Source organism: Pan paniscus, chromosome X, assembly GCF_029289425.2.
Source record: "Pan paniscus chromosome X, NHGRI_mPanPan1-v2.0_pri, whole genome shotgun sequence".
NCBI lineage: Eukaryota > Metazoa > Chordata > Mammalia > Primates > Hominidae > Pan > Pan paniscus.
The window spans coordinates 73629230-73690177 of NC_073272.2; the positions used below are offsets into that span (position 1 = coordinate 73629230).

Genomic DNA, 60948 nt, shown 5'->3' on the forward strand with positions numbered 1-60948 from the left:
GGGTTCCTGTTGCTCCACAATCTCAACAGCATTTGGTGTTACCAGTGTTTTGGATTTTCACCATTCTAATAGGTGTGCAATGGGACTGTTTAATTTGCAACTCCCTAATGACATACAAAGTTGAGCATGTTTTCATGTTCTTATTTACCATCTGTATATGTTCTCTGTCGAGATTTCTGTTGAGATCTTTTGTCCATTTTAAAAATTGGGTTATTTATTGAGTTTTAAGTGCTGTCTGTATGTTTTAGGTAACAGTCCTTTATCAGTTGTGTGTTTTGCAGATTTTTTTTGACTTATTGTTTCATATTTTAATGGTGTCTTTTGTGGAGTAATTTTTTTTTAATTTTAATAACATTTAGCTTGTCAATGATTTCTTTTATGGATTATGCTTTTGGTATTGTATCTAGAAAGTAATTGCCATACCCAGTGATGTCTAGATTTTCTCAAATGTTGGAGTTCTATTTACAGTTTTGCATTTTACATTTAGGTCTGGCATCCCTTTTGAATTAATATTTGTGAAGGGTGTAAAGTTTGTATTAGATTCATTTTTTGGCATTTGGATATTCAGCTATTCCAACACTATTTGTTGCTCCGTTGTATTGCCTTTGCTTCTTTCTCAACGATTAGTTGACTATATTTATGTCTCTATCTGGGCTCTTTATTCTGTTCCATTGATCCATTTATCCATTCCTTCACCAATTTCACACTGTCTGGATTACCATAGCTTTTTATTAAGTCTTGAAGTCAAGCAGTGACTATTCTTTTTTTTTTTTTTTTTGAGACTGAGTCTCGCTCTGTTGCCCAGGCTGAAGTGCAGTGGCACAATCCTGGCTCACCGCAACTTCTGCCTCCTGGATTCAGGCGATTCTCCTGCCTCAGCCTCCCAAGTAGCTGGGATTACAGGCACACACCACCACGCCCAACTAATTTTTGTATTTTTAGTAGAGACGGGCTTTTACCATGTTGGCCAGGCTGGCCTCGAACTCCTGACCTCAAGTGATCTGCCCGTCTTGGCCTCCCAAAGTGCTGGGATTACAGGCGTGAGCCACTGTGCCTGGTGCAGTGACTTTATTATTTCCCCTTCAATATTGTGATGGGTATTTTGAGTCTTTTGGCTCTCCATATAAAATTCACAATCAGTTTGCTGATATCCACAAATATGCTGGGAGTTTGGAATTGCATGAAATCTGTAGATGAAGTTGGGAAGAAGTGACATCTTGACAGTATTGTCTTTGTATCCACAAACATAGAATATCTCTCCATTTGTGTAATTTTTTTTCTTTCATTAGACTTTTGTAGTTTTTTTTTTTTCATATAGATCTTGTATGTATTTTGGTAGATTTATACCTAAATATTTCATTTTTGGGGCTGCTAGTGTATATGCTATTTTGTTTTTAATTCCACCTGTTCATTGCTGGTATATTGGGAAGCAATTCGCTACTGTATGTGTGTGTGTGTGTGTGTATATATTTTGAGACGGAGTTTCACTCTTATTGCCCAGGCTGGAGTGCAATGGCGCGATCTCGGCGCCCCACAACCTCCGCCTCCCAGGTTCAAGTGATTCTCCTGCCTCAGCCTCCCTAGTAGCTGGGATTACAGGCATGTGCCACCACGCCTGGCTAATTTTGTATTTTTAGTAGAGACAGGGTTTCTCCATGTTGGTCAGGCTGGTCTCGACCTCCCGACCTCAGGTGATCCCCCCACCTCGGCCTCCCAAAGTGCTGGGATTACAGGCATGAGCCACCGCGCCCGGCCTTGCTACTAAATATGAACCTTGGTTTTTTTTGGTTGATTGTTTTGGAATGTCTACATAGATGATCATGTTATCTGTGAACAAAGACAGTGTGAGTTCTTCCCTCCCAATGTGTGTACCTTTTATTTCCTTTTTTTTTTGTCCTATTTCATTAGGTAGGACTTCCAGTACAATATTGGAAAGGAGCGGTGAGAGGAGACATGCTTGCCTTGTTCTTGATCTTAATGGAAAGGTGTTCAGTTTCTTACCTTTTTTTTTTTTCTTTTTTTTGAGATGGAGTCTCACTCTTGTTATCCAGGCTGGAGTGCAATGGCACGATCTTGGCTCACTGCAACCTCTGCCTCCTGGGTTCAAGCGATTCTCTTGCCTCAGCCTCCCTAGTAGCTGGGATTACAGGTGCCTGCCACCACACCCAGCTCATTTTTAAATTTTTAATAGAGACAGGGTTTCACTATGTTGGCCAGACTTGTCTCGAACTCCTGACCTCAGGTGATCCGCCTGCCTCTGCGTTCCAAAGTGCTGGGATTACAGGCGTGAGCCACTGTGCCCAGCCAGTTTCTTACCTTTAAGTATGTTGTTAGTTGTTAAGTTCTTTATAAAGTTAAGGAAGTTCCCCTCTATTCCAAGTTTGCTGGGTTGTTTTTTACTATGAATGGGAGTTGGGTTTTGTGAAATGCTTTTTCTCCATCCATTTAAATGATCATGTGGTTTTTCTTCTTTAGCCTGCTGATATTATGGATTGCATTAGTAGATTTTCAAATGTTGAACCAGTCTTGTATACCTGATATAAACCCCACGTGTTCATAGTGTATATTATTTTCTCCTTCTCTGTGAGTTTTGGCACCTTGTTTCTTTCAAGGTATTGGTCTATTTGGTCTATTTTACCTTTTTTAGTGGTTGCCCTAGAGCTTGCAATATATATTTACAAGTCCATTTTGAAGTAACACTGCATTACTTCATTGATAGTGCAAGTACTTTTTAATAACAAAATAGTTCTAATTCCTCTTTTTTCTCCCTTGTGTCTTTGCTATCATTCATTTCATATATACATAAACTATAATCATTGAATGTATTGTTAGTATTCTTATTTTGAACAAACTTAACTGATTAATTAAGAATAAAATAATTAAAGTTTTTATAATAGCTTCACTTATTCCTTTTCTGATCAAGAAGAAATTCTTCTTCCTTTCTTTATGTAGATCTGAGTTTCTGAGCTATATAGTTTTCCTTTTCCCTGAAGAACTTTTTTTGAAAAATGTTTCTGACAAGCTAGATCTACTTACAACAAATTCCTTCAATTTGTTTTTGTCTGAGAAAGAGTATTTCTCCTTTAGTTTTGAAGGATGATTTTGCAGGTACAGAATTCTAGGTTTTTTTTTTTTTCCTCTCTCTCTAAAAACTCTTAAGTATTTCAGTCTTCTTGCTTGCATGTTTTCTGAGATGTCAGATATAATTATCTTTACTCCTCTATGGTAAGGTGTTTTTTTCTCCACTGGGCGGTTTCTTTGAAGATTTTTTCCTATATCTTTGATTTTCTGCAGGCTGAGTAGGATATGCCTAGGTGTAGTTTTGTTTGTTTGTTTTGGCATTTATATTGTTTGGTGTTCTCTTAGCTTCCTGAATTTGTAGTTTGGTGTCTGACATTAATTTGGGGAAAATTCTCCATCATTATTGCTTCAAATACTACTTCTTTTCCATTTTTTCTCCTCTGTTATTCCAGTTACATGCATGTTACACCTTTTATGGTTGTTGCACGGTTCTTCAATATTCTGTTCTTTTTTTTTTTTTTTTTTTTGAGACGGGGTCTCACTCTGTTGCCCAGGCTGGAGTACAGTGGCACGATCTCAGTTCACTGCAACCTCTGCCTCCCAGGTTCAAGCAATTCTCTGCCTCAGCCTCCTGAGTAGCTGGGATTACAGGCGCCTGCCACCACACCCAGCTAATTTGTGTATTTTTAGTAGAGACGAGGTTTTACCATCTTGGTCAGGCTGGTCTTGAACTCCTGACCTCGTGATCCACCTGCCACAACCTCCCAAAGTGGTGGGATTACAGGCGTGAGCCACCGCGCCTGGCCGGTTGTTGTTGTTGTTGTTCTTTTTTTTTTTTAGTCATTTCTTTTTGATTTTTAGTTTTGAGAGTTTTTATTGACATATCCTCAAGTTCAGAGATTCTTTTCCTCAGCTGTGTCCAGTGTACAGAGTCTATCAAAGTCATTCTTCATTGCTGTTGTAGTGTTTTAGATCTTTAGCATTTGTTTTTGATTCTTTCTGCATCTCTGCTTACATTACACATGTATTTTTGCATATTGTCTACTTTTTTCCTTAGAGCCCTTAGTATGTTAATCAAATCGGAGTTATTTTAAATTTCCAGTGTGATAATTTCAACACCCATGACATATCTGTCTGGTACTGATGCTTGCTATTTCTCTTCAAGCAATGTTTTTTACTTTTTAAAATGCCTTGTAATTTTTTTTTTTTTTTTTGAAAGCCAGACATGATGTATTGAGTAAAAGGAACTTCTGTACACAGGCCTTTAGTGATGTGGTGGTAAGATGTATGGTAAGTGGAAATGTTCTGTATACCTATGATTAATTCTTAGCCTGTGCTCCTGGGCTGCGAACTTTGCAACTGCTTCTCAGTCTTCTCTATCCTCCACTTATATGGGATATGATGGCTAGAGGGGGCTGAGTTGGGTAGTTCCTTTACCCCAAGAGAAAGGCTAGAGGGGCAGGTAATGGGTATTTCCCTTTCTCTAGGTCAGTTAGGCTCTAATTAAGTAGTTTGTCTTGAGTGGAGGCCTTGATATGAACAGAATGCTGTTATGTATTTCAAAATGGTTGTATGTTCTTCCCCTGCTGGAAGTGAGACAGGAAAAGTTCCCTTGTTCCCCTCGCAGGGCACGCGATGAGGGTGTGGATTGCTTCTTCAGTGCCTGCTGGCTCAAACCTCTAGGTGGAGCATGCAGTCAGGCAGGCTGCGGGGCTCTGACCCCACGGCAGTGTCTAGGGTTGAATTTTGTTTTTGTTTTTTGAGATGGAGACTCACTCTGTTGCCCAGGCTGGAGTGTAGTGGTGCGATCTCGGATCATTGCAACCCCCGCCTCCCAGGTTCAGGTGATTCTCCTGCTCAGCCTCCCAAATAGCTGGGATTACAGGCGTGTGCCACCACGCCTGGCTAATTTTTGTATTTTTAGTAGAGACAGGATTTCACCATGTTGGTCAGGCTGGCCTTGAACTCCTGACCTCGTGATCCACCTGCCCCAGCCTCCCAAAGTGCTGGGATTACAGGCAGGAGCCACTGCACCCGGCCCTCTAGGAGTGAATGTTTACAGCTGAAGCCCCAGTGGGCATTTGTTACAGGGTGCTCTTTTAGTTTAGCCGTCCATAGGTGGCTTGTGTTAGTCAGCTCAATTAAACCCCTTGCCTTATGGCAAGGACAGAGAACTTTCTGTATCCTGGGGTTCTTGCCTTGTTGTACTGGAAGAATTGGATCACACGTGGGCTTGAGTGCAAGGTTTTATTGAGTGGAAGTAGCTCCAACAGATGGGGTTGCCAGAAGAGATAGGGTTTTCCCCTGGCGTTAGGCTGCTTGGTTGCCCAGGCTCTCCTCCGACTGCCCAGGCCAAACTCCACGTCATTCAACCGGTCATTTGATGGCCTGCCAGCATCTGTTGGTGTGCTCTTCCACTGGCATCCTCCCCTTGACGTCCTCTTGACGTCCAGCCGCTTGTGTCTTCTGTTGCTGCTGTGTTCCTTTCAACGTCCAGCTGCTTGTGTCTCTGCCTGCTAGGGTCTTGGGGTTTTTTTGTTTGATTGAGATGGAGCCTTGCTCTGTCATCCAGGCTGGAGTGCAGTGGTGTGATCTCGGCTCACCACAACCTCCACCTCCCCAGTTCAAGCGATTCTCCTGTCTCAGCCTCTTGAGTAGCTGGAATTACAGGCACCTGCCACTAGGCCTGGCTAATATTTTTTCTTTTTTGTGTGTATTTTTAGTAGAGTCAGGGTTTCACCATGTTGGCCAGGCTGGTCTTGAACTCCTGACCTCAGGTGTTCCACCCGCCTCGGCCTCCCAAAGTGCTGAGATTACAGGCGTGAGCCATTGCGCCTGGCACATTACTTCAAGTGTGCTTTTCTTTAGTTCTCTGAACATGTTTGTATTAGCTTCCTTGATGTCTTTGTCTGCTGTGTTTGAGATCTGTGCTTTTGCGTTGGCGAGCCCCAGCACAAGGGTAGTTTCAGTGATTTGCAAGGACCCACAGGACTGGCATATAATTGTACTCATGGATATGAGTTATTCCTGTGAAAGGATACAAAGCAAAATCAGCGAAGGGAAAAGATGTCTGGGGCTAAAGTTTGTTAGAGCCAGGTGCAAGCCTCCAAGTGTTCTCTTCCAAGTATGGTCACACAGGACATACCTCATTTCTCCAGGAATGCATTCTGAGAACACATATGAAGTGTTGTCTACTAGGGAAGCTCATTAGAGGCTCAGTGACCATAGCTTTTATTGGGGGCTGGTCATGCAGGCACCCTTTGCCTAGCACATAGCAAAATTCCAGGCTTGCGGAAGGAAAGCAGGTGTTCAGCACAAACCCCATTGTTTATACAGTTTAGCCACAGTGAGCCATTCTTATCAGGGAATAGTGGCAACTCTCTTGAAATCCAGGTTCTCAGATGCCAGCTAAGGGCCATCCTTGAAGGCAGGCCTTTTTAAGTATAACAGTCTTGGGCCTCAAATGTAAACTCTATATCACCTTCTCAAGGCATTTTTCTGTTACTTGCTTTTTGGTTTCTTATATGAATCTCACTTTTTAAAAAAAAATACCTCATACTTTTTGCTGAAACCTACAAATTTTAGATAATGTATTGCAGTGATTTCTGGATACTGCTACCCCCTCCTCTACTGTGGGGCTCGTTGGTATTGTTTACTTCTTTGTTTAGTTATTTGCTAGAACTTATAGTGTTTTTTTTTTGTTGTTGTTGTTGTTTTGTTTTTTTTTTTTGAGACGGAGTTTTTGCTCTGTTGCCCAGGCTGGAGTGCAATGGCACGATCTCGGCTCACAGCAACCTCCGCCTCCTGGGTTCAAGCGATTCTCCTGCCTCATCCTCCAGAGTAGCTGGGATTAGAGGTGCCCGCCACCATGCCTGGCTAATTTCTGTATTTTTAGTAGAGAGGAGGTTTCACCGTGTTGGCCAGGTTGGACTCGAACTCTTGACCTCAGGTGATCCACCCGCCTCAGTCTCCCAAAGTGCTAGGATTACAGGTGTGAGCCACCGCGCCTGGCTGTGATGTGTTTTTTTAACCTACAGTGTACATCCTTTGGTGTCCCTCTTTAGTGGGACAGCTTTGGGAATAAGCATAGTCACTATGGAATGACTGGTTTTAGCAGGGCTGTCTTTCAGTGTCTTTTTCTAATTTCTCTGTTAATCTGTCAGCCTCTGTTATCTCACCTAATCATTAGTTTGCACTAATTTCAGACTGATTACTCTGTTGGTTTTGACCATGTCCAGGGGCATAAATTGCCGAACTATGTGATCCAAATTTGGGCCCTTTTATAGAGATAGTATTTGAGACCAACCTTTGAGGTTGGCTCAGATCCCAGGTAGGCTCTTATTTGTCTTTTTCTCTGGGTCTCTCTGGCTGTCTTCTAGCTGGTGTTTCTATAGCTTGTTGCTCTCAAGTAGTTACTAATCTTCTCTTAATAGCTTACCACCCAAACCTCTATTGTTATTGGGAACATCCTTAGGCTTTTTTTTCTCCCCATTGTGTTCCAAATTAAGTCATTTATTTTGGGGATACCTTCAGAACTCTGTTATTGCAGCCTGCCTTTCCCCTCGGGCAAAACCTCTGCATTGCTGCTCTGGAGCTGAGGGCAAGGAAACTGTCTCAGTTTTCCCTGTGACGCAAGCAAGGTGTTTGGCAGGGGAAGATGGCCTCTGGTTTTCCTAAATGTCACCCTAAGGTTAAGTCTTCCCTTTGTGCTATGTCTCAGAGAATGTTTCCACATTATTGTTTCTTTCTCAGTAGTGGTCCTCTTGGTGTTGCTATATGACATTTTTAGCCTGGTCACTGGTTGGCAGGAGTGTGCCCTATCTGTTGTTTTATTAATTAAGGCTTAGTTTTAGGCACCAGTGTCCTGGGGTCTCGTGGTTGTGTTATACTCAGTACTCCTGCCTCTTCCTCCTGCTGTAATTTTGGACCCATTGTGTATTTCTGCTCTTTCTTCATAGCTAATTTTTTTTTTCTCTCTATTTCATTCTCCCAGGGTCAGAGTTTTTACAACTATCCTAATGGCCACAGTGTTTGTTGCCCTTCCTCCCACTGAGTAAGGACTTTGTTTTGTAGATGGAGTAGGATCTGAACAGATTTCTTTGACCTTCCCAAAACAGATTTTGTTCCCCTCTCCCCGGTGTGTACCTTGAGGGTAATTTCTCAAGACTGTCATCAATCTTTTGTGTGATCTCTGGAATGGGTTAGTGGAGAAAATATCTGAATAGTCTGCAGACCTCTCAATTCTGTGCTGCCCCGCCCTGGGCTTCATACTCACTTGCCAGTTAACACTTACCCTTTGCCAATTGACCAACCATTTTAGTTGATCTCTTACTGATGTCTGGTTGCATCTACTTTCACAGGTAAGCCAGGGGGTGTGTCTCATCATTCCTTTGGGACACCGCAACTTAGATTTTGGTTGGCCCCAGTAAGACTCCTGTCTCTGGGGGATTCAAGGAAAGTTGTGAACTTCTTTCCTATTCTCCTACCCTCTTTATTTGTAAGGGTGAAAGTGATGCTCTCTCTAGCTCTCTACCTACCAGAACCAGATGATGTTTTCTAGTCTAGTCTGGTACTGTCTTTCACTTACTGTGAAGCCCCATTATATTTATTGTGATTTTCTTCATATTGTTGGATTTATATCTCTAATTTTAAAAAATGATTTGGTTTGGAATGGTTTTTTCATAATGCAATCCAAAGTATCATAGTCCCCATGGTTTCTTAGTCTTTCCCTGTTTCTCATGACCTTGACAGATTTAAAAAGTGTACTGGTTAGGTATTTGGTAGAATATTTCTCAATTTGGATTTGTCTGATATAGTCTCATGATTAAATGATATTATGAATTTTGGGGAAGAATACCACACAGATATACCATTCTCATAGCTTCATATCAGGATATATATGTATACATACACACACATATATATACATACATGTATACATATATGCACATACATATATGCATACATACATATATGCATACATACATGTATACGTATATGCACACACATGTGTACATATATGCATACACACGTATACATATATGCATACACACACGTATACATATATGCATACACACACATGTATGCATGCACACATGTATACATGCATGCACACATGTATACATGTATGCATGCACACATGTATACATGCATGCACACATGTACACATACACGCACACATGTATACATATATGCATGCATGCACACATGTATGCATATACGCATACATGCACACTATATATGTATACATACATATATATATATACACGATTTTAGCATTACTTATTACTGAGGATGTTACTGTTAATCACTTAGTTCAGGTTGCCCGGTTTCTCCACTGTAAAGTTACTGTTTTTCTGTTTCCATCCTCTATGCTTTGGAAGTGAGTTACTAAATTTAGTCCACATTTAAGGGAAGCAGAATTAACCTCCATATCTGGAGGGGTATCTACCTGTATATATGTATTTATTTTTGGGAAATTTTCTCTAAGGAAGATTTTTTTTCTCTCCCTTATTTATTTGGTCATCTGTTTCTATCATTCTGGATTCGTGAATAATTATTAATTTGTTAATTATACATAATCCCACATCTTTTTTTTGGAGCTATTGCTTACTTTCTGGTACAAGGTAGTATAGGCTTATCTTGTATTCTCCTTCCACCAGCCTTACTTTTAGCCATTTTAATAAGGAGCCCGGGTACTTTTTATTGAAAAATACATTTAGAAACCATGGTCTGAGCACTGAGTGCCCTTTTAGTTACTGAGGTAGCACTGATTCTGTACCTCCTAAACAGAAAGCTAGAAAATGTATGTATGCATAGTAATGTTTGGATCTATTTAATTATTTTTACATACACATGTATGTAGCTATGTGTCCATTAAAGTAAACATGAATGTACAGTGATATCTGACTCTTATCTGAGATTAGCTCTCATACTTGCTTATTTTATTTATATATTTATTTTTTGAGACCAAGTCTTGCTCTGTTGCCCAGGCTGGAGTGCAGTGGCATGTTCTCGGCTCACTGCAACCTCCACCTCCCGGGTTCAAGTGACTCTTCTGCCTCAGCCTCCCAAGTAGCTGGGATTACAGGTGCCCATCACCACACCCAGCTAATTTTTTTTTTTTTTTTTTTTTTTGAGACAGAATCTTGCTCCGTCGCCCAGGCTGGAGTGCAGTGGTGCAATCTCGGCTCACTGCAACCTCTGCCTCCTGGGTTCAAGCGATTCTCCTGCTTCAGTGTCCCGAGTAGCTGGGATTACAGGCATGCGCCACGACGCAAGAAAATCACTTGAACACAGGAGGTGGAAGTTGCAGTGAGCCAAGATTGCACCACTGCACTCCAGCCTGGGCAACTGAGCAAGACTCTGTCTCCAAAAAAAAAAAAAAAACAAAACAGTCTGGGTGCTGTGGCTCACACCTGTAATCCCAGCGCTTTGGGAGGCCGAGGTGGGCAGATCATGAGGTCAGGAGATCGAGACCAGCCTGGCCAACGTGGTGAAACCTCGTCTCTACTAAAAATACAAAAAATTAGCCAGGCATAGTGGTGCGCACCTGTAATCCCAGCTACTTGAGAGGCTGAGGCAGGAGAATCGCTTGTACCCAGGAGGCGGAGGTTGCAGTGAGCAGAGATCGCACCATTGCACTCCAGCCTGGGTGACAGAGCAAGACTTAGTCTCAAAACAACAACAACAACAACAACAAAACTTCTTTCTCTAATAGTAAGAAAACTGAGTCCTGTTATCTATATTTACTTGTTTGTTCTACTTTACTATACATTTAAAGTGGTTTTATAACTGCCTAAGTTCCTGTAAAAAGTTTATCAGTTAGCATTAATATTGTACCTTTATTACAGTTTCTAAAAATGCTCAAGTGTTTTCACATTATTCCTTGTAGATGTCATATAGTTTATCTTTTTACCTTTAGGTCCATGATCCATTTTAATTAATATTTGAATGAGCGAGGTAATATGTTGTCACTTTTTTTGGTATGTGGTCCTCTAGTTGTTTTAGCACCTTTTGTTAAAGAGATTGCAGGCCATGCACAGTAGCTCACGCCTGCAATCCCAGCACTTTGGGAGGCCGAGGCCGGCGGATCACAAAGTCAGGAGTTCGAGACCAGCTTGGCCAATATGGTGAAACCCCGTCTCTACTAAAAATACAAAAATCAGCCAAGTGTGGTGGCAGGCGCCTGTAGTCCCAGCTACTCGGGAGTCTGAGGCAGGAGAATCGCTTGAACTCGGGAAGCGGAGGTTGAAGTAAGTCGAGATGGTGCCACTGCACTCCAGCCTGGGCGACAGAGCGAGACTTGGTCTCAAAAAGAGCTTATCTTTCCTATATTGTATGGTTTTTGCATTTGTGTTGAAAATAACTAGATTTGCATGGTATTTTTCTGGACTGCTTATTCTTTTCCATTGATATTTGTATTTATTGTTTCTCCAATACCACATGGTATTACTAAGTATTTATTTTAAGTCTATAAATGAGGTAGTATGAACTTTCAACCTTTTTTTCATGATTGTTTTCGCTAATTTCTTTGCTTTTTAACTTAAATTTTTGAATAAATTTGGCAATAGCTACAAGAAGACGTTGCTGAAATTTTGGTTGATATGTTATTGAATCTATTAGATGAAATTGGAGAGCATTTGTACCTCACTGAGTCTCCTGATTCATGAACCTAGTATTTCCTATTTATCCAGATCTTTTTTCATTTATTTCATCAATGTTTTGTAGTTTTCAGCCTATAAATCCTGACATATTTTGTTAGATTTAACAAATGATGTAAGAACTTCATTTTGGGGGTGCTGTGATTAAAATTGTGTTGTTTGTATTTTTTTCATTTCAAATTCCAGTTATTTATAGCTGCTGTTATGTGAACATGATTGATTTTTGTTTATTGGCCTTGTGTTCTGCAACCTTGTTCAACTCACCATTTTTGTTCTAAAAGGTTTTTTGTTTTTTTTTGTTTTTGTTTTTTGAGATGGAGTCTCGCGCTGTCGCCCAGGCTGGAGTGCAGTGGCACGATCTCTGCTCACTGCATCCTCCGCCTCCCAAGTTCAAGCGATTCTCCGGCCTCAGCCTCCCAAGTAGCTGGGAGTACAGGCACCCGCCACCACGCCCAGCTATTTTTTTGTATTTTTAGTAGAGACGGAGTCTCACTATGTTGGCCAGGCTGGTCTTGAACTCCTGACCTTGTGATCCGCGCCCCCCCCCCCCCGGCCTCCCAAAGTGCTGGATTACAGGCGTGAACCACCGTGCCCAGCCTAAAAGGTTTTTTAAAATATAGATTATTTGATATTTTCCAGACACACAATTGTTTTCTGCAAGTAAGAATCTTTTTTTATTTCTTCCTTTGCAATGTATGTGCCCTATAATTGTTTTTCTGGCTTTATAGGCCTTCTAATGCAATGTTGAATAGGGCAGAGTGGGAGGGCATACTTTACTAGTAGTTTTCCACTCTGCATGTTACCTGTAGGTCTTTCATAGATGCCCTTTATTAGGTTAAGCACCTCCATTCTATTTTTAGTTTTCTGGGAGTTTTTATTTTGAAAATATGTTGAATTTGCCAAATGCGTTTTCCTGTATTGACATGATTGTGCGGTCTTCATTAAATTATTGATACTGAATTTTATTTATTGATTTTTTTTAAATGTTGAACCAACTTTGCATTCCTTGTATGAAACCCAGCTGATTGTGATGTATTATCTTTTTTTTTTTTTTTTTTGAGACGGAATCTTGCTCTGTCACCCAGGCTGGAGTGCAGTGGCACTATCTCGCTCACTGCAAGCTCCGCCTCCTGGGTTCACGCCATTCTCCTGCCTCAGCCTCCCGAGTAGCTGGGACTACAGGTGCCCGCCACCATGCCCGGCTAATTATTTTTTGTATTTTTAGTGAGATGGGGTTTCACCGTGTCAGCCAGGATGGTCTCGATCTCCTGACCTCGTGATCCACCCGCCTTGGCCTCCCAAAGTGCTGGGATTACAGGCATGAGCCACCATGCCCGGCCTATCATTTTTTTATATTGCTGGATTTGATTTGTAAATATTTTGTTGACAAGTTTCTATTTATGCCCATTAGATTGACTTGTAGTTTCCTATTTAAATTTTTTTAAACACTGTGTATATTATATATTTGGGGCACAGTGTGATATTTTGATATATGTTTATATTATGGAATGATTGAATCAGCCTAATTAAATCCATTACCTCACATACTTACCAGTTTTTTAATGGTGAAAACAATTAAAATCTAATCTATTAGCAATTATGAAAAATGCAGTACATTATTATTTATTATACTCACCATTGTGTGCAGTAGATCAACATCTCCCCTTTCCCCGTCCACCTCACTTTTCCAGTCACTGGTAACCACTATTCTACTCTATGTCTATGAGTTTGACTTTCTTAGATTCTACATATAAGTGAGATCTTGTGGTATTTGTCTTTTGGTGCCTGGCTTTTTTCACTCACATGATGTCCTCCAGGTTTATCCATGTTGTCACAAATAACAGGATTTCCTTCTTTTTTAAGGCTGAATAGTATTCTGTTATGTACGTATATCATATTTTCTTTATTCATTTATCTGATGATGGACATGTAAGTTGCTCCTATATCTTAGCTATTGCAAATAATTATGTAATGAACACAAGAGTGCAGATATCTCTTTGACATACTGATTTCAATTCCTTTGGATATGTACCCAAAAGGGAGATTGCTGAATTATCTGTAAATTTATTTTTAGTTTTTTGAGGAACCTGTACTGTTTTCCATAATGGCTATATTAATTGACATTCTTCACCAACTGCACAAGGATTCCCTTTTGTACACAACCTCACCAACACTTAACATCTTTTTTGTTTTTGGTAATAGCCATGCTAACAGGTATGAGGTGATACTTCATTGTGGTTTTAATTTGCAAGTGATAATGAACAGTTTTTCATATGTCCATTGACCATTTGTATGTTTTCTTTTGAGAAATGTTTGTTTAGGTCCCTTGCCCATTTTTAAATTGGGTTCTTGGTTTTCTTGCTATTGAATTGTTGGAGTTCCATATATTTTGAATATTAGCTCATTATTTCATATGTGATTTGCAAATATTTTATCCCAGTTTGTGGGTTGTTGCTTTACTCAATTAATTGTTTCCTTTGCTGTGTAGTTAACTTTTTAGTTTGATGCAATCCCATTTTAAATTAAAATTTTTGTTTTAGTTGTCTGTGCTTTTGGAGGTCATATTTATGAAATCTTTGCACAGACCAATGTTGTGGAGCATTTTCCCTATGTTTTATTCTAGTAGTTTTACAGTTTCTGGTCTAATGTCTTTAATTCATTTTGAGTTCTTTTCTGTATATGGTATGAGACAAAGGTCTGATTTGATTCTTCTATATGTGGATATACAACTTTCCCAACACCATTTACTGAAGAGGCTGTCCTTTCTCCATTGTACGTTCTTGGTACCTTTGTCAAAAGCCACTTTAACGTAAATGTCTGGGTTTATTTGTAATTCTCATTTGTTGTAATGTTTTTCTCTGCTTTTGTGATCAGGGTAATGCTAGCCTCGTAATTGGAATATGTTTTCTCCCCTTCTATTTAATGAACTAATTGTGTAGAATTGATATTGTTTCTTCCTTGATTGTTTGGTAGAATCCACCATTGAAACCATGTAGGCCTACAGTTTTTATCTTTAGGAGGTTTATAACTTTCAATTTAACTTATTTACTAGAAATAGAGCTATTCAGGTTTTCTTGGCAAATTTTGGTAGTCTGTGTCTTTCGCATAATCATTCCATTTCATGTAACTTAGCAAATTCATAGGCATAGAATTGTATTCCTTCATTATCCTCTTAATGTCTTTGGCATCATTTTATGGTACTTATGATTTATATCTTCTCTATTTCTGTGAGCCTGGCTAGAGGTTGTTCAGTTTTGTCAGTGTTGTCAAATAATCAGCTTTTTTTTTTTTTTTTGAGACAGAGCCTTGCTCTTGTCGCCCAGGCTGGAGTGCGATGGCATGATCTCGGCTCACTGCAACCTCCACCTCCTGGGTTCAAGCGATTCTTCTGCCTCAGCCTCCGGAGTAGCTGGGATTACAGGCGCCCGCCACCACACCCGGCTAATTTTTGTATTTTTAGTAGAGATGGGGTTTCGCCATGTTGGCCAGGCTGGTCTCGAACTCCTGACCTCAGGTGATCCACCTGCCTTGGCCTCCCAAAGTGCTGGGATTACAGGCATGAGCCACCGTACCCAGCCTCAGCTTTTGGTTTTATTGATTTCTTTCTTTTGTATGTTTCTGTTTTTTCGTTTTTTGTTTTGGATTCCTGCTCGCAATGTTTATTATTCCCTTTCTTCATCTTGCTTTATATTTACTTTGCTCTTCTTTCTCTGGTTCCTTTGACACAAACTTTGGTTACTGACTTTAGATATTATTTTTTAATGTATATATTGAATGCTATAAACTTCCCTGTTAACACTGCTTTGTCTGCATCCTCTATGTTTTGATATATTGTATTTATATTGTTCTTTAGTTCAATCCATGTTTTAATTTCTCATGAGACTTTGTTTGTTACCTATGTGTTATTTGAAAGTTTCTTGTTTCATATCCAATTGTTTGAGGGAATTTTCCAGATTTTTTTTTTCATTTCTAATTTGTATGATCTCAGGATGCACCTTGTATTTTTTTCTATGTTTAAATAATTAATTGAGGTTTATTTAATAAGCCAAAACATGATCTGTCTTTGTGAATGCTACATATAATTGAGAAGAATATGTATTCTGTTGTTGCTTAAAGTGTTCTATCATTATATGAAGTTGTTTGATAGTAATGTTCAGGCCTTCCATATCATTTCTGATTTTTTACTTGTTTTATTAATTTCTTACAGAGCAGTGTTCAAATCTCAAACTAATTTTAGATATGCCTACTTGTTTTTTCATATCTCATTTATTGTCGTATTCATTTTGAAAACCTTTGATTAGGTGCGTATACCTGTAAGATTATTATGTGTTCTTGGGGAAATAACTGTCTTTTCATGAGGTTTCTCTTTATCCTTTGATAATCCTTCCTGTTCTGATGTCTATTTTGTTTCATATTAATAAATATTTTCAACCTATTTCTTTGGTTAGTGTTTTATGCTGTATCTTTCTCCACCCTTGTGCTTTTAATCATTGTATGCCTTTATAGTTTGTGTATGTATGTATTTCACAGTAAGTAGGTGGGTGGTTGGGTTTTTAGGTAGGTAAGTAGGCTAAATAGATAGGTGGGTTGGCTTGTGTTTTATTCCATGTGACAGTGTTCATCCTTTTACTGGTGGTGTTTAGACCATTACAATTTAAAAAAAAAAACTTTATTTGGGCAAAACTTATATAATTTACTCATTTTAAGGGTACAATTAAATTATTTTTAGTAAATTTAGTGAGTTCTGCAACTAACACCATTATTCCAGTTTTGTAATGTTTTTACCACCCCAGTAACATTTTTCATACCACTTTACAGTTAACCTTTGTTCCCATCCTCACCCCCAGGCAAACACTAATCTACTTTCATCTATGTTGATTTGCCCTTTCTGGACCTTCCATACAATTAGAATCATATAACATATAGTATTTTATGTCTCAGTTCTTTTACATGGGTTAATTATTTTGAGGTTTGTCTATATTATTATATGTATCAGCCTTTCATTTAGTTTATTTGTAAATAATATTCAATTGTGTCAATATGTCTCATTTTCTTTCTCCATTAAACACTTGATGGGAATTTAAGTAGTTTCTGTGTTTTGGCAATTATCAATTATGCGTCTGTTGACATTCATGTGGAAATATTTAAGCGGACATGCTTTCATTTCTCTTATGTAGGATTTTTTGGATAATATGGTAATTTGACTTTTTAAGAATCTGGCAAACTCTTTTCCAAAGTGACTGTACTACATTACATTCCTATCAGCAATATATGAGGGTTAGTGATTTTCTACATATTTGTCTACATTTATTACTGTCTTTCTTTTATTAAAACCATTTTTGTGAAAGTAAAATTATCTCATTGTGGTTTTATTGCATTTCCTTAATGACTAATGGAGTAGGAAATATTTCATGTTCTTATTAGCCATTCTTCTTTGGTGAAATGTGTATTTAAATCTTTTGCATAATTTTTAAATCTGGCAATAGAAGTTGTCCAAATTTGTACTTTTGTCTGTTCAGGGTCTTTTGCATTTTTATGTGAATTTTAGAATAAACTTGTTAATTTCTGAAAAAAGCCTGCTGTTATTTTGATAGGGAATGTAATGAATCTATATAGATTAGTTTTGGGAGAATTACCCTCTTAGCTATAATAACGCATCTTTTTTTTTTTTTTTTTTTTTTTCTTCTGAGATGGATTCTTGCTCTGTTACCCAGGCTGGAGTACAGTGGCACGATCTTGACTCACTGCAAATCCCACCTCCCGGGTTCAAGCAATTCTCCTGCTTCAGCCTCCCGAGTAGCTGGGATTACTGGTGCCCATCACTGCACCCAGCTCATTTTTTTGTACTTTTAGTGGAGACAGGGTTTTACCATGTTGGCCAGGCTGGTCTTGAACTCCTGACCTCATGATCCACCCGCCTCGGCCTCCCAAAGTGCTGGGATTACAGACGTGAGCCACTGCGCCCAGCCAATAACGCATCTTAAACATGAAATATCTCCCCATTTATTTTGGTCTTTTAAAATTTTCTTCAACAACATTGTGTAGCTTTCTTTATACAAATCTTGCAGGTGTTTTGTTGAATTATTCCTAAAGATTTAGTCTTTTTGGTGCTATTTTGTATGGAATTGATTTCTTAATTTCATTTTTGGATCATTCATTGCTAGTATGAAAACAGAACAATTTATTATGTAGGTTTTTTTTTTTTTTTTTTTTAGATGGAGTTTTTGCTCTTGTTGCCCAGGCTGGAGTGCAGTGGTGGATATCGGCTCACTGCAACCTCTGTCTTCTGGATTCAAGCAATTCTCCTGCCTTCTGAGTAGCTAAGTATTACAGGCGCCCACCACCACGCCTGGCTAATTTTTTTGTATTTTTAGTAGAGATGGGGTTTCATCATGTTGGCCAGGCTGGTCTTGAACTGCTGACCTGAGGTGATCCACCCACCTCAGCCTTCCAAAGTGCTGGGATTACAGGTGTGAGCCACCGCACCCAGCCTATAGGTTTGTATTCTACAGCCAACTCTTCTCAGAGGAAGTATAGATAGATATGTATACTAACCCATATATAGCTACATATTTATACACATTTTTATATGTAACTATCGATTTTTTTAAGTTAAATGTGAGTTCATACTGGTATTTCTAACTAATCCATTACCACATGGTTAATTCTAGTCATATCTCCTTGTTTGTCTGTCCTCACTCTCTCACTCCAATAGGAAAGAGCCTGGCTCCTAACATTTACCATTCATTTACATAATTGTACTATCCCATTATACAGGTATAACTTTCAGAATTGTTGATTTTTACCCTTACTGGAAACAACTCTATCAACTGGAGTATAATGCTTATGTATAGCTTCTTTTGCATTTAGTCTTACAGACTCCACTTATTAATGGTGAGAGACTGGACATACTGCTCAGATCGGGAACAATGCAAAGATGTCCTCTCTCACCACTCCTAATACAAGAAAAGGAAATATAGACTGGAAGGGAAAAAATAAATCTTTATTTGTAGATTATAAGATTGTCTACATAGACGTTTTTAGAGCATCTCCAGAAACCTAGAACTAACAAATGGGAGTAAGAAGGACACAAGGTATTACAGTTACTTTTCATTTTCTGCTAGTTTTGGCATCTCATATTTGAGTCTGGTTTTCAAGATTGCATTCTTTTCAGATGGTATTTTTTTCTTTGTTTTTGTATACATTATAATGTTGAGAGTCAAACATATAAAGTAGTAGATACTGAGGTATATATATGTATTTTCTTTGCGATAAGCACACCTTTCCTTCATCTAGGCTATTAGCGTGGAGGTTTTTGTGAAATTAGTCAGGAGTTGGTCTGGGATTGAAGTTTTGTTGTTACCATGGTTACTCTCTGTGTATCAGAAACTTCAAACCCTATAATGATACCTTGTTTTTGTGTCCTTGTTTGGCGTGGGTTTTCACCTTTTCACTCTTCTCTAGAGAAGGCCTGTGGTTTTCAGCTTTCCCCTGTGCATTACTTTAATTTTATTTGATGTTTAGTCTGTGGTTGGGGCGAAAAAGAGGCATGTTCTCTAATGTTCTAATTTAAACTCAGTCTTAAGTAGGCACTGTGAATCTGGGTCTCGTGGGTGTGGCTGTCATAAGTCTTTCTTTTCCAGAGTCAATGCCTAGTATTTATTCCCATTCCTCCCCTATGGCTAAAGCTTTATGTGTTCCTTACTTCCTTACCCAGCCCCTGTTGCTTCCACTCCAGGGTGTCCCTGCAAATTGCTCTAAGGTTTTTGCTTCTTAGGCGAGATAGGAGACGGGCCTCTGGGGAATTTTGGTCTGCTTTATATTCCCTTCCAATGCTTCATGATCTTTTCTGTAAATGAAGAACTTTTTTTGGTGGGGCGTGGTGGTTCACGCCTGTAATCCCATCACTTTGGGAGGCCGAGGCGGGCGGATCACCTGAGGTCAGGAGTTTGAGACCAGCCTGACCAACATGGAGAAACCCTGTCTCTACTTAAAATACAAAATTAGCTGGGTGTGGTGGTGCATGCCTGTAATCCCAGCTACTCAGAAGGCTGAGGCAGGAGAATCACTTGAACCCGGGAGGTGGAGGTTGCGGTGAGCCGAGATCGCGCCATTGCACTCCAGCCTGGGCAACAAGAGCGAAACTTTTTTTTTTTTTTTAAGAAAGGTAGATTGGGGCAGATTTTCAGCCATAGCTGCTACTCCTTTCCCCCAGATAGTACCAAAGGGGTCTTTCTCTGTGATCTCTGATCTTTCCTGTGGCTACCTATTGATAACAGCTGCAGGTGGCTGCAACCCCACCCCCATATTTGAAACCTGAGGGGATTCCTATTCTCAGGCCAGCCCACACTTGGCCTTTAGCAATTTATTGTAATTTCTAGTTAAATCTTTCTACCTGCTTTTATATTGATTTTCATGGCATTTGTCCCAGTAATCAAATGCTCAGATTCTGTTTTCCCCTGCAGGCACCTACCATTTTTTTAGATTTCTGTATTTTTTTTTCCGGTAACTTCAGTTCTCTGATAGGGTCAAGAAAATCATAACTTTGCTTTTGTCAAGCCTTTTCTAAGTGAGGTAGTGATGTTGTTTCTAGTGCCCTATATATTTGAGATTTGTTGTCTTGTTATTTTTGTTTATTTCTGTTTCTTATTTTTTCTTCTGTATCATTTGAACATTTTTTAGTATTTTATTTTATTTATTATTATTTTTTTGAGATGGAGTTTCACTCTTGTCGCCCAGGCTGGAATGCAGTGGTGTGATCCCAGCTCACTGCAACCTCCGCCTCCCGGGTTCAAGCAATTCTCCTGCCTCAGACTCCCAAGTAGCTGGGGTTACAGGTGCCCGCCACTATGCCTGGCTCATTATTTTTATTTTCAGTAGAGACGGGGTTTCACCATGTTGGTCAGGCTTGTATTGAACTCCTGACCTCAGGTGATCCACCTGCCTTGGCCTCCCGAAGTGCTGGGATTACAGGCGTGAGCCACCGCGCCCAGGCTTTAATATTCCATTTTAATTATCTTTATTTATTTATTTATTTTGAGACAGAGTCTCTCTCTGTTGCTCAGGCTGGAGTGCAAATGGCACGATCTCAGCTCACTGCAACCCCCGCCTCCTGGGTTCAAGCACTTCTTCTGCCTCAGGCTCATGAGTAGCTGAGACTAACTACAGGTGCATGCCACCACGCCCAGCTAATTTTTGTATTTTCAGTAGAGGCAGGGTTTTGCTATGTTGGCCAGGGTATTCTCGAACTCCTGACCTCAGGTAATCTGCCTGCCTCGGCCTCCCAAAGTGCTGGGATTATAGGCATGAGCCACCGTGCCCGGTCTTAATTATCTTTTATACATTCGAATTGTCTCATAAATACATATCTAACAATCATCTAACAGTTTATGTAGATTCAGTGTTTTACCACTTCAGGTAAAACATAGAAGCCTTACATCCATATAAAGCTCTTTATACTCCCTCACTGATTCTTTAAGTAGTTGCCATGTGTTTTACATTTGCATTGTGTTTCTGCTTTCAGGAGTCATACATATTTTAAAGAACTTAAGAGGAGAAAAATAGTCTTTTATATTTACTCAGTAATTTACCACTTCTTTTTTTTTTTTTAAACCAGTTCTTTGTTCTCTCATTTTTAAAGATCTAAGCTTTCCCTGGGTATCATTTCCCTTCAGACTAAAGAACTCCCTTTATCATTTAATCAGCACTCTGCTTGAGGTGAATTGTCTTAATTTCCCTTCATCTAGGAATGTGTTCATTTCACCTTCATTCCTGAAAGACATTTTCAATCACTGGATATAGAATTGTTAATTGATGGGATTTTTTTCTTGTTGCTCTTTAAAGTTATTTTTCTGCTACTGTCCTTCATGGTTTCTGATAAAAAATTTGCCGTCGTTTGAATCATTGCTTCCTCATATGTAATGTGCTGTTTTTTTAATAGCTGCTTTCAAATTTTTTCCTTTGTCTTTGATTTTCAACAGTTTATAGTATTTCTGGGTGTGTCTTTTCAGTTTATATTGTTTGGTTTTGCTGAAGTTGTTTAATATGTAGATTTATCTTTTATCAGATTGGGAAGTTTTTGGCTGTTCTACAAACTTTTTTTCTGCATGATTTTTTTTTCTCATTCTGAGACTATGATGACATGTATATTAGATATTGTGATATTGTTCCATAGGTCCTGAGGTGCTGTTTGTTCTGTTTCAATCTATTTTTTTTTATTTATTTATTTTATTATTTTTTTTGAGATGGAGTCTTGCTCTGTCGCCCAGGCTGGAGTGCAGTGGCGTGATCTCGGCTTACTGCAAGCTCCGCCTCTCAGGTTCACGCCATTCTCCTGCCTCAGCCTCCCAAGTAGCTGGGAGTACAGGCGCCTGCCACCACGCCCAGCTAATTTTTTTGTATTTTTAGTAGAGACGGGGTTTCACCATGTTAGCCAGGATGGTCTTGATCTCCTGACCTCGTGATCCGCCTGCCTCAGCCTCCCAAAGTGCTGGGATTACAGGCTTGAGCCACCGCGCCCGGCTCAATCTATTTTTTAATTCTATTTTTCAGATTGGGTAATTTCTGTTGATCTGTCTTCAAATTCTGTTTCATGTTCCTGGGTGCATTCTGTTATTGAGATCTTCAGTGGATATTTTTTATTGTGAATGTTGTATGTTTTCATTAAAAAAACTCAATTTGGTTCTTCCTTTAAGTGTTATTAAGGTATAATATCATACCATAAAATTATCTATTGTAAGTATACAATTCACCTAGTTTTAGTAAACTTATAGCTTGAAGTTGTCATCATAATCCAGTTTTAGAACATTTCATTATTTACAAAAGTTTCCTCAAGTCACTTCTGCTCCCATCCCAGGCTACCGTGATATCCTCTGTCTGTAAGTTTACCCTTTCTAGACGTTTCATGTAAATGAAATCGTACGATATTTATTCCGTTGAATCTGACCTCCTTCATTTATTAAAATGTTTCTGAGATTTAGTCATGTGGTAGCATTAATAAGTATTTCATTCCTTTTTAGAGCTGAATGTTGTTCAGTTTTACTAATGTCACATTTTGTTTCTCCATGCAGCACTTGACTGAAAGTTGGATTGTTTCCTTTTTTTGGTGGGGGGGGGGGCTATTATGATGAATAAACATTGCTGTGAACATTAATGTAAATGTCCTAGTATATTTTCTTTTCTATTCTGTAGATTCTTTGGAATAGAATAGCTGGGTTGTACAGCAAGTATTTATTCAGCTTTTAAAGAAACTACCAAACTGATTTCCAATGTGGATATACTATTTTACATTTTCACCAGCAATGTATGAGTTAACATTTCTCCACATCATCACTTGTTATTACCTGATTATAGCCATTCTAATTGGTGTGAAGTAGTATCTCATTATGATTTTGTTTTGCATTTTCTTAAACTGTATGAGATTGAGCATCTTTTCATTTGCTTATTGGTCATTTGTATGTCTTTGATGAAATATCTATTTAAATCTTTTCTCCATTTAAAGTTATTTTCTTATTGCATTGTAAGAGTTCTTTATATGTATTTTGTACTCAAGTGTTTTATCAGAAATATGATTTACATATTTTTTCTCAGTCTGTAGCTTGTCTTTTTATTTTCTTAATGGTGTCATTTGAAGTGCTAAAATTTTTAATTTTCGTGAAGTCCATTACATCAGTTATTTTCTGTGTCTCATTTTTCATAAGTTTTATACTCTGTTGATTAGTTTTAAAGTAAGTTTTAAAGTTGGGTAGTGACAGATCTCCTACTTTGTTGTTTTTCAAAATTATTTCAGGTGATCCACATTCTTTGCATTTAAAATGAGCTTGCAATTTTCTACAAAAAAGCCTTCTGGGATTTTGATAGGGATTGTATTGAATTTATAGATCAACATGATGAGACGTGCCTTCATAATTATATATTGCATTGTCAAATCCATGAACAAGGATTTTCATATATTTTCATCCATTTATATATCTACTTCAATTTCTCCATGCAATATTTTGCAGTTTTTAATGTATAAATCTTTCTCTTCTTTTGTTAAATTTATTCTTAAGTATTTTACTCTTTTTGATGCTATTCAGAATAGAGTTCTCTTAATTTCAGTTTATTGCTAGTATATAGATATATAGTTGATTTTAATCTTGTATCCGATTACTTCCTTAAACTTTGTTATAGTAGTTTTACTGTGAAATTCTTAGGTTAAGAATAAGGATTCCATAATAGAACTACAAATAGGATCATTTCATATGCAAATAAGGACAATTTTATTTCTTCTCCAATCTCATTGTCTTTAATTTTTTTTTCCTTATTTACTGCCTAGAACTCCTAGTACAGCATTGACTAGAAGTGGTGAGAAAGCTGGCACAGTGGCTCATGCAAGTAATCCCAGCGCTTTGGGAGGCCAGGGCGGGTGGATCGCTTGAGTCCAGGAGTTCAAGACTACCCTGGGCAACATGGCGAAACCCTGTCTCTACAAAAAAAAAATATATAGTAGCCAGGCATGGTGGCATGCGCCTGTAGTCCCAGCTGCCAGGGAGGCTGAGGTGGGAGGATTACTTGAGTCTGGGAAGTCAAGGCTGCAGTGAGCCATGATTGTGCCACTGCACTCCAGCCTGGGCAACAGAGACCCCGTCTCAAAGAAAAACAAACAACTCCCCCCCCACACACACACAAAAGGAGTGGTGAGAATGGGAATCTATGTCTTATTCCCATCTTCTGGAGAAAGTAAAGCATTAAGTCTTTCTCCATTAAGAATGACGTTAGTTATAGGTTTTTGTTATTGTTGTCTTATAGGTTTCTTTTGTTAGATTAAGTAAGTTCTTTTTCATTCTTACTTTTAGGAGAGTTTTAAAGCCTTGAATGGGTTTTCAGTTTAGTCAGATGCTATTTTTATGTCCATCGAGGTGATAATATATATATTTTAAATGTAATATATTGAACTGCATTGATTGAATTTTGAGTTATGAAACAGGCCTACGTTTTATGATAAACCCTACTTTCTCATGATATAATTTACCCAATTTGCATATTGTTGGATTAGATTTCCTAATATTTTGTTAAGAATTGTTGCATTTGAGTCAACTTAGGTACCCAAATGGTTGGCTAGATAAAATGTGGTATATTTATATCATGGAATACTATACAGCCATAAAAAATGAAACCATGTCCTTTGCAGCAACATGGATATAGCTGGAGACCTTTATCCTAAGCATATTAATGCAGGAACGGAAAAGCAAATACCCCATGTTCTCCCTTATTCATGAGAACTAAACATGAGTACACATGTTCACATAAATGTCTAATGTGAACAATAGACACCAGGGCCTACTCAAGAGAGGGTGGTGGATGGAGGGTGAAGATCAAAAAACTACCTATTGGGTACTATGCTCACTACCTGGGTGGTTAAATAATTTGTACACCAAACCCCAGTGACACAGAATTTACCCATGTAACAAAACTGCACATGTATACCTTGAAACCAAAATAAAAGTTGAAAAAAAAAAAAAACCACCCATGGATTGTTGCATTTATCTTCATGAGGAAGATTGGAATGTGATTTCCTTTTCTTATAATGTCTTTATGAGGTTTTAGTATCACGGTGTTTATGGCCACATTAAAATGAGTAGGACAGTAAGTAATACCTCTTCAGTTTTCTGTAATGATTTTTTTAGAATCCATATTTTATTTTATTTTATTTTTTTGAGACGGAGTCTTGCTTTGTTGCCCAAGCTGGAGTGCAGTGGCGGGATCTCGGCTCACGCAACCTCTGCCGCCTCGTTTCAAGTGATTCTCCCTGCCTCAGTCTCCCAAGTAGCTGGGATTGCTGGTGTGTGCCACCACATCCAGCTAATTTTTTTTGTATGTTTAGTAGAGATGGGGTTTCACCATGTTGGCCAGGCTGGTCTGGAACTCCTGACCTCAGATCATCCGCCCACCTCGACCTCCCAAAGTGCTGGGATTACAGCTGTGAGCCACTGCATCCGGCCTAGAATCCATATTTTTTAATCCTTGAATGTTTTGGTAGAATTCACTTGTGAATATATCAGTGAAACAGCTTGGTCTGTTGTTTTCCTTATGGAAGTTTTAAAATTACTAATTCTATGTCATTAATGGATATATGAATATTCAGGTTATATGTAGATATATTTGTTGTTGTTGTTGTGTTGTTTTGTTTTGTTTTTTGAGATGAAGTCTCGTTCTTGTCCCCCAGGCTGGAGTGCAATGGCGCCATCTCGGCTCACTGCAACTTCCGCCTCCCGGGTTCAAGCGATTCTCCTGCCTCAGCCTCCCAAGTAGCTGGGATTGCAGGTGCCTGCCACCACGCCCGATTTTTTTTTTTTTTTTTTGAGACAGTCTCACTCTGTTGCCCAGGCTGGAGTGCACTGTGCAATGGTGTGATCGCGGCTAACTGCAACCTCCACCTCCGGGGTTCAAGTGATTCTTGAGTCTCAGCCTCCCAAAGTACCTGGGACTATAGGTGCGCACCACCACACCTGGCTAATTTTTGTATTTTTAGTAGCCACAGTGTTTCACCATGTTGGCCAGGCTGGTCTTAAACTCCTAACTTCAGGTGATCAGCCTGCCTCAGCTTCCCAAAGTGTTGGGATTATAGGTCTGAGCCACTGCGCCCAGCCAGGTTATATATTTTTTGAACGAGCTTTGGTAGTTTGTATCTTTTTTTTTTTTTTTTTTGGAGACAGGATCTCACTCTCTCGCTCAGACTGGAGTGCAGTGGCACGATCTCGGCTCACCAGCACCCTCCACCTGGAGCGATCTCGGCTTACTGGCACCCTCCACCTCCCAGGCTCAAATGATTCTCCTACCTCAGCCTCCCGAGTACCTGGGATTACAAGTGCGCACCATTACCACCCAGCTAATTTTTGTATTTTTAGTAGAGACAGAGTTTTGCTATGTTGACCAGGCTGGTCTTGAACTCCTGACCTCAAATGATCTACCTGCCTCGGCCTCCCAAAGTGCTGGGATTACAGGTGTGAGCCACCGCACCCGGCCTCTATATTCTTTGGTAGTTTGTATCTTAAGGAATTAAAAGATGAAAGGTGGATAAGAAAAGATTACTAAGGAAGTTATTTCATCGATTTTTGGTTTGGTGTTTATTATTTTCTTATTTTCTGCTTGCTTTTTGTTTAATTTGTTCTTTTTCTAGTTTCTTAACTCCAAGTCACTGAATTGAGGTTTTTCTTTTTCAAATTGGCATTTTGTGCTGTTTTTTTTCTACATACGTTTTTTGGTGTCACCCCACATATTCTGACATTTTCATTTTGATTCTGTTCAATATACTTTCTGATTTCCCTCTTGATTTCTTTTTGGTCCTGGAATGTGCTATTTAGTTTATGTATATTTACGGATATTTCAGAGATGTTTCTGTGACTGTTACCTATTTTAATTCTCATATGGTCAAAGAATATACTTTGTATGAATTACATTTTTTAAAAATTGGTTCAAGATTGTTTTATGACCCAGAATGTGGTATGTCTTGGTAAATGTTCAGTGTGTTCTTTAAAAAATGTGTGTTCTGCCATTGTTGACTGAAGAGTTATAAAATATCAGCTAGGTCAAGTAAGTCATTTGAGTTTTCAAGTCTTTTATATCCTTAGTGATTTTTCTATCCATATATTGAAGTCTTTCAATCTAATTGTGAATTAGTCTGTTTTTCCTTGAAATTCTATTAATTCTTGCTTAATTTATTTTGAAGCTCTGCATAGACTTTTAACACTGTTAAGTCTATCTTAACTTCTTTGTCATTATGAAATGGTCTTCATCCATGGTAGTATTCTTTGTTCAGAAATCTGCTTTGTCTGCCCAAGAGGTCTTTGGTCTGTAGGAAATTAACCCATGTAGGAAAGAAAACTTGGAAAAATAATTTAAAAAATGATTGTTTTTTAAACATAAATCATTTTTAAATTATTGATTCCAAGGGATTGCTGATAATAAATTTGTTCAGGCTGTGTTAAGACTTGCATCTTTTTTTTTTTTTTTTTGAGACAGAGTTTTGCTCTTACTGCCCAGGCTGGAGTGCAATGGCGCATCTCGGCTCACTGCAGCCTCCGCCTCCTGGGCTCAAGTGATTCTCCTGCCTCAGCCTCCTGAGTAGCAGGGATTACAGGCATGTGCCACCACACCTGGCTAATTTTGTATTTTTAGTAGAGACGAGGTTTCTCCATGTTGGTCAGGCTGGTCTCAAACTTCCGACCTCAGGTGATCCACCTCGGCCTCCCAAAGTGCTGGGATTACAGGTGGGAGCCACCGTTCCCGGCCATTGCATCAATTTTTTAGTAATAGATGATGTGGGCGAGTGCTAAAACTGTGAAGACTTAGAACATTTTAATATTTCTGAAAATTAACTTTTTTCAGTTTTGAAAATTACAGCTTCTAAATAAAATACTGAATTTTTAAAAACAAAATTAGACTTAAATATATAAAGTTTAAAGATAAAAAGTTTTATGATAAAATATGCCACAAACAATTCGAAAGATACCTAACTTGCTTTGTGTATAAAAGGTAAATAAAGGCTTGGCTGGGCATGGTGGCTCACAGGAGGCTGAGACAATCACTTGAGCTTAGGAGTTTGAGACTAGCCTGGGTAACATGGCGAAACCCAATCTCGACCAAAAATACAAAAATTAGCTGGGCATGGTAGTGTGCGTCTGTAGTCCCAGCTACTCAGGAGGCTGAGGCAGGAGGATCCCTTCAGCCCAGGAGGTGGAGGTTGCTGTGAGCTGAGATCACGCCATTTCCAGCCTGGGTGACAGAGTAAAACCCTGTTCCAAAAAAAGATAAAGGCTTGCTATTTATGCCATTTCAAGGAATTAGTAAGAAAAATCGTAGATTAATGGGTAAAATAAATGAATAGTTAATTCAATGGCAGTGCTTATCCAATCAATAAAAGATATAAAAATGATACTGAAGTAAATGCAAATTTGTAGTGTTAGTACAAGATCCTTTCTCATCTACTTTATTGGGATAAAATTAACTGGATACAACTACTGTTGGCAGTGATGGGGAAAGGTTACTTTTATATATTGCTTGTGGGAACTGTGAATTCTCACTTTCTTTTTTGGATAGGTAGTGCTTTGGCCTCATCAGGGAGCTCCTGCTTTAAGCACCTCTTCATGCTTTGAGGCCACATTTGTTACTCAGACTTTACAACAGTGGCTTTGAGTTCTGCCCTGTTTCTGGTACCTGAGGAATTTCTTCTCATCCTTTTGGTATTTCTTATGTATTTTTATTGTTTTGTTTTGTTTTATTCAGCATTTCTACTTTCTGTTGCTTTGGGTGAGGTTTTCTATAGCACTTAAGGTCACCATGATGACTGGAGCACATCACAATTTTTTTTATAACCAGACAAGTTGTCCTGCAAATATTAAGGAGACTGGCAGATGTTATCAAATATAAAATAACTATTGGGATTAACATCTATAAACCCTTCTTGATCAAGGTATTTAACAATCAATTATAGTTAACCAAGAAGTAAACAAAAATAACACTGGAATAGAAGAAATGTGACAGTGGGCTGGTGCTATTCATTGAATCCATGTAAGTATTGAACTAGAAGAGCAACTGAGGGAGTTAAGATTGCATAATAAAATGTTTTTCTGAAAGGTGTAGGAATAATTATTGAGCGCTAATCTTATCATGGTATGGTGCCAATACTTACTCTAAAGTTACTATGTGGTAAAACATTTTATATATATATTATATGTGTATAATATATATAATTTATGCATATAAATATATTTATATTTTATTCAATTATTTTTATTTTATTAATTTTTTTATATGTAAATATATATTCATTTATATACATAAATAAATACAAAATGTTTTACCCTATTTTTTATTAAAAAGTTTTTTCAGTGGTCCTTTTTTAGGTAGTTATATTTCTTGTGAAATAACATTTATCTGAACATTAGTAACTCCTTCACTGTCATTTTGCTCTCATTTTCCTGTCTTTATAGCAAGTAAAATTAAATGGAGTAATTTGAAATAAATTATATAATAAATGGCATTAAAATAACCCCATTTTAAAATATTGAGGTATAATTTACATACATTAAAATGCATCATAGGTGTTCCATTTGACAAAATAGATCGCATTTTCTTTACTCCTGAAAATTTCCTTGTGCTCCTTTCCAGTCAGTTCTCCTCTTCCCAGTAGCCACTTTGTGGTATAATCCCAGGTTCCCAGGTTAATGAAATTATTTCTAACTGTGTTTTTAATACATTCACATTTTTCTTGCTAAATTATATGCCAAAAAATGTCCAATAAATGTTAAGCTTTTTAGGATGATGGCAGTTTGGGTAATTCATTGCTTTTTTATTTATACTTTTCTGTATTGTGTTTTGTTTTGTTTTTTTTTTGAGACAAGGTCTTGCTCTGTCACGCAGGTTGGAGTGCAGTGGCATAATCAGCTCACTGCAGCCTCGACCTCCCAGGCTCAAGAAATCTTACCACCTCAGCCTCCCAAGTAGCTGAGATTACCGGCACTTGCTACCACATCTGGCTAATTTTGTGTTTTTTTTTTTTGTAGAGACAGGGTTTTGCCATGTTTCCCAGGCTGGTCTCAGGGACTCCTGGGCTGAAGCAATCTGCCAGCTTTAGCCTGCCAAAGTGCTGGGATTACAGGTGTGAGCCATCATGCCTGGCCTTTTTTGTATTATTTGATTTTTTATTTTAGGTAGTAAGTCTTAGGTTAAAAAAAATCAAAACCTGATCATTAATTAAATAAAGAATATTTTTTAAAAAGGCAAATGCTTCAAAGCAAAACTGTCTTCCATCCTAGGAAAGGTATGAACCAGAAAAGAGCAGGTTCAAAGAGAAAAAGGGTATGAAGTGTTTCTTAGATTAGTGCTTGTCATAATTTTGAGAGCTGATGATACTAATCCCTGAAATAGAGTAAGGAAAATTGAAAAAAAAAAGAGAAAAAGAGCTTTGTAGTTATATGGAGTTGGTACCTTTCTGTTTGTTATTATATATGAAATATTGTAAATTTCTGGCACCACCAATCATAACATTTAAGTGTATTCCAGAGCTGAATATAAATTATTCTATTTTTCAAGTTAATATATAGTGTTGTCAGTATATGTTGAATGAAATTGCCCCTTAAGTTTTCATTTACATCTTATATTTATCTGGTTTTACTAATTAATTTATTCTGCATTTTTACTGAGTGTAGCCTCAGTAAAAACCCTAATGTGGGTAGGCACTGAAATTGTTATTTGAATAACACATCCCTGTTTGCAGTGTGATATGAAGAAGGGGAACAGAGGTTCAAAAAAACAGAGAAAGCAAATAGAAAATAAGTAAATGGGAGTCTTAAGCAACTATATTGTTAATGGGCTAAACACTTCAATTAAAAGTCAGAGATTATCAGAATGGATTAAAAAGCAAGACCCATTTATATGCTATCAACATGAAATTTACTTAAAATATAAAAGTACAGGCTGGGCACGGTAGCTCACGCCTGAAATGCTAGCACTTTGGGAGGCTGAGGTGGGTGGATCACCTGAGGTCAGGAGTTAGAGACCAGCCTTGCCAACATGGCAAAACCCCATCTCTACTAAAAATACAAAAAATCGCCAGGCATGGTGGCGGGTGCCTGTAATCCTAGCTAATTGGGAGGCTGAAGCAGGAGAATTGCTTGAACCCGAGGGGCAGAGGCTGCAGTGAGCCAAGATTGCGCCACTTTACTCCAGCCTTGGCAAAAGAGTGAAAATCCGTCTCAAAAAAAAAAAAAAAAAAAAAAAAAAGAAACCCTTGAAGGTACAGATAAGCTGGGGGTGGGGTAGTGCTATTAATACATACAAAATAGACCATAAGACAGAGTATTATCAGAAATAAAGAGGGATTTTTCATAATGTTAAAAGTATCAATTCATCAGAAAGCGGTAGCAATCATAAATTTATATATGATTATAAAAATTTATATTTTTATTAAAAATATATAAAGTGGCTGGGCGCGGTGTCTCACGCCTGAAATCCCAGCACTTTGGGAGGCTGAGGGGTGGGGGTGGATCACCTGAGGTCAGGAGTTCGAGACCAGCCTGGCCAACATGGCGAAACCCGGTCTCTACTAAAAATACAAAAGTTAGCTGAGTGTGGTGGTGGGCGCCTATAATCCTAGCTACTTGGGAGGCCGAGGCAGGAGAATCGCCTGAACCTGGGGGACGGAGGTTGCAGTGAGCTGAGATTGCCCCACTTCACTTCAGCCTGGGCAAAATGGTGAAACTCTATCTCAAAAAAAAAAAAAAAAAAAAGTATATATAGCAAAAATCGACAAAATTAAGAGGTAAAAGATACTTTTACAATTAGTGCTGAAGATTTTTACCACCCTACTCTGACCAATTGATAGAATTTCTAGCAAAAAAACAAAATTAGTAAAGACATAGATGATCTGAGGAATACTACAAACCACCTCAATATAATTGATAAGTATTGAACACTACTTCCCCGAATTGTGAAGAAGATATTCTTATCAATTGTACATCATATATTCAACATAGACCAAATGGTGGACCATGAAATATGCCTTGATAAATTTTTTGTGTGTGTCTTGATAAATTTATTTATTTCTTGAGACAGTCTCACTTGCTCTGTCACCCAGGCTGGAGTGCAATGGCGCGATCTTGGCTTACTGCAACCTCCGCTTCCTGGGTTCAAGCTATTCTGCATGCCTCAGTCTCCCGAGTAGCTGGTATTACAGGTGCATGCTACCACGCCTGGCTAATTTTTGTATTTTTAGTAGAGACAGGGTTTCACCATGTTGGCCAGGCTGGTCTCAAACTCCAGACCTCAGGTGATCCTCCCACTTGAGCCTCCCAAAGTGCTGGGATTACAGATGTGAGCCACCATGCCCAGCTGGTAAATTTAAAATGATTGAAATTTATATATGTTCTGTCACCACAATGGAAGTAAAATTAAAATAGAAATTATTAAAATATCTAGGAATGATCCAAATATTTGGAAATTAGACAACACAAGTTTAAATGATCATGAGTCAAAGGGAAATCACAATTAGAAGACATTTTTAATCGAATGGTAATGATAATATAACGTCAAAATTCATGGAATGTAGCTAAAGCAGTGCTTGGAGGGCAAATTATAGTTTAAATGCTTTTATTATAAAGGAAGAAAAGTCTAAATGTCAGTAACCCAAGTTTCTACCTTAGGAAGCTAGAACAAGAACAGCAAAGTAAACCTAGAGTAAGTACAAGTAAGGAAACAATAGAATAGGAATCAATGATGTGGAAAACAGATAATAGAGAAACTTTAAAAAGCCAAAATCTGGTTCTTTGGTAAGATCAACAACAGTAATAAACCCTTATCTTCAGTGAACAAGAAATTGACAGTGCGACATGTTGTAATAGTAAAGGAATAAAGTACATAGTGTGGAACACAGAGAAAGGCTGATCTGAATTTGGTTTTCAAAGGTGGTTTCAGAGAGGTGGTCAAATTTGTGTGTGGCTTTCAAGAATTAGTGTAAGTTTTTCCTGATACAGATTGGGAAAAAGAATATTCTGAGAGGAAATAAGAGCAAAATAATTTTATTTTTCAGGCTTTTGGCATATTTAGAACCGTATTTTTATTTTTTTGAGACAGAGTCTTGCTGGAGTCCATCGGTGCAATCTCGGCTCACTGTAACCTCTGCCTACTGGTTCAAGCAGTTCTGGTGCCTGAGCCTCCCAAGTAGCTGGGGTTACAGGCATGTGCCACCACCAGCCCCAGCTAATTTTTAAATTTTTAGTAGAGATGGATTTCTTCATGTTGGCCAGGCTGGTCTCGAACTCCAAGTCTCAAGTGATCCACACGCCTTGGCCCCCCAAAGTGCTAGGATTACTGGCGCGACCCCACAGCACCCGGCCTAGAATGGTATATTGACTTTATCTGTGACATATGGGTTATGTTAGGTGGAGAGCAGTAGGTGATGCAATAGGAAAAGCAGTTTGAGTCTAGAGTGTACAGAACCTAGAGTACCTTCCTTGATAACTTGGACTTTATTCTGTGTAAAATAGCAAGCTTAGCGTCTAAAGTTTTTAAAGGAGTTTTTTAAATGAAATATTTCAAACAGAAAATACATAGAATGACATACTGAACACTTATTACCGCTACCCTGCTTTAACAAATCTTATACCTTACTATATTTGTTTCAGATTTTAAGAAATTAATACATCATAGATACAATTGAAGCTTTGTACCTTTCCATCTCATACCACCATGAAGTTCTATTCTGAAGTCATATATCCTTACCATGCATTTTTAAAATACTTTTACTGTATAGCTATATACTAATAAAAAGGGGGCATTCTCCATGTTATTAAAGTTTCTTAAAAATGCTATCTATATTTTACTTATTCTGCAACTTGTTTTTCTCACTTATTATTATTTTTGACTTATGGGATATTCCGGAAGTTTGGACTGGTGTAACCACAGTAGTTATTTACAGCCAGTGTCCTTTCTTCTTTCTTTTTTGAGTTAACCAGGATACATTTATTAAATATATCCAGGATAAATATTCCCAAAAACAAATATTTGGTAAATGTGGCAAACTTATTCTTTGGCAAATTAGCTTTTAGCATGTTGGACTGCTTTCCATCCCTATTAGGAGTATTGTAAGGATTAAATGAAGTATTACCAACAAAAAGGTACTTAGCAAAATTCTCAGTAAACATTGGTTATAATCCCTCCAACATTCAGACTTAAGTTCTGCCTATTCTCTTTCCTCAGTATTCTTTATTCCTGTCCATATAACCATTGTCCTTTTGTAGGCCTTCACTACCTTAATGTGGACTATAGCAATAGTCACTTGATTGGTCTCTTGGCTTGTTCCCCTCCAATCTTGTTCTCTACACTACTGCAAGGGTGATCTGTCTACCACATATATTTTGAATTATCATCTATAGTAGTAAAACAGTTTTCATGGCATACAAGCTTCAATAATTTAGTCTAGATATTCCGCTTGATCTCTTTTCACCTCTTTTCCATTTATCTTCTAGCACCACTGCAGTGCTTGTAGTTCCTTAAATATGCTATTCTTTTTGAAAAAGCAGCAAATCTCTGTGCAGTTGCCTTTCTAACTGGAATATCTTCCCCCTTCTTGTGTTCTCACAAAATTCTTATTCATCTTTCAAGTTCTAGCTCAAATGCCACTTCCTTGTAAAGGTTTTCCTGATTTCCTTAAGCAGATTTGGGTTACGTTTCTAGGGTTCTGCTGCTCTTTGTACATGCTTCTATTATAATGCTTATATATATTATTGTAGTTGTTTTTTAATTTTGTCTGTCATTTTAATAGACTGTAATCTCCTTGCAGGAGGAGATCTGTCTTTTCATCATTTATATAATAATGACTATTGTACCTAGAATATAAGTCATTGACATTTGTTGAATTAAAAAAATTCAGAAATCTATTTACAGCCCTCTCTACTGCCTTCCCATGACACCTCCATTTTACAGATCATTAAGCTGAAGCCCAATGAAATGAAGCTATTTAGTGAGAACTCATGCCTCCTAACTCCAGATCTATTACTTTTATTCCTATATTGTAGAGAATATTCTGCTTAGCATGTATATACTAGTTATTTATATTATAAGAAACAGATAGTCTTGTCAGTATTCTTCCTTTCATCTCTAGGGAATAGGTAGAAGGGTATAGTGATTTTATGAGATTTGTGTTTTTTTTTTTCCTGTTTCAATCATTCAGATGCTTTTATTTGTTTTCTAGCAAATTCAGCAAAATTCAAGGTTTTCTTCATGTCATCCCTTTTCTTTACCCTCACAGAACTCAGGTAGGATTGAATGTCTGATGCATTTAGTCCAGTTGTCCTCAACCAGGGGTGGTTTTGGCCCCCTAGAGGGCTTTTGGCAAGATGTTTAGAGACAGTTTTTTAAATTGATACATAATACTTACCCATATTTATGGGGCACATGTGATATTTTGATACATACATACCATATGTAATTGGTTTATCTGTCACCTCAAACATTTATCATTTCTTTGTATTGGTAACATTCTACGTCTTTTAGCTATTTTGAAATATACTTTCTGTGGGTGCTTCCTAAGCACCCTTACTTATAACCTTATAACCACAGTACATTTGTCAACCTCATAAATTTACACTGATATCATACTTTTGTCTAAACTACCTTCCATGTTTTATAAAAATGTTTTCTTAATAGCATTTTTAACCTCTTCAATACTGGATCCAGTCTAGAAGCAGGTATTACATTTGGTTGTCATGTATTTTTAGGCTTCTGTCATCTATGGTGTTTCCACAGCCTTGTAAAACTGTAGTACACTATCCCAACCAGACTATTCACACTGTTACAGTCTAGATACAGAATGGTTTCATGATAAGGTAGTGAGACATTTTAAGATATATTCCCCGTGGATTTGGCATTCATTGATTACCCTTTTCCTTGCTCATTCTTTACCTTGGTTACTTTGCAACTCTAGTACCCCTGCTAGATTTACTAGTCAGGCCTTAGCAAAATACTGTAAGCACAAGACCTCCCTTCTCCCTTATTTGTTTAGTACCATGAGGGACTCATATTCCTACCCTTTTTTTTTTGAGATGGAGTTCGCTCTTGTTGCCCAGGCTGGAATGCAATGGCATGACCTTGGCTCACTGCAACCTCTGCCTCCCCAGTTCAAGTGATTCTCCTGCCTCAGCCTCCTGAGTAGCTGGGATTATAGGTATGCGCTACCACGCCTGGCTAATTTTGTATTTTTAGTAGAGACAGGGTTTCTCCATGTTGGTCAGACTGGTCTTGTAGGAGAAATAGACTTCACTAAAATATTACAGCCAATTAGTAAAAATAAGACAGTAAATAGTAACACCTTGTCCTGGAGTGATGGTAGCCAGTATTGCTACCATATATTACTGACAATGTTTAATTTTCAACAACAAAAATAATTGAGAGATAAAGAGAAGTAAGAAAACGTGACCTTATGGGGAAGAAGACTGGCAAAACATCTCAACTTTGAAGGCCTAAGATGTGTTACTAAGCAGACAAATATTTCAAATTGGCCATTATAAATATCTTAAAAGAACTAGAGGACACCATACCTCAGGAGGCAATGATATAATTACAATAATTTTGCAACTAGAGAATATAAATAAATAGGTAAGAATTATAGAAAATAACCATATGGAAATCTGGAGTTGTAAAGTATAATAACAAAAATTACAATTCATTAGAGAGGTTTAATACTAGAATTTAACTGGTAGAATAAACAATCATTGAATTTGAAGATAGATGATAGAAATCACCCAGTTTAAAAAATACAGAATAAAGAAGTAAGTAAAATGCAGTTTCAGAGAAATGCCAGAAGCCATTGAGAATACCAACATATGTGCAGTGGTAGTGCCAGAACATAAGGACAACAAGCTGAGAGAAAAAATATTTAAAGAAATAATACCTGAAAATTTTCTATATTATGAAAAAAAAATCCAAGAAGTGTAAAGAATTTGAAGTATAATAATTGCAAATATATTCCCCCTTAGACACATCAAAGTAAAATTATGAAAGTAAAAAAACATCTTGAAAGCATGAAGAGAATAATGGCTGATATACAAGGAAACTCTAATAATACAGTAATAATTAAGGCCACAGTGGAGGTGTATGACATATTAATAGTGTAGAAGAAGTAAATTCAAAATTTTACCTGAAGCACGACTGACATTCTTAAATCAAAGTAAAGACATTGCTAGATAAACAAAAACTGGGAATGTGTTCTTAGCAGACCCACCTTGTAAGAAAAGCTAGTTTTTGAGAATGAAGAATACTGACCCCAAACTGTAATTGAAATTCCTATGAAAAATCAGAGTACCAGTCATAATTATGTAATAATTATAGAGGCTAGTATAAATGCATATTTTTTATGTATTAGCTGGCATATATGCCTATACACTGTATACTTATAAATATTCATATATGTGTATTGTGTGCAGTATTTCCATATTTGTATTTGTGAGCTTACAACATATAGAAATGAGATCTATTTAATAATATCACAAAGTATGTGGTTGAGAACAAAACTGTTGTAATAAGGAAATGAATCTTTTTTTTTTGGAGACAGAGTTTCGCTCTTATTGCCCAGGCTGGAGTGCAATGGCACAATCTCGGCTCACCGCAACCTCCACCTCTCAGGTTCAAGCGATTCTCCTGCCTCAGCCACCCAAGTAGCTGGGATTACAGGCATGAGCCACCACACCCGGCTAATTTTTTGTATTTTTAGTAGAGACAGGTTTTCTCCATGTTGGTCAGGCTGGTCTCAAACTCCCAACCTCAGGTGATCTGCCTGCCTGGGCCTCCCAAAGTGCTGGGATTACAGGCGTGAGCCACCACACCTGGCCAGGAAATAATTCTTGATGGTAACTCAGATCCACAGGGGTAATATAAAAGAACCAGAAATAATAAGAAGGATAATAAAATGCTAAAAAAAAATTTTCTTACCATTCTTCTCTGACCTGATTATATAAAATTATATAACTATATAATTTTGAGGATTTTATTGTATTATAATAATGGCTGAAAAGGGAGGAGAAGTTATAGATATATATAGAGGTATAATGATTTTTCCTTTCTTTTTTTTTTTTTTTTTTTTGAGAGGGAGTCTTGCTCTGTTGCCCAGGCTGGGGTGCAGTGGTGTGATCTCAGCTCACTGCAATCTCCACCTCCTGGGTTCAAGCGATTCTCCTGTCTCAGCCTCCTGAGTAGCTGAAATTACAGGCACGCACCACCAGGCCCAGCTAATTTTTGTATTTTTAGTAGAAATGGGGTTTCACCTTTTGGCCAGGCTGATCTCGAACTTCTGACCTCAAGCAATCCACCTGCCTTGGCCTCCCAAAGTGCTGGGATTACAGGCGTGAGCCACTGCGCCCAGCCCATATAGAGGTAATATTTCTATATTATACTCATGTTAGTGTAAATATGAAGTCGAGTCCTTTAGGATGTGTAAGAAAAGTCCTAGAGAGATGTCAGTGACAGAATTGGAGCTGCCTCATATACACCATGGAATACTATGCGACCATAAAAAAGGGTGAGTTCATGTCCTTTGTAGGGACATGGATGAAGCCGGAAACCATCATTCTCAGCAAACTATTGCAAGGACAAAAAAATCAAACACCGCATGTTCTCACTCATAGGTGGGAATTGAACAATGAGGACACTTGGACACAGGGTGGGGAACATCACACACGGGTCTGTCGTGGGGTGGGGGGCTAGGCGAGGGATAGCATTAAGAGGTATACCTAATGTAAATGACGAGTTAGTGGGTGCAGCACACCAACATGGCACATGTATACATATGTAACAAACCTGCACATTGTGCACATGTATCCTAGAACTTAAAGTATAATTTAAAAAAAAAAAGAATTGGAGGTACCTGTTTTGTCCCTCCTTTCATGGATACACCAAGTAAGTACATGCATGTGGATCAATTCAATCCAAGAGAAAGCCAAAATGTAGTTGAAGGATGCTCACACACTGGATGACTGAGAAAATATCTACAACAAAATGGGAAGGATAAACTGAGGTATACTGATGGTTAAACCTCACCTTGAGCACAGGCTGGTATAATTTGGAAAGAATCCTTAACTCCCACCCTCTTCCTGAGGGGTGACGGGTTGATAGCACACATATAGTGTCCCAGTTCTTACATTCTCTACCAGAAGGCTTGGCCCTTAAATCCCATTATATGAGGAGCACAAGGACTTGGCACTAGAGTATTTCCTTGAAGAACAGTAGAATGGGTGGGGGGTTGAACTGCAGGAGCACTTCCAACAGCTGTATCTCCTGGGATCAGTATACCCTCTAGCTTCTCACTGGAAACAGTTTGGCTGCACATTTCTAGCAGCTTCTTGTGTTTGTGTCTTCTATCATGCCTGCACCTAGGAGCCCGTGTAGCAAATGAAGCATAAACCTCCTCAAGTGTTAATGGGAGGGATGGCACTCCCTACATCTTCCCTGGATTGCTCTAGTGATTAATCCAGGTCTATAGTTTCCCTTGAAAGAGATTTGAGGCCTCAGTGAGCAAAAATGGAAGGGTCAAAACCCACCATGCCTTTTCCCAGCTTTCTCCAGATATGTATAACCTTGTAATCTCTCCCTGGAAGGAGACTGGGAGACAGACCTCTCTTATGCTATATGCGAGGAACTGTACTTCACCTGCCTTCCTATGTACCAGTCTTGTTCCAACAACATATTGGCCTGGAGATTCTGTGTGAAGTGAGTTTGTGAGACTTCAGGAAGCCTTAAAGGGAGATGAATGTTCTTTGCAATTTCTTCTTCAGATTGCTCCAGCAATAAGTCCAGGCTTCCAAATCCTTACTGGCAGGAGGTTGTGTGACTTCACTGTGCTTTATTGTGAGATTGGGTACTTCCCATGCTTTCCTACTTGGCCTGCTCTGGTGATGAATTCGTTTCTGCAGACTTTCCCTGGGAGTAATTTGTACACATACTGACTGCCCCATATTTTACATCCCTCATTCAAGGTACTGGCTCCTGTATCACCCAGCTCTGGAGTTGAAAGAGCTCTTCATTCCTGAGTCTCCTGTACCACTGAGAATAGGTAGTTTTCTCTCCTCTCCTCTCCCCTCCCCTCCCCCGCTTTTCTTTTCTTTTTTCTTTTCTTTTTTTCTTTTCTTTTCTTTTCTTTTCTTTTTTTGATGGAGTTTCACTACTGTTGCCCAGGCTGGAGTGCAGTGGCGCAATCTCGGCTCTCTGCAACCTTCACCTCCTGTGTTCAAGTGATTCTCCTGCCTCAGCCTCCTGAATACCTGAGATTACAAGCATGCACCACCACGCCCGTCTAATTTTGTATTTTCACTAGAGATGGGGTTTCTCCATGTTGGTCAGGCTGGTCTCGAACTCCTGACCTCAGGTGATCTGCCCGCCTCAGCCTCCCAAAGTGCTGGGATTACAGGCATGAGCCACCACGTCCAGCAAGAATAGGTGATTTTCAAACTTGGAAACATTCAGAAGTTATCTCCTCAGTTTCAGATTGAGTAGTCTCAAAGAGATTACAGGCATCTACCACAAATTCTCTACTTGGTGTGGTGCAAAATCAGTATGATGTAAACTTTGTCTCTCAGTTTCTTCAAAGGAAAGAAGGAACTGGAACACACATATAACACTAACCCTTCCAGCTGCATTATGAGGGACCAGTACCTGTCTCAAGGCAAAATTATGACTTAGTTCATCCTCACCTCTGGAGGCCAGTAAAAGTGGGTTATAGAAGAACAAAGAGGCATCTAGATCTTTCACTGGGTTATTTGGAGAGAAACATCTCCTACCGAAGGCCAGTTTAACAAGACTGGTAGAGGAGGTTATCTTATCTAATTCACAGAAATCAACACATTGAGTCAAGAAAAATGAAACACAGAAACACTCTAAATAAAAGAAGATAAGTCTTCAGAAACCAACCCTAATGAAATGAAGATATGTGATTAACCTGACAGGAAATTAAAAAGAGCAACCATAAAGAGTCTCACTGAGGTCATGGGAGCAATGCATGAACAAACTGAGAATTTTCATAAAGAAATAAAAGATAACAAAAAGTATAAAGTTGAACACAATAACTGGACTCAAAAATTTAATGTGTCCAACAGAAGAATCGATGAAGCAGAAGAAAGGACTATCAAACTTGTAGATAGGCCATTGGAAATCATGTAATGTGAGGAGAAAAAAAAGATTGAAGATAGTTTAAGAGACTTTTGAGACATCCTCAAAGGGGAATAATTTATACATTACCAGATGGAGAAGATAGAGGGAAAAGGACAGAAAACATATTTGAAGAAATAATGTCAGAAAACCTCATAATTCTGGCAAGGAAATAGAAATTTAGATCTAAGAATCTCGAACATCAGGTATGATGAATCCAAGGAGACTCACACCAAACCATATTGTAATTAAATAAAGGTAAAAGACAATCTTCAGAGCAGCAAGGGAATAGTCTCTTCTTACATACAAAATGATCCACGGAAGACTGTCAGCAGACTTCACCAGAAAACTTTCACGCCAGAAGGCAGTCGTGATATATACAAAAAGCTGAAAGGAAAACACTGCCATCCAGGAATACTATCTCCAACTATCCTGTGTTTCAAAAATTAAGGAGAAATATAAAGTTCTCAAACAAAAGATGTGGGAGTTTACCACCACTAGACCTGCACGGGAAGAATTGCTAAAGGGAGTCCTTCAAGCTGTAGTAAAAGAGTGCTAATTAGAAACATGAAAACGTGAGTATAAAACTCGCTGATAAAAGTAAGTACATAGTTGGCTGGGTGCGGTGGCTCACCCCTGTAATCCTAGCAGTTTGGGAGGCCGAGGCAGGCACATCACCTGAGGTCAGGAGTTCGAGACCAGCCTGGCCAACATGGCACAACATCGTCTTTACTAAAAATACAAAAATTAGCCAGGCGTGGTGGTATGTGCCTGTAATGCCAGCTACTCTGGAGGCTGAGGCAGGAGAATCGCTTGAACCTGGGAGGTGGAGGTTGCACTGAGCCGAGATGGCACCACTGCACTCCAGCCTGGGTGACAGAGCAAGACTCCATCTCAAAACAGAAAAAGTACACAGTCAAACTGAGAATATGCTAATACTGTAACGGTGGTGTGAAAACAAATTATGTATTTATCATAAAAGTTAAGACAAAACAACTTGTAGCAACAATAATTTAAATTATACAAATTATAAAATGATATAAATTGTGTCATCAGGAACACAATGTGGGGTTGAAAGTAAAAGCATAGCATTTGAGTAATTGATCTAATTTTAGTTGTATTAATTTAAAATAGTCTCATAAGTGTAAGAGACTGTGTAAGGTTCATGGTAACCACAACGTTTGCAAAAAACCCTTAGTAGATATGCAAAATATAAAAAGAAAGATATGCAAAATATAAAAAGGAAAACATTGAATCACATAAAAAAAAGCAAGAAAGGAAGAGAAAAGCAAAGAATTTGTAATCAACCAGAAAACAAATTGCAAAATGACAGCAGAAATTCTTTACCTGTCAATAAGTGCTTTGAATGTAAATAGATTAAATTCTCTAATCAAAGTACATAAAGTGGATGAATGGATTTTGAAAAGTCTCATCTATATGTTGCCTACAAGACAGTTCATTTTTAAGGATACATATAAATTGAAAGTGAAAGGATGGACAGATATGCCATGTAAATGGAAACTAACAGAGAGCAGAGGCAGATCTTTTAATATTTACATCAGATGAAATAGAATTAAAGTAAAAATTTTTAAGCAGAGACAGGGTCATTATATAATGATAAAGTGGTCTGTTCATCCATGGGGTATAAAAGTCATAAATGTATATGCACTCAACATTACAGCACCTAAATATATAAAGCCAATATTAAAAGCTTTGAAGGAAAATATAAAATGTAATACAATAATTGAGGGGACTTCAGCACACCTCTTTAAGCAATGGTGAGATCATTCAGACAGAACATCAATGAGACATCAGACTTAAACCACAATTGAAAACCAAAGTTGCCCATATGGACCTAAAAGACATTGATGCAGTCTTCTGTTCAACACCAGTGGAATACACGTTTTTCAAAAGTGCACACAGAATATTCTCCAGAGTCATATGTTAGGTCACAAAAGAAGTCTTAAGAAATTTTAAAAGATTGAAGTAATATTGAATATCTTTTCTGACCATAATGGTATGAAACTAGAAATCAGTTATAGGAAGAATTTTAGAATATTCACAAGCACATGGAAATTAAATAATATATCAATCAGTGGTTCAAGGAAGAAATTAAAAGTTATTTTCAGAAAAACAAAAATGGAAACACAAAATACCAAAACTTATAATATGCAAGAAAAGCAATTCCTAGAGGGAAATTTTAGCAATAAATGTCTAGAAGTACAAAGAAGAAATAGCTCAAACAATTTAATGGTATACCTAAGAGAACTAAAAGAAGAACGTAACAAAGATTATAGTATAAATGAGACTAGAAAAATAATAGAAAATACCAACAAAACTGAGGGGATATTTTGATAAACTAAAAAAATTAAGCAATGAACAATAAAATAAGTAAAAAGACAGTCCAATAGTGAGTAAGAAGGCTGAATCAATAATTAAAAGTTTCTCATAAAACCAGGAACTTACAGATTCCCTTCTGAATTCTACCAGATGTTTAACCCTTTTCCTGTTTGCCCCAAACTCGCTGGTGGCCCTTGTGGCTGTAGCATTTACCCTGAGATAACTTTGCTACAAAATATCTTGCTTTCATTATTTTCGTATTGCTCTAGTATATTGACTTTGGAAGCAAAACACATTTTTCTATTTATAGCATTCTGTCTTTAGTAGTGGTATTTCCATTTACAAAGTATAGTAACTCTCAATCACTGAAAATGTCAAATTCTAGAAAACATAGTATTCCTGTGTATGATGTTAATATTCTTGAACAGTTATTGTCCAAAGATGCATTGATTTTCTTCAGAAATAGACAATTCCGATGATTGTGATGTTCTGTTTAGAAATAACTCCAAGAACAGTTTTTGTATTTTATTTTCACATTGAAAATCAGTCAGATTTGCGTCAGCCTCAAAGCGCATGTTTATGTAAAATATTTAAGTCCTGGCAGCGAGCTGCCCTTTTTTTTTCCTAAATGGGAAAAGAGTTAAAGAAAAGCTAATATCAATCCTTTTCATACTCTTTATAAAAGTTGAAGAGGAGGGAATAAGTTCCAATCACACTTTATGAGGCCAACGTTAACCTGATAGCAAAGTCAGATGAAGACACTAAAAGAATACAAAATTACAGGCCAATATCCCTGATGAACATAGATGCAGAAACCCCCAACAAAATACCAGCAAACTGAATTCAACAACAAATTTAAAAGATCATTTTCCCATGATCACATGGGGAGATAACCTTTTGCATTTAAGGATGGTTAAACATACATAAATCAATAAATTTGATAGATCACATTAAAGTGAACATCAAAAACTACATGTCTCAATACTTCCAGAAAAAGAATTGACAATATTTAACAACCTTTTTTTTTTTTTTTTTTTTGGAGACAGAGTTGGAGTGCTCTGTCACCCAGGTTGGAGTGCGGTGGCACTATCTTGGCTCACTGCAACCTCTGCCTCCCAGGTTCTCCTGCCTCAGCCTCCCGAGCAGCTGGGATTACAGGCACCTGCCACCATGCCTAGCTAACTTTTGTATTTTTAGTTGAGACAGGGTTTCACCATGTTGGCTAGGTTGGTCTTGAACCCCTAACCTCAGGTGATCCACCCTCCTCGACCTCCCAAAGTGCTGGGATTACAGGCATGAGCCACAGTCCCCGGCCCAATACTTAACATCTTTGCATGATAAAAACCTGAACAAGTTAGGTATAAAAGGAAGATGTCTCAACACATTAAAGGCCCTATATGACCGGCCCAGAGCTGAAATCTTAACACCGAAGAGTTGAAGGCTTTTTCTCTAAGATCAGGAACAAGACATGGATGCCATTTTTTTTCCTTCTGTTCAGTGTTGTACTGGAAGTCATAGCAAGAGCATTTAGGCAAGAGAAATAAAAGACATCTAAGTAGGAAAAGAAGAAAAAACTTGTCTCTCCTGATTATCTTATCTTATAGCTAGAAAACCTTAAAGACTCCATTAAAAAAAAAAAAAACTATAGAACTAATAAAATGAATTCCATAAAGTGCTACGTACAAAATTGACAATTAAGTCTGTAGCATTTCTATACACTAACAAACAACAATCTATCCAAAAAAGTAATCAGGAAACTAATCACATTTACACTATTTACTAAGTAAACAAACTTATGAATGAATTTAACCAAGTAGGTTAAAGATCTGTATAGTGAAAACATTGATGAAACAAATTGAAGATTACAAAAATAGAAATTTTTCTTTGTACATGGATTGGGAAATTTATATTGTTATAATTTTTATACTGCCAAAAGAAACATACAGATTCTGTGTAATCAATATTTCAATGTCCTTTTTATTTTTATTTTTTTTACAGAAATACAAAAAAAATTCTAAAACTTGTATGGAACTACAAAAGACATTAAATAAAGTAATCTTGAGCAACAAGGACACAGCTGGAGGCATCACTCTACCTGATTTTGTAATCCATTATCAAAAAACTGTGGTACCAGCATAAAAGCAGATTCACTGACCAGTGGAACAGGAAAGCCCAGACATAACTCATACATTTCCATCCAATTGATTTTTGACAAAAGTGGCACACAGAATGGGGAGAGGATAAATAAATAAATTGTTTTGAGATATCTGTATATCTATATGTGAAATTGAACCATTTTCTCATAGCATATAGAAAAATCAACTCAAAATGGATTAAAGCCTGAAATGTTGCCTTTGAAACTGTAAAACTACTAGTAGAAAATATAGGGGAAAAGCTCTATGATGTTGTTCTGGGCAGTGATTTCTTGGATACATCCTTAAAAGCATGGGCAGCAAAAACAGCCAGACAACGATCAGGGAACCTGCCCTGATAGTCACATAGGTTCTTTTCTATTTTCCCTAAGCATTGGCCGGGTTGAGAAATAAAGGGACAGAGTACAAAAGAGAGAAATTTTAAAGCTGGGCGTCCTGGGGAGACATCACATGTCGGTAGGTTCTGTGATGCCCCCTGAGCCGTAAAACCAGTAAGTTTTTATTAGGGATTTTCAAAGGGGAGGGAGTATACGAATAGGATGTGGGTCACAGAGATCACGTGCTTCACAAGGTAATAGAATATCACAAGGCAAATGGAGGCAGGGCGAGATCACAGGACCACAGGACTGGGTTGAAATTAAAATTGCTAATGAAGTTTTGGGCACCATCGTCATTGATAACATCTTATCAGGAGACAGGGTTTGAGAGCAACCTGACCAAAATTTATTAGGCGGGAATTTCCTCATCCTAATAAGCCTGGGAGCGCTATGGGAGACTGGGGCTTATTTCATCCCTACAGTCTCGACCATAGAAGACAGCTACACCCAAGGGGGCCATTTTAGAGGCCCACCCTCAGGGGCACATTCTCTTTCTCAGGGATGTTCCTTGCTGAGAAAAAGAATTCAGCGATATTTCTCCCATTTGCTTTTGAAAGAAGAGAAATATGGCTCTGTTCCGCCTGGCTCACTGGCGGTCAGAGTTTAAGGTTATCTCTCTTATTCCCTGAACATTGCTGTTATCCTGTTCTTTTTTCAAGGTGCCCAGATTTCATATTGTTTAAACACACATGCTCTACAATTTGTGCACTTAACACAATTATCACAGGGTCCTGAGGCGACATACGTCCTCCTCGGCTTATGAGATGACAGGATTAAGAGATTAAAGACAGGCATAGGAAATCACAAGGGTATTGATTGGGGAAGTGATAAGTGTCCATGAAATCGTCACAATTTATGTTTAGAGATTGCAGTAAAGACAGGCATAAGAAATTATAAAAGTATTAATTTGGGGAACTAATAAATGTCCATGAAATCTTCACGATCCACGTTCTTCCGCCATGGCTTCAGCCAGTCCCTCCGTTTGGGGTCCCTGACTTCCCGCAACAGACAACTTGAGTTGCATCAAACTAAAAAGCATCTGCACTGCAAAGGGTACGGTTAACAGAGTGAAGACACGGGTTTTGAGAAACCATTTTCAAATCATATATCTGATAAGGGGCTAATATCCAAAATGTATTAAGAAACCCAAGCCCAATAGCAAGAAAACAACTGTCTTTAAAAGGGGGAAAAGGACCTCAACTTAAATTTTTCAGAGGAAGACATGAGTGGCCAATTGATTGATACATGAAAAAAATGCTCAACATCTCTAATCATTAGTGAGTTGCAAATCAAAACTGCAAGATATTACCTTACACCTTTTAGAATGGCTATTATTAAAAGGATGAAAGACAGGTGCTGGCAAGGATGTGGATAAAAGGAAGCCCCAACATTCTGTTAGTGGGAATATAAATTAGTATAGCCAATTTAGGAAACTATATGGTGGTTCCTTAAGAAACTAAAAGTACAATTACTATATGATCTAGCAATCTCTACTTAGGTATATATCCAAAGGAATTGAAGCAGTATGTTGAAGAGATCTTGCACTCCCTTATTTTGAAATTATTTACAAAGCTAATAAATGGAAAAGACTTAAGTTTTCATAACAGATGAATGGACATAGAAGATGTGTTGTATATACATATTGAAATATTTTTTATCCTTGGAAAAGAAGGAAAATTGTCATTTGTGACAACATGGATGAATCTGTAGTATACTATGCTAAGTGTTGTAAGACAGGCACAGAGAGGCAAATACTACATTATATTTGTATGTGGAATCTAAGAAAGGCTAACTCATACAAGTAGAAAGTTGGATGTTATGGTTTCCAGGATGTGGGTGTTGGAGAGATGGGCAAAGGCAAGATGTTGGTCAAAGAGTACCAATTTTCTGTTAGGAGGAATAAGTTTTAGACATATTTCACAGCATGGTGACCATTGTCACTGAATGTATATTTTAAAATTGTTACAAGTAGATATTAAAGTTGTCACAACAAAAGTAGGTGAAGTTATGGATATGTTAATGTGCTTGATTTAGTTATTACACTATGTATACATACAAAAACATCATAGTTCCCTGGAATTATATACAATTATTACTTGTCAATTATAAAAAAAAGCCCTACTGCAACCACTAAAAAGGATTTTCATATAATAGAGGGAAAAATCATTAAAGATAATACATTATTTTAGAAAATATTAACTTATAAAAAGTAGTATAGGAGGAATTCTGTAAAAGAAGATAGACATAGAATTTTAAAATGTATAATGGAAAATTTAAATCCAGCTGTACTGATGGATCAAGCAATCCAAACCAGTCTGATTGACCAAGTGGATATTTAAAAAACAATCAAACTATAAGGTGTCTGTTGTAGGCAGTTTATAAAATACAAAAGTGTTGAAAGAAATAGGATGGAAATAGAAATATCCAAGTAGCAACCACAAAAAAACTGGAATGTCTGCACTAACATCATACAAAACAAACCAAATGAAGGTTAAAAATATTGAAATTATACAAAATATGTTCTATGACTAAAATTTAATGAAATTAGAAATAACAGATAGGAACTATACATATTTGTGCAAATTTAAAAAGTTATGCTGAGTGTGGTGGCTCACACCTGTAATCCCAGCACTTTGGGAGGCTGGGGAGGGTGGATCACTTGAAGTCAGGAGTTGGAGACCAGCCTGGCCAACATGGTGAAACCCTGTCTCTACTAAAAATACAGAAAATTAGCCAGATGTGGTGGTGTGCGCCTGTAGTCCCAGCTACTCGGGTGGCTGAGGCACAAGAGCCTAGGAGGCAGAGGTGGCAGTGAGCCGAGATCACACCACTGCACTGCAGCCTGGGCGACAAAGACTGTCAAAAAAAAAAAAAAAAAAAAAGTTACGTAACCAACAAGTCAAAGGAGAATTTATAAGGAAATCAGAAAATACTTTGAGGTGAATGAAGATACAGAAACAACATATCAAATTCTGTGAGATGTGTGAAAGCAACGCTTACAGTGAAATTAATAGCTATGAACATTGTAATGAAATGAGAAGTACTTCAAATTACTAACCTAACTTCCCAACTTTAGAAAATACAGTAAAAAAAGAACAAATTAAAATCAAAGCAGAAAGGATATAAAGTTTAGTGTGGAAATAGAGAATTAAAAATAATTGAGAAACACAGCACTTCGTTGACTTATTCATAAAATAAAGCTTCTTTACTAAAATGAGAAATGTAAAACGTGATGTTCCTAATGACCTTATTCCATACAAGGGATTAATATTTTGACAAATATCTTTGTGGAAGTAGACAAATTCCTAGAAAGACACTGACTACCACAACTCATTCAAGAACAAAGTGAAGACAAGAAATTGGTAATTTAAAAACTCTCACTCCTGCCCCTGACACACATGTAAATCCCCAGTTCAAATGTATTCTTTTGTATATTATACCAAACACATGAAAATTACCAATTCGATAAAAATGTCTTAAAAACTTGGAAGAGCATGTAATATTTTTTACTGGTTCTATGATGCTATTGTTATCTAGATACCAAAGTGAAACATCATACACAGGGAAAACTCTGATAATATCGCTTATGAGTGGATCTGCGAAATTTCCTAGTAAATTTTGGCAAACCAAATACAGTAACATATAAATAGGAATGTACACCAGTACTTAGTACAGTGTATCCCTGGAATGCAACGTTATTTCATCAGCTGGAAATGATTAGTGCAACAGACTGAAGGAAGAAAACAACATGGTCATCTCAATAGATTGTGGACGGCTGGAAGTGGAGGCTCACGCCTGTAATCCTAATACTCCTACCAACAGTGTATAAGCATTCCTTTTTCTCTGTAACCTCACCAGAATCTGTTTTTTTGTTTGTTTGTTTGTTTTTGACTTTGTAATAGCCATGGGCTGGGCTCAGTGACTCACGCATGTAATCCTAGCACTGGGGGAGGCTGAGGTGGGCGGATCACTTGAGGTCAGGAGTTCGAGACCAGCCTGGCCAACATGGTGAAACCCCATCTCTACTAAAAATACTAAAATTACCTGTGCATGGTGTCAGGTGCCTGTAATCCCAGCTACTCTGGAGTCTGAGGCAGTAGAATCACTTGAACCCAGGAGGTGGAGGTTGCAGTGAGCGGAGATTGTGCCACTGCACTTGGACCTGGCTGACACAGCAAGACTATGTTTAAAAAAAAAAAGAGAGAAAAAAAAAATAGAAGGTGGAAAAAGTATTTGGTAAACTAAGAAGTAAACCACAACCTAGTAAAGGGCATATTTTAAGAATTCACAACTAGAACCTGGTGCCGTGGCTGTAATCCCAGCATTTGGGGAAGCCAAAGCAGGATTACTTGAGGCCAGAAGTCTGAGATCAGCCTAGGCAATATAAGGATACTCTGTATCTTAAAAAAAAAAAAAAAATCCAGATGTGATGACACATGCCTGTACGCCTAGCTACTTGGGAAGCTGAGGTTCATGTTTACAATGAGCTATGATGATGCCACTGTACTCCTGACTGAACAACAGAGTGAGACCCTGTCTCTAAAAAGCAAAACAAAACAAAACAAAAAACCCAAAACCCTCAAAACTAATGTTACGCTTAGTATTTAAAGAATGCTTTCTCTGTAAGATGAGGAGCAAGGACAGGATAAAACATTCTTGCCAGTTCTGTTCAACAGTGTACTGGAAGTATCTGTGACATTAATTGCATTGCATATGGAAGGAAATAAAATTTTTTAAATAGGAAGCAGCAAAACCTTTTGCAGATGACATGGTTTTGTACATACACAACCCCAGTGGATCCAATAAATTTGGATTCCAATAACAAGATCATCTCAGCAAGTTTTTGTGATTTAAGATTACAATCCAAAAATCAGTTGCATATCTATATATTATTAAAGAAGTCAAAAGTGACATCATCGAAACATTTTTATTTACAATATTATTAAGGCAAAATACTGTGGGATAAAGTGAAATTCAGCATGAACTGTGAATAACACAAAATATTTGTCAGAGGAGTTGAGGAATATCTAAATATGTGGAAAGACATCTCATATTTGTGGATTAGAAGATTTAAGCATCGCCAGGTGCGGTGGCTCACGCCTGTAATCCCAGCACTTTGGTAGGCTGAGGTGGGCGGATCACAAGGTCGGGAGTTCGAGACCAGCCTGGCCAATATGGTGAAACCCCGTCTCTATTAAAAATACAAAAAAATTAGGCGGGTGTGGTGCGCATGCCTGTAATCCCAATCCCTCTAGGCTGAGGCAGGACAATCTCTTGATCCCGGGAGGCGGAGGTTGCAGTGAGCCAAGATCGGGCCACTGCACTCCAGCCTGGGCAACAGAGCTAGGCTCCCTCTCACAAAAAAAAAAAAAAAAAAAAAGCATCAAAAGGATAGTTCATTAATGGAAATAATAAATTGAAAAAGGGAAGGACATCAAAGTTTAATGCTTTTACTTTTTCATAATAACCATAAATAGTATGAAAATACAAACTATATTCATGGAAAATGTTTGTTTTATTTTTTTTGAGACAGAATTTTGCTCTTGTTTCCCAGGCTGGAGTGCAATGGCACGATCTCAGCTCACCACAACCTCTGCCTCCCGGGTTCAAGCGATTCTCCTGCCTCAACCTCCCAAATAGATGGGATTACAGGCATGTGCCACTACGCCCGCCTAATTTTTTTGTTATTTCTAGTAGAGATGAGGTTTCTCCATGTTGGTCAGGCTGGTCTCGAATTCCCGACCTCAGGTAATCTGCTCGCCTCTGCCTCCCAAAGTACTGGGATTATAGGTGTGAGCCACCATGCCCGGCCCTTTGTTTTCAAATCTCATATCCAACATTGGACTTATGGCTAGAATATTTACATAATTCTCAAAAGATAGTATTAAAAATCCAAAGCTTTAAATTAGAAAATGGGCAAAAGTCATGAAAGAACATTCCCCTGAGGATAGGGAAATGTCAATAAGGACATGATGGAAATTAATACTATGATGAGATATTACAGAAGATTTATTTTTCTTTGAGGCGGAGTCTGCCTCTGTCACCGAGGCTCGAGTGCAGTGGCACGATCTCAGCTCACTGCAACCTCCACCTCCCGGGTTCCAGCAATTCTCCTGCCTCAGCCTCCCAAGTAGCTGGGATTACAGGCCCCTGCCACCACGCCCAGCTAATTTTTTTTTTTTTTTTTTGGATTTTTAGTAGAGACGGGGTTTCTCCATGTTGGCCAAGCTGGTCTCAAACTCCTCACCTCAGGTGACCCACCTGCCTCAGCCTCCCAAAGTGCTGGAATTAAGAGGTGTGAGCCACCACACCCGGCCTACAGCAGATTTATTTCAGTAGCTGAAATAGTTAAAACATAATGATTCCAAAGGCTGAGAAGCATGCAGAAAAAATTGAATCTTTATTGCTGATGGGAATATAAAACTGTATACCACATTGGAAAATAATTTGGCAATTTCTTTTAAAGCTAAACACACACATACAGTTAGTTAGGCTTAGCAATTGCTGTCATGGCCTATTTCATAGAAATGAAAATTTATGTGTAGACCAAACCTGCACTTGACTGTTCACAGAAATTTTATTTGTAATAGTCAGAACCTGGAAACAACTCACATGTTATTCACCAGGTAAACAGTTAAATAAGTCTGTTATTTCCGTATTGTGTAATACAACTCAAAAATTAAAAGGAATAAACTACTACTATACAAATAAGCCTTAGATGATTCTCAATTCTGAAGGAAAAACCCATTTCAAGTTGTAACATAATGCTTATTTTTAGTATCTTAATGTGATGAAGTTAAATAGTTTAGAGAACATTGTTTGTATTCATCTGTTAGGGATGGTAGAAGTTAGGGTTGTATGTGATTATAAGACTAGTGGAAGGGATACGTTTTTAATGATGGATGAGTTCTGCATTCTGATTCATGCAGTGGTTACAAAAATGTATACATGTGATAAAATGTCATGTAAATGTGCACATTTCACCAATGACAATGTGCTGGTTGTGATATTGTACAATGTTAATGGAAAATATCACCACTGGGGAAAATTGAGTGGTATGTGTAAACGGTACTATATTTGCAGCATTTTGTGAGTCTTTATTTTAACATAATATGTAAATATGTAAAGCAACTAGAAGAATGGTTTTAATACAGGAGAGTAACAGCTTATAAGCAAGAGAAAGAAAAATGATAAATAATGTGAACACTTACCAAAGGAAGAGTGGAACAGAGAAATAAAGGACAGGGAAAATTATCTGGGATGATTCCTAAATTCCAATATTTGGATGGAACTATACAGAATTTTAATATATCTGGAAAATAAACTGAAAATATTAACGGATCCACAGATATTGAAGACTTAACCTTTTTTCTCTCATTATTCATTAAAACAAGTGAAATGTTATAGGGAATTCTTCAAATTGAAAGAAGCAGCTCATGCATAACACAAAAACATGAATGTATAAAACTGGTAAAAGGTAAGTAACTCAAATTCACAGTACTGGTATACTGTAATGGTGGTGTACAAATAATGTATATCTTTATTGTTAAGGTTAATACACAAAACTTTTTTAATGAGATGGCTGTTGCTATGTTGCTCAGGCTGGTCTGAAACTTCTGGGCTCAAGCAATTTTCCCTCCTCAGCCTTCTGATTAGACGGTATTATGGGCACCTGCCATGATGTCCATCTACAAAACTATTAATAATTACAACAATTTGTTTAGCCATATGTGATATAAATATATGTAAGGTGTGACATCAGGAACATAATGGGTCACCAAAATCTCAGAGTAAAAACACTCTGGTTTTACTCACCCCCATAGAACCTCAGTAATATATCCAGCACGAATATTATCACAAGTTATATCCCAGAACTGAAATCTGAGGCTGAGACATTTCCTCAGACTACAGAGAAGTGAAAAACTTGGAGCAGATGATTAAAGGCTTCTTCTGTATTTATGAGACTCCTATGTGCCTGCCATCATGTGTGGAAAATTTTATCGACATTCACCAGTTCAACATGGGATAAATGTGAGATTTTGGCACACAGCTTCTTCACCATCTTGGCTTCTCTTGTTGAAAAGCTGTTAATAGCTTAAAACATGGGAAGTATTGTGTGTGCTTGTAGAAAGAAAATCCCATGATGGCAGTGAAAGACAATTGGGCCAGTTGAGATTCACAACTCCAGCCTGAAAATTTTCTTTACGTCAGACAACATAGATGCCAAGTCAGAGTGGCTGTTCAGCAGCACTATAATGTCATAGGCAGAGTTCATAGTTCTTTGCACAAATGCCTATCCAACCTTCCTGCACAGCCAGGGGATTGACTTTGGGACCACTATATGGGATGGGCAATGCTCCAAATGTTTGTGAGAGCTGAGTCAAATCTAAAACAGGCAGCACTCACAGATTAAGTAGTCTTGACAGGGAACTACAAATATCTAAGAAAATATACTCTAGGAAGACCAAAAGAAGCTAGACAGCTGAGACTGGAATAAATATATAATTGTTCAATGTGAAACTGTAGGCATACGTCTACAAGAAACAGCAGCAAGCCAATAACCATGACTACCCTGAACAGAGAAAGCATGGAGCCAGTTGCCAACCCTAATGAGATGGTAATGTTTGAACTCTAGAATCAAGAATTCATAAATGCAATTTTAAGGAAATGTAGCAAAACCCAAGATAATGCAGAAAAGGAATCCAAGAATGTATTAGAAACTTGAAGAGATTGAAATAATACACCAAACAAATATTGCAAATGAGAAATAATTGTTTCAACTGAAATAATTATTAGAGGATGTCAGCAGAATGAATCAAGCATAAAAAAATAGTGATCTTAAAGATAGGGTATTGGAGAATCTGTAGAGATTAAAGAAATAGAAAAGGCCTAGAGAATATCTACAGGATATAGAGAATAACGTCCAAACAGCAAATTAAATAATCATTGGTGTTCAAGTGGTAGTTTTGGAATAGCAAGGGCAGTAAAGCTTATTCAATGAAATAACAATACATTCCAAATGTAGAGGAAAGTACTTTTCAGGTACAACAACGTTAAAGACCAAATAGATTCAGTTTAATTAAGAATACCCCAAGGTGTGTGTGTGTGTGTGTGTGTGTGTGTGTGTGTATATATATATATATATATATATATATATCATCTCAAAAACATACTACAAAGAGAAAGGACACTGAAAACAGCAAGAGAAAAGCAAATAACATTATATACTTCCAATTTGTTTGTTAACAGACTTCTGATCAGAAATTGTACATACCAGGAGGGAGTGAAGTGACATAAAGTGCTAAAGGAAAAAAGTTAACCAACAATACTGTACCCACAAAAGATTTCCTTGAAAGATTGAGAGATAACATCGTTTACAAAAAGAAAAGGAAACATGGTGAGAATTCATCACTAGACTCGTCATTCAAGAAATGCTAAGTTCTTTATCCTGAAGAAAATTATGCTAACGTCCAAAGAGAAAAAGTTTGACATTACAAAACTCAGTGGCCAATGCAAATACATAGGCAAATGCAGAATAAATTAATACGCTTGTTTTGTGTAAGCCTCTTATATCCATAATACGAGGAGTAAGATGCAAGTCTATGAAAAGTAACTATAGCAGCATCATAAAATATAGCCAATATAAAAATAGACATGAGAAAGTCAAAATGTGGGGGAATTGAATTAAAGCATAAAATTGATTGGCTGTTTATATTCCTTATGATGAAAATTATTATCGGTTTAAAAATACTTTTATCTATGAGATACTACCAAAGAAAGTCACTTAACCACAATGGGAGAAGGAAGAAATAATTTGGAAAACGACAAAAAAGTACCAATCAAAATGTCAATAGTGATTTCTTACCTATCAATAATAATATTGATAGGTATTATCTAGGATCCCCCTAAAAAGAACAGAGAGTGGCTCAGTGGATATTTTAAAAAATCGGCTGGGTGCGGTGGCTTACGCCTGTAATCCCAGCACTTTGGGAGGCCTAGGCGGGCGGATCACCTGAGGTCAGGAGACTAGCCTGACCAATATGATGAAACCGCGTCTCTACTAAAAATAATACAAAAAAATTAGCCGGGCTTGGTGGCATGCGCATGTAATCTCAGCTACTCGGGAGGCTGAGACAGGAGAACCGCTTGAACCCGGGAGGCGGAGGTTGCAGTGAGCCAAGATCACGCCATTGCACTTCAGCCTGGGCAACGAGCGAAATTCTGTCTCAAAATAATAACAATAGTCAGTCCCAACTATATGCTGCATGTAAAAAATTAACTTACATATACACATTGACTAAAAGTGAAGGGATGCAAAAAGTTTTCAAATGGAAACCAATAAATAGCAGCTGTATTTGTATCAGATAACAAAATTTTCACTTAATATTTATTAGGTGAAAAGGTGTGAATAGAGACAAAAAAGTATTATGTAGTAAATACTTATGAAGGGTCAATTCAGGAAGAGGGTATAAAAATCGTAAATATGTATGCATCCTGCAGCAGAACACCAAAATATATAAAGCAAACTGTAAGCGACCTAAAGCGAGAGAAACTGCAATACAGTAATAGTAGGGGACTTTAGTAACCCTTCCTCAACTCTTGTCACCTGAGTACACAGAGGCTTATTCCAACTGGGGGAACGAAATAGAAGACAGTGGGATAATTTGCCTAGTAACCCAGGCAGTTCTACCCTGGTATTCCCCAAGTCCACCAGTGCTGTGTATGTGCCAGGCTTTAAGCCTGGCTGTGTTCCTGGTCCTAGGGCGCCCTCTAGTGATGAAATGGTTGCAGTGACCACATTCTTAGATAAAACAACACAATCACATTTAATTTTTGGGACGCCCTGTGAAGAAGGGCAGCTACGAAGTAGCAGACTACAAAGATTGGAATAAATACCTAACTCTTAAATGCCTGGACACTGGAGAACTTCCACAAGCATAAGACCATCCAGGAGACATGACATCTCCAAAAGGACTATGGGATCTAGTTTTGGAGCGATGTAGTTATGTTGCCTCTCATACAGGAAACTCAAAATAGCTAGGAACTATGATATAAAATATACAAAGCAAGTAGCCACTGACCGACCCTAATGAGATGGTGATGTGTGTGATGTCAGGGTAAGAATTCAGGAGAAACGTTTTGGGAAAATAGCAAACACCATGATAATGCAGGAAAGCAATTCAGTAATTTATTAAAGAAATGTAACAAATACTGAAACAATAGATAACCAAACTGAAATACTGGAACTGAGAAATAATGACTGAATGGACAAATGCACCAGAAGGTCTCAACAGCAGCACTGATCCAGCAGAACAAGAATCAGTATTATTAAAGACAGGCTATATGAAAATGCACAGTGAGTGCAGAAAGAAGCAAAAAGAACAAAAAAGTATGAAGCATGCCTACAAGGTGAAGAAAATAATCTTGAAAGCACAAACCTCAGAGTTACCATTCTTAAAGAGGGAGAGTTTGGAGTTGAAAGTTTAGAGAAGTAGGCCGGGCATGGTGGCTCACGCCTGTAATCCCAGCGCTTTGGGAGGCCGAGGTGGGTGGATCACCTGAGGTCGGGAGTTCGAGACGAGCCTGCCCAACATGGTGAAACCCACGTCTCTACTAAAAATACAAAAGTTAGCTGGGCGTGGTGGCTCACGCCTGTAGTCCCAGCTACTTGGGAGGCTGAGGCACGAAAATTGCTTGAACCAGGGAGGCAGAGGTTGCAGTGAGCTATGTATGTGTATATCCAGATGTGATTACCCAGGTAGAAGACAGTAAAAAACAAAAACAAGCAGATTCAACCAAAATAAGGCTTTGCCAAGGAATGTAACAATCAAATGTTCAGAGGTAGAGAAAAATTTAAATGGTCCTAAAAGCTGCAAGAAAACAAGCAAATAATGTATAAATGAGCTCTGATACATCCGGTAGTGAAGAGTTTACAGGCTAGGAGGGAGTATGATGACATATTTAGTGCTGAAGGAAATAACCTGCCAAATCAGAATATCAAATTCAGCAAAATATTCTTCAAACTTGAAAAATAAATACTTTACCAGACACACAACAGCTGAGGAATTTTTGTCAACATCAGACTTGTCTTAAATGAAATGCTAGAAAGAGTAATTCAGTCTGAAAGGACATTAATGAGCAAAAAGAAAACATCTGAATGTTTACAACTCATAGAAAAAGGAGGTACATAAATATAGAATAATACTGTGATTGTGGTATATAAACATATTTTTAGCAGGAAGACTAAAAGGTAATTCTATTAAAATTATAACTACAAAAATATTAGAGATAGATAAACATAACAAAGATAAGATCATAGCATGTAGGGTGGAGATTAAGTGTGGAGTTCTTTGGTTTTCTCTTTGCTTGTCATTCCTTGTGACTACAGATACCTTGTCATTAATTTAAAATTATTGGTTATATGATGTTTTTTGCAAGCCGCATGACAACAACCATGCAAAAATCTCAGAAAATAAAAGCAAGGAATTAAAATATACTATCAGAAAAAAATTAATTAATGGAATACAGGGAGGAAAGAAGAATGGAAGAGAGGACCAACTAAGCAAAATTTGAAAGAATGGAAAAGGAGCAAACACTTTCAGTTTCATTCTACAAGGCCAGTGTTTCCCCGATAACTAAAGGAAAAGGTCTAAAAACCCCCAAACAACAATAAACCCCAGAAGGCAAATATGTCTGATTTACACAGATGGAACAATCCAGAAGAAAATGCTAGTAAACTGTATTCAACAACACACTAAAAATATAATTCATACTTATCAAGGTGGATTAATCTTAGGAATGCATGGATTGTTCAAGCTATGCAAATCAATTAGTTTTATGTCGTATAACAAAGTCAACAACCATAATGTTGTAATGGATGTCCAAAAAGTATTTTATAAAGTAAATATTTTATTAAAAATTATCTCAAAATTGGGTATAGAGTTAAGATATCTCAACAGACTGGCAGTTGAACTTACACTGTCCTTGTGAGCAAGGAAAACTGACAAGCATACTGCTAGATTTGGAAGACATTAAAAATGCCCATGTTCAGCACTTTAGTTCACCATGTTACTGGGAGTTCTAGTCAGAGCAAGTATAAAAGAGAAACAAATAAGGGCATTCATATTAGAAAGGGAGAATTATAAATATCCCAATAGATACAAATAAAATATATAGGAAGAAACTTAACCAATCAAGTAAAATGTATCTACAAGGAAAACTATGAGTCATTGATAGAAATTGAAGAGGACACTAGTAAATGAAAAGATACTGCATGTTCATTTAGTGGGAGAAGTTATATTGTTAAAAACCCATACTACATATAGCAATCTATAGTTTCAAAATGCCAGTGTTATTTTTTCACAGAAATAGGAACAAGACAAAGAATAGACACAGTAATCCTGAGCCAAAAGAACAAAGCTGGAGTCATCACATTACCTGACTTAAAATTATATGACAACGTAACACTAACCAAAACCGAATGTGACTTGCATACATATACATACACCAATGTAACATCTACAAACCAGAAATCCATGTATTGAAACTAAACTTGGCCTATCAGAGAGCTCCAACAGACCAGGCTCCACAGGTTGAGTGAGTGCTGCCAGCACAAATGTATTTATAGGTGTTTGTAATCCCGCTCCTGCTGGGCCATCACTCGTGCAATCGTGTGCATGAACAACGGTAACCTCACCCCTTGTTTGTTGTTACTGGTGCGAATGGGCACCAGCAACTCCACACCTACCATTCTGCCCCAAGTGCAAATGTGCACATGGGTGGCAGCAACTAGCCTCCTCTAGGGCCTCATATTTGCAGCCAGTGGCATGAGTTCTAGCATGGACGATGTTAAACCCTACTCTTCCAGTGTCCCTCCCCATCTGACACATGTACACTCTTCCATGCTGTTGAGGCTATTGGCACGAGCAAGTGAGCCTGGATCCCACTGCCACCAACCCAATGAAATAGTATGGCTGCCACCCCCTATTTGAATACTGTGGGCAGCGTAACAGGAACACATCAGCCCCTCCAGTTCGGCATGTTTCTAACCTTGAGGGACCAGAGAACACAGTGTCCTTTCTTGACCCTGCTTCCCCAGAGTTAGAGCATGCAGCCCAGGAATCCTGAGGTGAGCCTTGGCCCCCTAAAATCTTCCAGAAATGAAGCCAGTCAACTGAACCCACTTAACACCTCAATCAAAACCCAAGGGCATTGAAGAAGATTAAAGAAAAACGTCATACAAAGCACAGCATCTTCAAAGATGGAAAGAATATTAGTCCACATACATGAGAAAGAAGTATTGCAAGAACTCTGGCAGTTTGAAAAGCCATAGTGTCTTCTAACTTCCAAAGGGCCACACTAGCTTTCTGGGAGAGGTTCTTAACCAGGCTGAGATGGGTTAAATGACACAGGGTAAAGAATATGGGTATGAATGAAGATCATTGAGATTCAGGAGAAAGTTGAAACCTAATCTAAGGAATTTAAGGAACACAATAAAACAATACAGATGTTGAAAACTGAAATGGCCATTTTAAAATCTGGTAGAGCTGAAAAGCACACTACATAATTACATAATGTAATTGGGAGTATTAACAGCATAGATGAAGCTAAGGAGAATCTCAGCTCTAAGACTATTTAGTTGAATTAGCTGTCAGACAAATATTTTAAAAAATTTAAAAACTAAACAAAATCTCTATGAAATATGGCATTCAAACCTATGAG

At 37.9% G+C, this 60948-nt stretch overlaps 1 long non-coding RNA gene across 1 annotated transcript; it reads left to right on the top strand.

Annotated features, from left to right (window-relative positions):
* Window positions 1–36388: 36388 nt before the first annotated feature.
* On the top strand, window positions 36389–45969 carry LOC103787079 (uncharacterized). The gene is made up of 2 exons (XR_008622764.2): window positions 36389–41932; window positions 45696–45969. It is a non-coding gene; the product is annotated as an uncharacterized LOC103787079 (long non-coding RNA).
* Window positions 45970–60948: the final 14979 nt, after the last annotated feature.